The sequence below is a fragment of the Mesoplodon mirus genome (genome assembly GCF_964341445.2).
Source record: "Mesoplodon mirus genome assembly, chromosome: X".
NCBI lineage: Eukaryota > Metazoa > Chordata > Mammalia > Artiodactyla > Ziphiidae > Mesoplodon > Mesoplodon mirus.
In genome coordinates, this window is record NC_138981.1 from 88,980,789 (window position 1) to 89,037,910 (window position 57,122).

Sequence of the window (57,122 nt, forward strand, 5' to 3'; positions counted from 1 at the left end):
CTGTTACTTGCACAAATTCTTTATGTGAGTGGTTTTTACAGAAATCCAGGAAGAAAAGCAGCATTCTCAATCTGGTGTGACAAAAAATAGAAAGCAGGGAGTGGCCATGGAAGATGAACTGGATGTGAATCAGAAGTTCATTAGGAGCCCAAATTCAGAACCAAATTTGGTCATGCGATTCTGAGCTCCCTTAGAATTCTCAGAAATCTTGGGGAAGACACTGGACCTCCCTGGCAAGGCATGGCATAGGGGCTAGAGCCAATTTTATCTGACTTTGAAAGGACAGGCTAAACCCTCTGTTTACATGCGCACATAGGGCAGGCCAAGTATAGGTAGATGCTCAATGTTAGTTGTGTCTGAGTCTCCATTTGGTTAATATCTCTAATATGTTTTCCAGATGAGCCTGTAAATCCCCTCAGGCAAGGGCTGTGTCCAGAAATCCTCCCATTACTCTGTATTCTCCTCAAACCCTGGCCAAGTGCTGGATACAGAATAAGCAGAGAAGAGAGAAGATCAACAGGAGAAAGGTCAGGCCCTAATTATTAACAAGAACTGCTATTATTACTGTTGTGCTGTGTCCTAAGCTGAGGTATGATGCAAACCCAATCTGGCTTGTTACAAAGCCCGAACCCCTAACCACTGCATTGTGGGGCCCGCCTCAGGGCCCATCACATCTTGCCTTGCCCCAGACGATCTTCCCTAGAGTCAGGCGTGGTTCGGGGGGCTGGTAAGGCTCACAAGATGAAGGAACTGGGGGCCAAAATGCAGAGTAGAAGGTGTGTCCATAGGGAACCGTGATTTCTTTTTTGACGTTTCCCTAGCAACCCCCCGGCTCCCTCCCCAGAAACCAGCTTGGCTTGCCGTGGAAGATTGCCCTGGCTTGTAGGGTTGCCAGATTTAGCAAATATAAATACAGGGCACCCAGTTAGATCTGACTTTCAGATAAACAATAAACACATTTTTTAGTATAAGTATATCCCAGACAGTAATTGGGAACATACTTATCCTAAACAATTTTTTTGTGGTTTATCTGAAATTCTAATTTAATTGGGTGTCGAGTATTTTATCTGGCAAGCTTACTTGCCTGGACATGATATTTCAGAGAGTAAAAGAATGGGGGGCTTTTAGAATTTACTCTTCAGTGCCTTCAGCATGGGGAAACCGACACAGGCTCTTTTGCACAGCCCTTGAGGGAACTGCTTCAAGGACTGTGCTTATGGCCCTGCTTGGGTGCGAGTGCTGGTGTAGGCTGACCAACTTGTCCCAGTTTGCCTGGCATTTACCTAGGTTTAGCATGGAAATTCCCACATCTCAGGAAACTTCTTGGTTCTTGGCAAACCAAGACAGTTGGTCATCCTAGTGAGGACCATACCTAGAGGAGCACGTGGCTGAACTGCTGGGTGAGTCTCAAATAGTCTCAATACTCCTCAGCATAGTTCCTCAGGTCCATTTAAAAGATGAAGGGGTTCCGGGGAAGTCTAGGAATCCTGGATCTGAAAGGCGTTGGTTCTAGAGATCATTCAAGTTCAGCCTCTGTCTGTTAAATGCTTATTAAACATTTTCAGAGATACTCTGTCACCTCCCCTAGTTATTATTATTATTGTTATTATTATTATACCATAGCGTAGGCACTGTGCTTACTATGTTCATTATCTTGTGTAATCTTCTCAATAACTCCACGAGGTCACTATTATTATTGTTCATTATTTGGAATGAAAAAATGGAGACCCACAGAGGTTGAATTGTCCCAAGTCACAGAGCTGGTATTTGGTAGAGCTGATATTCAAGCCCAGGTGTGTCTGACTTCAGAGTCTATGTTATTAGTCACTGTGCTCCGCTGCTCACAGAGAGCTCTGATCATCTGGAAGGCCCACTTGCTATCTTGCTAAAAATCCTTCATGCTGCAATTCTATCAACTTCCTTCTTGATTTATCAACAGAGAGAGGATGGCTACTCCCAGGAAACCCAGGACTAGCCACTCTCTCTAAACTCAGCTTTAACTGGGACAGCCAGCCCCACCCCAGCATTCCCCAGCCACCTCCATGTCCCCTTTTTGAGGAAATCTGAGGACAGTTGGGGAGCTCTTGCCCCAGAATGAAGAACCCTACTGGCTTTTTAGGCTTGTAGCTTAGGCTCAGTGGCTCTCTCTAAGGCCAGCTCCTTGGAGGGTGTCTCATGGGCTGAGAATTGAATAGAGCTTCTGTGGCTGGGCAGCAACAGTACAGCCAGGGTAGAGAGAACATACCAGTGAGGATTTGCTTTCCTTCCTGAAGGTTTCTGCTGCGGGGAGGGAGCAGAGGCTAAGGGAAGCTGCTGACACTCTATCCTTTGAAACCCTTCCAAGAACTGCTGGATTCAGCTTGTGGAAATAATTGCAGTGCTTTAGAAAATTTGAAGGATTTTCAAGGATAACCCAAGAAGCATGTAAAACCCTCTTTGGAGGGTCCTCCAGGGGAATTGCCTCTTAGACTTTATGGTTTGGGACTAATTGTGCTTAAAAAAAGAACCCAGTTCCCTCCAAGGGCCAGGGTGTCTACAGCCTAGGAAGGGGCAGGCCAGGATGGAGGAGTGCATTAACCCCTCCCTGCGCCCCTTGTGCCCCCTTGGCTGTCACAGACGATTCCACAGCAATCGAGTTCCTAGGCGGGGAATGGTTGGAGGGTGGGAGCTCCCCCAAGGCCCAGTGCCTGCCGCATCCTATTCAGTGGCAAGAGGAGCCCATGCTGGTGAGGAGAGCAACCACCCAGGATTCCTCCTGGGCTCAGCCCAGGGTGTGGGAGGAGGAGGGGGGAAAGCAATCCTCAGCCCTGTGGGGCATTTGCGGTAAGCTCTGGCCCCATGATTTGTGCTTACGTGGAGTATGCAGCTCTCAGCAGGGAGAACTGAGACTCCCCTTCTTCTCCGTCCTGGATGCCGGCACAGTTTCCCAAGGAAGGCACCCCAGCCTCGAGGGTAGACAATCCACTCCATAGGAGCATGGCTTTGCGTTGAGGTATTGTCCACAGCCCAGAGCGACTCCTTTGAATCAGGCAAGCAGCCAGGGCTGAAGGGCTTGGCCTGGCTTCTCTGAAGGGACAGCAAACTTTGATGATGATGACGATGATTCGGATGATGATGGAGGGAGCAGAATCATATCACTAAAAAGGCAGTCCTGGGCAGCAGCTTTGAAAGGGAGGCTTGAGCAGCTGCCTGAGCGGGTCCCTTCAGTGGCAGACGTAGCCCTCACTGTTCGTGGGGTCAGCAGAGGGGCGAGGAGGGGCCTTGTTTCCCTGGAAGGTGGAGGAACCGGCCTCTTGTGCTGAGGACCTTTCTTGCATTCAAGGGCTCATGTCTTCTCCTCCCACGGGGAGCAGGACAAGAGCAACCCCTCTTCCCCATCCAGCTGTGCCTCAGGAGGGGTTCCTGGGAGTTCTCTCCTGCGGCTGGAGGTCAGTGTCTCGGAAACGCAGGTAAAGAAGGGTGTGGGTGGCACGGGGGCTGGCCTGTCTGCCACAGTGAGGACTTCTCTCCCGTGATTCACTAGCATCAGTGGCGCAGACTCAAGGGACCCACAGGCTGCCGTCCCTCAATCTGCCTGAAGCAGTTTTCGAATGAGATTTTCACTAGAAAAACCAAGGCATTGCGTATAATTACAATTGTCCCTTGGTATCCGCAGAGGATTGGTTCCAGGACTGGTGCAGATACCAAAATCTGCGGATGCTCAAGTCCCACAGTCAACCCTCAGGCATCATGACATTTCACCTCTAAATATTTCTCTATGCAACTCTAACTGATAAAAGAGCCTTTTTGAAAACATAATGACCGTGCTATTATTACACCTAACAAATATAAGGAAGTCCTTAGTATTATCTAATCTCCAGTGACTGATTTTGAGTCCCACTGATCTACAGATTGCACGTAACTTGCCCTGCCTGGAGTTGAACGTGGACACCCTGCTTAGCCCGAGAAGTACAAAGGGCTGGAGACTTGGGCCACAGCAGCCTGAAACCTGTCCATGCTCCCCCGGCTGTTCTTGTTCAGGCCAGAGGCTCTCTGTGCAAACATTCTTTTAGAGCACAACAATCTTCCAAGCAATTTCGAAGCAATGAGAGTCTGGAGAGGTGCATTCTCTAGAGGTGGCTCTGTCCCCTGCCTGCTGGGTGGCATTGGGAGAGCTGCCTCTGTACCCCATCAGCAAACTAGAACAAATAACATTGGTCCTCAGAAGTTAGGTGAGTATTTGACAGCCAAGGATAGTAGTATTATTTCTGCTGTGCTCAGAGATTGTATCAAACATACGGCCCCTCCGCAGGGACCACTGTGCCAAGACTGGCCGAGTTTTCATTTTGGTGAAGGTGGATTATGTGGACAACTTATTTCTCCACGTTGCTAGTAGGTATTTGGTGCTCCCCAGACACTCCTTCCCTGAGCTTATTCATCTGATTATTCTGGCTTCCAGACTACCCTTCACTCTATCCCTAAGCCATGGGCATCTCCTCATCACAAATACACATCCAACTCACCCCATTCATCCTTGCACTGCTCTCTGAATCTTCCTCCCACCCCATGCCAGCTCAAAGTATGTGACATCTCTGGCCCTCAGCCCTCAGTTCTCTTGGCCAGAAAGGCAAAGCCACCAATCGGCATGAAATTGGGTGTGGAAAGTTCTAGCTCAAGTGCCTAGGAAATAATATATTGTCTGCCAGCCAGCCCTCTGGGCCAGGGCTAGAAAAGCTGTAAGAATAAGCCACTTGCCTTCTTAAATTTGATCTGAGAGGACATTATCTTGGGGAGGAGAAGAAAAGCCTCAGCTCCGCAGCCCCAGTGTTAGCAGGTGACCTCAGGTACTGTGCCTTCTCTGTTTCCCTTTACAGTCTTTTTTGAGCACATGGAGAAGTGGCCTGCCAGATTGGGCACTTGAGCCCTTATTTACTTTCCTGGTAGAAATTCACTGGAATTCCCTGAATTTCAGAGTTCAGTCTATATAATGGAGCAAAGAGAACCCACTTGCCCAGTGGCCTTCAAGAATCTGGTAATATGGGATCACACAGCAGAGGGGGGGGGTAATATCCAAACGTTTTGGAGTTATTTGCAAGAAAGCTGCACAACCAAAGCAAGCTATGATCAAGGGGGCCCAGATTCTCTGAGGTACCATCAGAATTACATTAAGCATACTGTTTACTAGTTTCATACAATCCTGTATTGTTCGCACAGGCACCCAGTGCAGGCAGCAGGCTGACACCAAGAAGGCTGGCAGTGCCCTCTTGAGGAAGCCCTGGGTACTGCCGGGGACCCAGCTGGACTCTGGAGAACATTTGCCAAGGGCAGCCAGCAGAACCATTGGAGGCAGAATCACAGAAATAGGTGGGGTTGGATAGATTTTTTAAAAAGCCCCCTTGGGGACCTAGAAAAAAGCCCTATGAGGGCTGTGGGAAAGGCTCAGGAAAGGGTGATAAGTGGGTGCTGAGGCAGAGTGTCAGGCCCTACAGAGCCACTGTAACACAGTAGATCCTGGGGAGCTGGGAACCCTAAGGCACCAGGGACAGTGAACATGACACAGTCACCTGGCTGAGCCCCTTTGCCACCCCAGGCATAAGAACAAGGTGCAGACAGGAAGACATGCTCCATCAAGGACTGTGGCGAGAGAAAAAGAAAGAGAGAGAGAGAGAAGCAGAGACAGAGATGGAAAAACAGAGACACAGAGAGATTGGGACTTGGGGAGAAGACAAAATGAATAGTATGGCAAGAGAGTTGGAGGAAAAGAGAAGAGAAATGTGGGGGGAATATGGTTGAAAAATTGGTATCTGTGAATTTACTGGAAACACATCTTTTCTTCCAAGTAGCTTCGCAGTCCCCAGAGTTGCTGCTGGGAATCCAGGGGCAGATTTGTGAGAAGCTCAGCCTGAGAGATTTCCCCTGCATATGGAGCTGTCTCATCTATTCGAGCTGTGAAAAACCATCTCTCTCATCCCCTAAATCAGAACCCCCGAAATTTGCACTCAGTTTCTTCTGCCATCTGAGAAGCTGAGGGCACACATTTGGCCCATTTGACTTCTTGCTTTTGGTCCCCCCTCTCCTCCAGGGCCATTCTCACAACAACCATCCAGAAGTTAATTGTTGGCACAATCCTACAACTCAGCTTCCTCAGTAAGTGGAGTCTGTGGCTGGAGAACAGGGCTGGTGAGGTCAGGGATCCTGGGACCCTCTACCATCAGTTGTATGGTCTTAGTCTGGCCTGCTCCAGAAAGCTACTATTATACGGTTCTGCCAAAGGGGCAGTGTTTACAGGGATCCTTTCTCCTTGGGGCTGGTATAAGAGCAGAGGATATAGAGTTCTAGGACTCTGGACAAGCCTCAACTACTGCAGGACTCAGGAACCGAGGGGACCCACAAGGGCATCTGCAGAAGATTCACCCATTTCCTAACAGAAGAGCCCAAGCCAGAAACGTGACCAAGGTCACAACGCAAAGAGAAAACTGTAAGACACAATTTTGCCTCTCTCCCCACCATAGGAAGATTCTAGACTCTGCTCAGTATCTCCTTCCTCTCCTCTCTTACCCCAAGGCAAAGCCATGGGGAAAATTAGGGAGGGGGCATCCCTTACTTCCCTGGAGTCTTAATGGTACTCTTCCAGTTATATGCCAACCAGTCTCCTTATAGGCTGTCCATGGGAAGATGTGGGCCTCAAGGTCAAGAGAGTCGTGTCTCTCTGAGACTCCTGAAGGGATAGGGAACACAAACAAGGAGCTAGGTAGACACTGGTTAAGATTCAGTTCTTCTAGAAAACCTTCCATAGGCTAATCCCACCCAGTCCTGGGCACTCAAATACCTTCATAGTCTTTAGAAATAAATATTATTAGGTTTAGTATATTATTCCGTGGTTTTTTCTACTTGGCTATTTTTTCTTAGTGTTTCTCTGAGGAAAGAACTCTATTACTTTCCCCTTCCCTCCATCCTCACTGGCACCCATGGCTTCACCTCAACCCACTCCCTGCCTCTCACCAGCCTGGGTTCAGCTCCCTGATGACACTACTCTCAGGGTGGGATATTGACTACCTAATTCCCAGATTGTGTTCTCGTGTCAAAGTCAATTACCTTCCATGGAAATCACTCACATCCCTAACTCTGACCTTTTCTTTAGCCTATTCTGTGAACCTGCACAACAGGTCTTGTCCCGTCCCTGGATCTCTGTTATCCTGTCTATAAAAATGATTACAATTCTAGTTTTCTCCAGCTTGGTCACAATCTGTTCGTGGAATCAACAGCTTGTGTTTTCTCCTCATTCAGTTGAAACTAAGAAGGATTTGGAGGAAATTATTTTAAAAGACAATTTTTCTTCTCTCTTGTGTTTCTGGAGCTGGGATGGCAGGGAAGGAGCGCTTATTTTCCAAATGGTGGGGGGGAGAGTAAAGGTGGATAGGGTCAAGGGCAGCTAGGAGTGAGGGGTGGGATTGGGGCAGAGTTGGAAGGACTGGGAGATGGCATCTAGGTTTTTGACCCTGACTGCCTCACCAGGGCTACCACCTTCCTGGCTTCTGACACTTGTGCTACCACATCCCACACCAAATAGATCCAAGGATCAGTTGGAGGCCTGCAGGACCTCTTTTTATTCCCCCCCACCAAACCACATTTCCAGATGTCTCTGCAGCAAAGTGAAATTCCACACAGGCAAGCCTTAGGGGGGAAAAAAAGAAAACAATGAGACAATTGGCAGTGAATAGCAGAAAGAAGATGGAGGCCTTAGAGAAGGGAGTATCCCTGAGGAGGTGGGGACAAGGGGAGGAGAAGGGGAGGAGGAGGAAAGCGGGCCTGTCCCTTTAAGGGGGTTGGCTGTCAATCAGAAAGCCCTTTTCATTGCAGGAGAAGAGGACAAAGATACTCAGAGAGAAAAAGTAAAGGACCGAAGAAGGAGACTGGAGAGACCAAGATCCTTCCAGCTGAACAAAGTCAGCCGCAAAGCAGACTAGCCAGCAGGCTACAATTGGAATCAGAGTCCCAAAGACATGGGTGAGTTTCAAAAACTTTAGCATGGAAGATTCAAGCCAAAGCACAGGAATTTGCAAGAACTTTGCGGTTCGGGGTTTCTAATGGTTGAAATGAGTTGTGTTTTGGCACCTGTTTTCTTTTTAATTCCTTAGCACGCAATTAAATTAACTCCTTTGCTGTACTGAGAATGATGCTTTATTGTCAGAGAACTCCAGCAGCACGTGGAGAGTCCCACAGGTCCTTGGAGAGAGTACCCGGCAGGCTGGATGAGGTCATGTGTCCTCCTAGCCCCTCACTTCCCTCTACCTTCTCTTTTCCCCTGGTTCCCAGGCCCTGGTAATGGCCCAGTCAGCTGACATCCCTGGTTTTGTTAGAGGGAACTAATGTTGGCTGGCCCTCAGCTGTTCAAAATAACTGCTTGCTTGATACAAAATTTGGACCCTGCTGGGCATCAGAAGGAAACTGGGAGAGATGGGCTCAGGCTTGGCCATGGCTGAGGAGGCCAATCTCAGGTTCAGGAAATGAAAATAAAGTGCTCAATGGCTTTACCATAGGGAACGGATATGGGTAAGGGTGTGTGTGTGTGTGTGTTTGTATATGTGTGTGTGTGCATGCACATGTATGGGTGACCATATGTAGCAAATATTAAAGACTTAGCCTTCCTGAGGCCATGGCTCAAACTCTAAATCCTTGCTATGACAAGGAGGTTGATGGGACCTTAGGGCTCTTGCTGACTTGGTTGAGTACTGAGGGCTTCTCTGTAGAGAAGCTATGAGGTCTGGTCTCTGGTGGTGTCTACTCAGAGCAAGGTGTGCGGAGCACAAGGATCTTTGTCCATGCAGGATGCCACAGAAACATGTAGACATTGCTCACATTTGGCAAAACAAGAGCAGCAGCTTGAATACATCCTAAATGAAATGAGAATCAATTGTCCTGAGTATTCACCATCAAATGTAATACTCAGAAGGCTCCAACAACATCCATGGAGATAGGTTTTCAATTATACTAAGCTGGTGTCAGACTTTAGGTTGTTTCATCCTGAAACACTGAGAGAGCTTTATGAAGCATGTATTCAGGCAGGATAATTAAGAGGGCAGAGAACTGGACTAGAAGTTAACACAACCAGGTTTGAATCCCAGATCTGCCACTTATGAACTTCGTGACGTTGGGTAGGTTGCTGTGAATTATCACTTCATCATCTGGAAAATGGGGATAACAATAACTGCTTTGTCTACTTTCAGGGTTATAAAAATCAAATAATAACGATGTGGTAGTCCTTTGAAAATAGGCAAGCTCTACAACAATTGTAAATAATAATAATACCAATTATTATACAATAATGCATGTACAGGCTGACTCTTCTTTCTAAAGTGTTTGGGCTTCCTTTGTATGTACTCTGTGCACTTGGGTCAGAATCATTTGTCCAATTCAGTGTGGCCACGTGAGAAGTGAATGTTGGAGGAACTCAATTCCTGCCCTAGGTAACATCAAGAACCCTACCTAATGTCAAGGCAGCTGATGGGGTAGCTTGTGAATTAAAAAAAGGAGAGGGAGTAAAGAAGGATGCTGAATATTACTTCCTTAGGGGATGAAAGCCCTGAGGAAAAGGCAGGAACAAATAAGGTGACCATAGGGATAGTTTCCTGTTATGGAGGCTGGATGATTTCCTTCAGGGGAGATTACCATAGTGAGGGCACAGTAGAGGTTGTGTATTGGATCCCAGATCCTGGGGGTGGGCCATACTTGGGCCAGGTGCACATGATGGAGTAGCCATTGAGTTCTCAGTTATTCAATGACAAAGTATCTCAAATACATTGTAAATAATAGACCATCTCCAGCAAGGTACTGAACTGCTACTACTTCTGACATGGAGTGTGTTGCTGTTTAACTATTGTAGTAGACAAATTATATCGTGGAATCTGGGATTGGAAGGAATTTAAGAAGCTGTCTGAGCTAATTCTCAATGCAGGATTCCCTTCTACAACAGCCAATTAAGCATTCCTACAGCTTCTTCTTAATCACCCCCAGGAACAGGGAGCTCACTACCTCAACCATACAGAATCCAGTTGGATTGGAAGTGAAGAGGAACAGGGAATTCAGCAGTGTCCACACAAAAGGTTTACGGGGGAAATGATAGTTCATTAAAACTTGTCCTGACTTGGGAGAGGGATGTTCCAAATGAGCCTTTGGGATAACAATGGAACCGGAAAAGAGCCAAAGAGCAGTAGCTGATTATTCTCTGCTTAGTAACACAATGCCATTACTGAACTGCAAAACATTGGCTCCTGCAAAGCCTGATGTCTGAGAACAGTGGCTGTTACCCCGGTAACCAGACTGTGATGCTTCCCTTCAAAGGTGGCTGTTTGCCGAGCAGAGTAGTTTTGGCTGGCTCAGAGTAAGTGAGTGTAGCCTAGGCAAACAGTGTGGAGGCAGAGCAGGGGTCCAGATTTTTATAAAATGCCTGAAGACTATCTGAATCCCATCACGATGGCAAGAATGCTGCAAGAATGCCAGGAGCTAAAAAGAAAGCAGATTCAAACCAGCACATTCACTTACTTTTCCTAGAGACACTGACCAGAATGATCATAGGTAGCCTTCCTCACCCCACTTCTCACCTTGGCCCTGCAGAGCCAGAGGCGCTCTTGGAGAGCCAGGCAGATTGAAAGGTCTGCTCTGCTTCGAGGACCTTTTGCTCTGGTTCTGTGCTAGGAAAGCCAACAATTTACTCAATAGCCTGACAACTAGAACTATGCTCTCAAATCTCTCTGAGTAGTAACAAGGCCCAAGAAACCCCTGGGAAATGGGTGGGAGGGGAAATATAGTCTCCAAACCTATGAAGGGAGAACCCCAGCCAGTGGCATCTTTTTCCCTTGTTACCTTTTTGTGTATTAACTTAAATCCTTGAAAACCATCCCCAGGATTCCTGGTGCTGAAAGAAAGCAACAGTAGAAATGCCCTCCTTGCCCACAGAACTTCAGGTCCAGAGAACATCAAGTCAGGGCAGTGACCTGATCAGGAAGGGTCACAGCAGCCATGGGAGGTGAACAGAGTAGCTTTCCCTTCCTTTCCCACTGTCAGGGCCTGCCCAGTGTCAAACTCACAGCAAAAGCTCAGCAAGTACTGATTGATTAATTCCTCCTTGGTTATTTTTAAATGGTCCTAAAGTTGATCATTCAGTTCCGCACTGGCCTCTGAGCTTTCTGCCAGACAGGGCTCTGGAAAGAAGTCAGTGACATCCCGAGGAAGAGAACAAGGTTCCCTAGATCAGCTTCACACTGTAACCAAGGGGAGAGGAGGAAACAGTGGGAGTCTAACCTAAGGAATAAGGTATGGAAACTGTTGTCTCTCAGCTTAGTGCCAGATGCTTCTCTTTAACCTTTCCAGAAGTGGGCAAGGCAAAGACAATGTGTCAGAGATAGAGTTTAACAATCCAGCCTCTACCACAGTCTCCCAATGTTTGGGTATAAATTGGCATACATGTGTGCACATGTGTATCCATGCATGCATGCCTGTATGTGTGTGTTTGGGGAGGAGTAGGGAATATAGGAAACATGGTGGTCCAGATGCTGTTGCCATGGCAATAATAATACCTGTTCAAGGAGGAGCCTGAGATTCCTTTTATATTCGACTCTGCATGACTTGACTATCTAACAAGCTTGGATACCCATGCCTCAGGGGCTACAGAGCCCCTTTCCAGTGCTTGAATGTGGTATAAGTGCTGATTTCATGTAGGAAAGACAAGATTATAGGCAGGGCTTTGTCTGGCCAGGATAAGGCCAGAAGCAAAAGTCTTTGTCTCTGGCACCTCCTGTGGATTGTTGTTTTACTCCTAGAACCCACCCACTCATCCCCATCTATCCCCAGTACCAGTCACGGCTGCTCTAGCATCTTGGTCCTGTCAACTGTGATAGGTCCTGATCAAGGGAGCCTCTGTTCATGGGGTGAGGTTAAGGGGTGGGTTCTGGTAGGAGGGTAAGACTTTAGCTCAGATTAGAGACTTAGGGAGATGGGGCCAGTTTTTCACTCAATGAGCCTGCCTGTTGTTTAGCTCTATTGTATAGGGTTCTTCTATCTCTCCCTTTGTCAGCTGGATTCAAGGGATAGGCTGGGAATTGTGCAAGGCACAATTGGTCTCTTTCTACCATCCCTTTCCATGAAAGCCCTTCCTTTCCTCCCTTTGATGGGTTCCCAGATTCACACTAAATTTCCATCATGGAGCTCGTCCTTGAGGCGTGCCCAGGGCATGGGAAAGGAGGGAGGGCTTGGGAGCTTCTGGCTCCTGCTTAAAGAGACAGCATCAGGATCAATCCTCTCCCTTGGATAGAGGAATCTGGATGAGTCACAGCAGTCCCGTTGATCCTTGTCAGACTCCTGTGAAGAGCATTAATGAGAAGGGCTTGAAGTTCTATCGCAGATTGATTAGACTAGTTTGGGGAGTTCACAGATATATCTAGCCAACACTGAATATCTCCCCTTTACTTACATTTTGCCCACAGGACTTGGTTATACATATTTTAACACTAGATTATAGGCAGCTTTGGTTTTTGATTCACAGACATGTTTGTTTTCCCCAATAAGACTGAAAGGTCTTTGAAGAAAGGGACTGGGCCTTATAATTCCCTTTTGTTTCCCATAGTGTCTAGGTTACTGCTAATATGCTTGATAATTGTACCGAATCCAGTGAACAGAAATGAAAGGAAAACACTGGGGAAGGTTATTATTTTTCTTTATCACCTCTCAACAAAGTCAGGTGGTTTAATCCAATTCTGTTGCACTGGGTAATATTATTGCTATATAGTTCTTTTATGCCAACTCCACCATGTTGCAGTCTATACTTAGCCTGGAATTGTGAGAATGTCCTTGCAAGAGCCAAGGAACTTCTTCAGAATCCCTCACAGCCTTCCTGAATCAAACTGATATCTTTTCAACCATGAAGACTTCTGAAATGGAAACCCTCTGACTTTAGGTTCACACATTCCCAAATCAAAGGGAACCCAATGGACCTTTCTCAGAATGTTCTGATTGTCAACTACTTTGATGACACAATTTCTTGCATGTTCTGAGTTTTTCCCAGTTGGAATACAAACTGTGATTTTTTGCTTGGACTGACTGACTGACTGAGATCCCTCACTTCTGCTGAACTTAAATGCCCCCAGAACAAACATTTCATTTCAATGTGAAGAGGTGGACACCTGATGCTTATGCTGATATTGTTGAACTGTTTATAGCTGAGGAGTGATAGATTTATCCAGGGCCATTTATTTCCAACTCCATATTAGAGACTCATTAAAGCCTATGTCCTTTTGTACCTTGCTTCGAATGACAATGGAGCAGAAAAGGGGGTGCTAAGTTATTTGGCTCTAAGAAAATGGAGGAAAAATGGATGTAAGAAGAAAGAATATCAGTTGATGATTCAGAGTTGCTCCCATGGCTTAGCCCTTTATCACCCAATAAGAACACTATATGTGATACTCTCTGGTTATTTGGATGGTGGTTGAGGGATCAGACAGACTAAATCGGCTATTTTCCTCATCTTTACAACCCTGGAGGGGGCATCAGCTAAAACTTAGAGTGGAATTCTCTGTTTGGTTAGCAAGAGTTCAAGTTTCTCCATCCCTGCTCACACCTGCACCACCATTTTAGCCCCTTCCAGGGTGAGAAAGCTGGGGTGAGTGAGTGGGCACAAGACAGTCACTTGCTAGGGACGATGACTCTCATTACTCTGGGCTAAACAAACAGTTCTTCCATTGTTCCCTGGGTCTGATCCCCTCCCCACCCCCAGGCCTGCAGGCCCCTGCAGAATACCAATGAGGCTCCTGAGATCTCAGGGAAAAACAAGGCTTCTTTGTCCAGGGGAGCTATGGAGGGCTCTGTCCAAGCCTTGACCCTGTGCTGGGGAGAGAGGGAACAGTGGGGTCACTGACCTTCCCTTCCCCCACCCCCAGGCTTCAGAGACCTTCTTTACTAGAAGATTCTAAGAGTTTGGGGGTGGGGAAGAGTTGGATAGGCCTAGAAGGAAAATGGCAGCACTGTTTATTTCCAAACTTCTTTTCTTGACTTATAGGATGCATCTAGTATTTTGACCTGTTGAGAAAGAGGAAGATCAGTTTCTGAATGTTTCCTGAGCACAATGAGCAATTTCAACTGCTATGGTTTTCTCTCTGGTATATACATGTGTTTATGTGAACATTTGCATTCATGCATGTGCCCCCACCCTGGCACGTGTGCACGCACGCGCACACCCCCCGTGGGCCAGCTCTAATGAAGCACTGCTTCCCACAGAGGCCAAGTTTTCTGACAGCAGTGCTTCAGTTCTTAGAAAAGGGAGGAAATTCAGTTCTGTTGCAAACGTTACCTACTTATTTTGCTTGGCTTGGGCTTCTGAGTCTTGTCTCTGGTGTGACATACAAGAATCTTTGAGGATGCGGCTCTTTGAGCACCAAGGAAGGGCTGTCATTTTAGGGGACAGTGGGTAAGGGGACTCACTCATTCTGTGGCTCTGAGAACAGAGATAAATAAATGTCTCTGCCTCAACTTTCTCATGATAGAGATAATTTGGTCCTTCAAAATCTGTTCACATGGATGCAGTTCAGCCAGGCAAATCACCAGATGGTCAAGCACTCAGGTCTAAAAAGAAACTGTACTATTATTAAGAGGTTCAGGCAAAGGACTCCCCCTGTCCCTGGTACCCTGGAATAGACAAGCGAGCTTTGGATAAAATCCAAACCTAAAAATTAATACAATTTATTTTATTTGTGTAAGGAGTTCCAAAATGCTTTTCGAAAATAGCAGCTTCCCAGCACATTTGCTGATTATTTGTGTGTGTGTGTGTGTGTGTGTATACACACAAATATTTTATATATGTGTATAATACATATATACATAAAAATACAAAAATAATTCATATGCCATATCTATATGATATGTGGATAGATAAAATCAGTGTATATATAACTTTTTTTCTGAAGAGTTTAACACTTTCATTTCTTCCACCTTTTGGGGATCTGGCCAAGAGGCCAGAGGGAGCCATCCTTTTCCCATCTAGTCAGTCACCTACTGGATATTTTTAAAGTTTCACTTAAAAACACCTTAGAGCTAAGGGCTAGTACTTGGGGGCACAGCTGCTCTCAGAGCCTGTGACTTGCGTGCCTTTCCTGCTTCTCAGCAACACTGGCTTGGGGCCTGAGGTACCAGGTGTGGGGAATCTCAGGGACTCTTAGCACTTTAAGACACCTGTGTTCCCAGGCCCTGGTGTGTTTTGCCATTCCAGAAAGATGTTTCATGCTTTGTTGACTTTGTATAAAGTCTCTTTGTAGCTGTTTTGACAGAACTCCAGGGTAGGACTGAGGGTGGGGACATTGGCCAAACTGTAGTATTGGGGAACAAACCAGCCATGCAAAGTGTCCAAAAATCATTCAGCCTGCATTGTTTATTACTGAGAATAATAGTAATCCTCCCATTACCATTTCCCATCCTCTGCCAGTTCCCTACTTTCCTTTGGACTGCTCTTCACACATCCAGACTAAGAAGAATCAAGCATTCCGTGCAGCAAATACACACAACGTTCAGGAATACCCAGGAACATGCAATTTCCAAAGTTTTTCCACCTGGAATGCTGTTTAAGGCTCAAATGTTGTCTGACAATATCAGTATCTCTGGCCTGCAATCATCCCTTCCTGGAATTCTAAGGGCATTTACCCTTTATAACCATTTACTTGGCTGCCTGGAATTGTTAGGTGAAAATATTAGGTCTATCTAGCTCATTCTCCTCAGTAGACAAACAAGTCCCCTGTGGCAGAGTCTATGTCTTTACGCCTTCACACTCCACATAATACCTACAATGCTGGGCACATAGTAAGTACTCCATAAGAATTGATAAATGATGAAAACAAATCATAATGAGAAGAAAGGAGGGAATGATTGCATCATCTCTCTAGCTGGCTACCTAAATACCGATTGTTCAAAAACCCACGTACATTCTGGGAATTAAAGGTAAGGATTTATCTTCAAGAATGGAACAAAGTATAGTTTGGGGGGTCAATCTCACATTCTAAAAGTCTAAGGTTCTAGACTCTCCTGCTTTTGGCCTCTGGGGTGACACCTCCCACCCCCTACCATCCATGCATGTGAGCACAGAGCCTGGCTGGGCTGGTGGAGAGTGATGAGTGATGAGCTATCTATTGCCCATCCCTGACTGTTTACCCTCTTTTGTCCTCAGGCTTGTTAGAGTGCTGTGCGAGATGTCTCGTAGGGGCCCCCTTTGCTTCCCTGGTGGCCACTGGATTGTGTTTCTTTGGGGTGGCACTGTTCTGTGGCTGTGGACATGAAGCACTCACTGGCACAGAAAAGCTAATTGAGACCTATTTCTCCAAAAACTACCAGGACTATGAGTATCTCATCAATGTGTAAGTACCTAGTGTCCCCCACAAACCCTGTCTATCTTGGAGATACAGAACTCATCAGTACCTTAGTGACTAGCAGGGGATTGGTGTGGGGCCAGACAGGATTCCTGAGTCTTCCTTCTGTGTGCAGGTTCTACCTGTGCCACATCTGAAGCCCTAAATGTAGGGAAAGTGCCACATTCAGGGGGGGAGTTCTGCCTGCCTGCCAGCCCACTCCTAACCACACCCACCCCACCCTTTCTTTGTCCCACATGTTTTAATTTCTGCTAAGTAGGGTTAACATGGACAGAGTTGGAGCCTCTGAAGTGGTCCATATAAAGAACTCGGGGGAGGCACAATGATCAGACAGGGTGGGGCTGCTTCTCTTGGTTTACCACACTGCTTGAGTCCACTCAGGCACAGTACTAAGCCTCTCCTGTTCCTAGGGCAAGTTAGACTCCTCTTCTTTCATCCCTCTTCCTTCTTGCCTAGCTCCTCTCTACTCTCTCCTCTGAGGGAGCATCTCTGAAGGGTCAGGTCAAGGAGAGTAGTGCCCCGGTTCTTCAGGTTACAGGGTAAACCTGGTGTTGGAGAGGAGCATCTTCTTTTACTTCAATAAAGATAAGGTAGAAGCACAGAGGGAGAACCTAGTGATCCCTCTAAAGAATCCTTAGCCTTGTTTAAGTGCCCACTCAAGGGTCCAACTAACTTATGCAGCAAGGGAACTGGGTCCTCAATTTATTAGATTTTCTGGCTTTTTGTCTGTCTGTTAATGTAGGATCCATGCTTTCCAGTATGTCATCTATGGAACTGCCTCTTTCTTCTTCCTTTATGGGGCCCTCCTGCTGGCTGAGGGCTTCTACACCACCGGCGCAGTCAGGCAGATCTTTGGCGACTACAAGACCACCATCTGCGGCAAGGGCCTGAGTGCAACGGTAACAGGGGGCCAGAAGGGGAGGGGTTCCAGAGGCCAACATCAAGCTCATTCTTTGGAGCGGGTGTGTCATTGTTTGGGAAAATGGCTAGGACATCCCGACAAGGTGATCATCCTCAGGATTTTGTGGCAATAACAAGGGGTGGGGGACAACTGGGCGTGAGTCTGTGGCCTCACCCCCACCCAAGGCTGGGTCCTCTTTAGGGGCCTGGCTTTTGAGTGAGGACGTGATGGCTGCAGCCAAACGAGAAGGTCAGGAAGAACGTGGTGCCCAGCTGGCTTAGCCTCACTTTTTAAAAGTTCCCTAGAAAATTTCATCTCAAAAGGAAAAGCATGAGTTTCGTGGGATGCTTTGTTCAATCAGACCATTTCTAAGCCATCTGTTGGTACCCCTTTACTCCCCTCCTAGCTGGGACCACAACAAGAGTAGATCTGACTGCCCAAGAGTTTAAAATGCTACTCATGGGACTGAGATGTAGGTAGGTACCTGATCTGAGAGGGAGGGTGGATCATAGAAATTAAGTAATTGACTCCAAGATGAAATCCATAATATTCTGGGATCCTACATTGTTGGAGGCCCCAGAGGGAGCTAGTGTAGATCTGCATATTTAATGCTTTATCTTTGTCAGAGGGCTATCCATGCTTTCAGTGAGGTACACATTCGTTTCCAGCCTCTAGAGTTAAAGATCCTTTGGGGGCTGAACATCTGTGGGTTGTGGTGATGTCTTTTGTGGCTAGCAGTTGGCTTAGAAAGGTTTTGAGATTGGAAATTTAAATCTCCTATTGGCTTTGTTCAATAACTAGGGATCCAAAGTCCTTTGACAAAGAAAATTTTCTAAGCTCAGCCTAAGGCATTTAAATGGCACGACTTTCTTTCAAGATCTCTCTTGATTTCTTCACACCTTATCTGCCCAAACAATCTCCTGAAGCCTCTCTAACCCAGGGGTCCTCCTCACTCCAACCCCCACCCATTCCCCCCACCCTCTGTCATATTTGGGGCCACTTCTTTAGTAGATACTGCCAATGACATTTGGTAGAGGTGCCCTGCTTACTAATTTCATTTGGTGGAAATCCCTGGAACCTGGTTTCATGTCTGGTACATGCCATTCCAGGATCTCCTTGTTTATATTTCAATGTCTGCAGGCTGATGTTGACTTCTAACCACCCCATGTCAATTGTTTTAGTTTGTGGGCATCACCTATGCCCTGACCATTGTGTGGCTCCTGGTGTTTGCCTGCTCTGCTGTGCCTGTGTACATTTACTTCAACACTTGGACCACTTGCCAGTCTATTGCCTCCCCCAGCAAGACCTCTGCCAGTATAGGCAGTCTCTGTGCTGATGCCAGAATGTATGGTGAGTTAAGGTGGCTTGGCTCCCCTACCCCTTATAGAAGCACTATATATTTGGTTCTTAGGGTAAGGAAGGTGGTAATTATGGGGAAAAATAAAAATATGGATGCTTGGATCTAGTTTGTTAATCCTTCTCATTGAAACTGGAGTGGTTTCTTCCCTGAGAAGGGAACTTCTTGGAGGTCGTGGGAGTTTTTTTGGCTCTTTGCACTACTCTACCCAAGTTGACTGCTGTCCCCAACCCAGAGCAGCACATTTCAATAACAAAAAAAAAAAATTGCAACTGTTCAATACCACCTTCTATTTTTTGGGTAAATCTTTAGAAAAGATCCTGATTGTCAGTAGGACCCAACTTTTCAGCCAGGATGATTAAAGATGGAAGAAGTGCTCCAAATAGCCCCGTAACTCTGGGAAGCTTACCTTGGTTGATATTTGTGTCTTACATAGGTGTTCTCCCATGGAATGCTTTCCCTGGCAAGGTGTGTGGCTCCAACCTTCTGTCCATCTGCAAAACAGCTGAGGTGAGTGGGGCATTGGGTTATTTTACAATGGAATGGCTAGTAACATAAAATTTCTACCCAACTTTGATTTTAAGGACCACAATTTCTTTTTGCTGGATTTTGAGTTAGCAAATTGCCTTCTATAAAATATTGCCTGAGCCAATGAGCATACATGGTAAAATATCTATTTTCCTTAAAGTTGCAGAGAAAGCCTTCCATTCTAAGACTTCCTCCCTTAAAAGAGAAATTTGTAGCTCTAGGTAAAGGTAGAGCTTAATGGCAAAATCCCCCAAGTGAAAATTTTCATTCTTTTACTTAAAAACCTTATCAAGAAAATGGGTTGTGCCCAGACATACATAGGTTTTATAAAACACATTTAGTTCAGAACTTCTCAATCTCATTTGAAAAGAAAGTACATTTAAAAAGGGAAGCACTGTATTGAGAATGGATATTATACACAAATGAGGCAGGGGAATAAAAGTAAATCCTGAGGAAGAAGGCAGTAAACTATTTCTTTGAAAGCAAAATGTTTTGGGATTCTGGGCACAACCCAGGGGAACCAGTTGATTATTTGGGAAGACTATACTATTTTATGAGTATTCTGTGTTCTGGGTGCTATGGGGTCAGGTGCTATGGTGTACATTGAAGAATGGGAGGCCTACACTCAGGGATGTGACAATTTAGTTAGAGATGCCAAATTAACACACAGAAAGATATCAACACGTTCAGAAAGTTGCACTCGTGATCTGCAGCAGAGCCTATTTCAGCTGTTGCAAGACCCAGTTCTCCCTTTTGCATTTTCTTACAGTTCCAAATGACCTTCCACCTGTTTATTGCTGCGTTTGTGGGGGCCGCAGCCACACTGGTTTCCCTGGTGAGTTGTCTTTTAATGATCTTGGCAAATAAGTGGTCCTGGGATAGTTTGGGTACAGCTATGCTGAAAGGTGAAAAGAGGTAGATTCCTTCTAACCTTGACGTGCTGGAGAAAAGCTGCTGGGCAGAGACAGCAGAGTGTAGAGACTGTGGCCTTCTACTTTGGGTTGGCAAGGCAGAAAATTTTCAGAAATGAGATAAGAACAAGCAAAGTGGTGTGAGGAAGAGGAAAGAGATTCGTGGTCAAGAATAATAAGATAGAGCATTTACAGAGCATGTAACATTGCCAGGTGCTTTGCAGTCAGAAATTATAGTTAATTCTCAACACATTCCAGTCAGATCATTGACAAGAACACTGAAACCTTACTAAACATGATTTTTGGTAGCCTAGAATTCTATATACTGTAAATAGGAATCATCTTGGATGCTCTCCAAGGGATTTAGTTACTCTCCTGAAAATACTGGAAGGACCTCTTAACATTATTAGAATCGTTATTATGGATGGTGTTTCAGCGCAGTGTCAATGTAGTGCATTCATTGTTCAGAATAAGAACCCGGTGTAATGAAGGGTGAAGCAATTTATCTCCAGTCATTGAATAAGTGGTGATCAGCCAAGGATCAGCTTGTAGCACTCCTGGCCCCCACCGCTGAGGCTTTTCTACGGAGTCGAGTTGTTCCTCATCTTGTGAAATAAATGGATGCATTAAGCAGGGGAAGGCTGTGCTGCACGGTGTGGCTATGCATCTACAGCAAGCACCCTATGAATCCAGGTCGCTCAGACACATAAGATATGATGATGACAGAGCCCAGTTACTGTTCACTTTCCTGAGGAAAGCTCAGTGCTGGGCTGAGCAGAGGCGTGGAAAAATTCCTTGTTGAGTTGATTCTCTGGGCCTGGGCCACTGGAAGGAAATGTCTCAGAGAGGACTTCCAGTCAAGTATACAGGGCAAAAGCCTAGATATGCTGCTTTTTGCAGAACAGGAGTTTTTTCTTTATTTAACTATGATTTTATTTCTACCCTTCCTCGTTCCCAAAAGGACTGGAGGAGGGAGGCTTTTCTACTCTCACTCATATTCTCTCTTCTCTTACCTACAGCTCACCTTCATGATTGCTGCCACTTACAACTTTGCCGTCCTGAAACTCATGGGCCGAGGCACCAAGTTCTGATATCTTGTAGAAATTTTCCCTTCTCTAATAGCGAGGCTCTAACCACACAGCCTACAATGCTGCGTCTCCCATGTTAACTCTTTGCCTTTGCCACTGACTGGCCCTCTTCTTACTTGACGAGTGTAACAAGAAAGGAGAGTCTCGTGGTGATTAATGTCTCTCCGTGGACTCTCCCCTCTTACGTACCTCTTTTAGTCATTTTGCTTCATAGCTGGTTCCTGCTAGAAATGGGAAATGCTTAAGATGGTGACTCCCCAACTGCAAGTCACAAAGAAATGGAGGCTCAATTCAATTTTCAAGCATCTCCTGAGGACCAGGAAGTGTTTTCTTCTCAAGGGGCACTTCCACTGATGGAAACAAAGTGGAAAGAAAGATGCTCAGGTAGAGAAAAGGGATGTACCTGGCTCCCTTGCCATTTTGGGGGCCAAATATATTCTCGTTGGTGTACAAAACTGAGAACTCACTCCTGTCTCCCTATTACCATTGAAGATAGAAGAAAAAAAGAATGCTAGCAAAACAATAAGAGCATTTGCCCAAATCTACCTATTGCAGCTGGGAGAAGGGGGTCAAAGCAAGGATCTTTCGCCCATAGAAAGAGAGCACTGACCCCGATGGCAATGGACTATTTAAGCCCTAACTCAGCCAACCTTACTTATAGCATAAGGGAGCGTAGTGTCTGTGGAGACAAAGGGGGCACCTGGCCTTATACCTCGTTAGAGAAGAGAAACAAGGTGTTGTCAGCATTTTCTCACTCCCTTCTCCTTGATAACAGCTACCATGACAACCCTGTGGTTTCCAAGGAGCTGAGGATAGAGAGAAACTAGCTCATATGAAAAAAGACTGGCCAAAGGAGCAGCAGTTGCTAGAGGCTAACGGTGTAAACTGAGCCAGCCCTCTGGTAGACACAGGATAGATAACTCTCTGGATAGCATGTCTTCTTTCTGTTAATTAGTTGTGTACTTCGGCCTCTGTCATATCTTCACAATGGTGCTCTTTTCATGGGGTATTATCCATTCAGTCATAGCAGGTGATTTGAAGATCTTGATTTGTTTCAGAATGATGCACATTTCACATTTTTCAGTTTGTCTATCGCTTGTTTGGGGTTGTACCAGAAAGGTCTGGAGAATGATTCTTTGATTATGATTCTTTAACAAATGAAAATTGGACATTAAAAAAATGCAAATGATGTGTAAAATTGGCTAGTTCTTGTATCTCTTGGGATTTTCGACCAATTATTCCATCCTTTGCAGAAACAAATTTGGTGAATTTGAACCTCAATTTGAATAACCTATTTGATCGTTCTTTCTAGCTGGCGGGAGATGATTTGATTTAGCAATGTTACCTTGGTGTGTTAAAGAGTTAGGTTTAACATACAGGCTATTCTCTCCTGGTGCAGATTATATAACTGAATGCACCAGCCATCAGCTATTCAGTTGGTAAGCTTCCATGGAAAAGGAAAAGTGGAAAGAGTTTGAAATTCGAATAGCTCCCAGGTTTCAGTCTTCCCTTTCTGTGTTTGGGTTTTAACTTTGGGTTAAAAAATAAAAAGTTGATTTGTCTTTATTAAGGGAAAGATTTTATGGGTATGGCTGTAGGTGGCTCTGTTGCTGTAAAGAGTCGTTTTGTTTTCTCCCCCAAAGTGGTTTCAACAACGTTTAAGGAGATGTAAGGTTTACAAAAAGACACTTGATATTTGCTTTCAGAACAGTATACAAGACAAGCTTCCAGGCTGCATAGAGGGAGCAGATGGAAAAGGTTCTGTAAGAAACCAATCAAGATCAAGGAAAGTGAAGTAACCCATACCTTGTGTTTTGTTTTGATTTAATAACATAACAAATAACCAACCCTTCCCTGAAAACCTCCCATGCATACATACACACATATACACACATGAAGAGAGTTAATCAACTGAAAGTGTTTCCTTCATTTCTGATATAGAATTCCATTTTTAACACACATAAAGGATAAACTTTTAGAAGCTTATCTTACAAAATGTATTTTATAAAATTAAAGAAAATAAAATTAAGAATGTTCTCAAACACTGTGTCTTTTGATTGAATTGTTCTGTTTAACCCTACAATAGCAACTCAAAATAATTGTACCTTTATTGTGCTTTGTTTAAGGAGCTTATTTATTTTTTAGGTCATACAAGTCATTCCCACAACAATTTTCTGAAATAAGTAGATAAATCACTTCTATTTTTATAGCTGGAGACACTAAGAAATAGAGGCAAATAAAGTACCTGAAGAAATCCAATAATGCAATAAATACCTATCTGAGCTTGGGCTAGAACTCAACTCAGGTCTTGCTACCAACTCATTGCATTTTAAGGTTTCTTTTCTCTTAGAAGTTGGGTTTCAGAGTATTGTTCTACTAATTCAGAGTCAAGTATGGTTTCTTCTTTAATATGACAATGGTGCCCCGGCCCTGGTGTGTATAGGATTCAGTTACTGTTAACTTTTCTTGGAATTGTTTGTATATTCCAAAAATAACACTTAGTGCTTCATACATGAATAATGCTTAGTTTTATCTGGAAAGTACTGGTTGAAAGGTTTAATGTAGGGGCAGAGCAGATATGGTAAGGGCAATGTGAATTTAAACAGTCTGTGGCAGGGCAGTGTTAAGATAAATTAGTGACACCTGCTACTCTAATGGCCAGCCCAGTAGCCCACTTGGGTCACAGCATTAAATCCCTGTCACAACCCTAGGCTAGAATTTGACACTATCGGACAGTAGGCACTCTAATGACCAGCCTAAAGAAAGCTGACTTAAAATTAGCTGTCGATTCATTGTCCCGTAGTTGCAGATGGCAAGGAGCATGATCAGAGAGAAAGGAGAGTTTAGCTTGGGGGCAACAAGTCAGTCTTCAGTTAAGGAGCTCCGTTCAAAAGTAGGTTCAATTTAACCTCCTGGTTTCTGCTTCACCGCAATTAATATTCTGCAAGCAAGGCTGGTTGGATGACTTTAAGACAAAGAGAATAAAAATATGACAAGGACTTAATTTTAGACACTGGCAAACAAGGACACAGCACTATATTTTGGAGAATTGATTCAGGGTGCTATAGAGTGATGTATTTTTGCCTCAGAGGAGTGGAAAACCAGTTCCCAAGAAAGCTGTGTTCTCCATCTGCCCTTATTTGGCTCTGCCCTCTGGGACCGATCTATAGATGGAGTTTCCAGGCTCTCAGAAGCTGAGAGTGTCTCCAGTCTGTCAATTGAGCCCATTGTTCTTAGCTCTGCCACACACCATAAACCTCTTTTCTCTGAACTGAAAGAGTTCTCTTTGTGCTTAGATCAGCCAAAGATCAAGATGCAGCAGTATAAACAAGAAACATTTTCTTACAGCATCAGTTGTACTGTTTTTCCTATCTTCAGGGTCAGTACTGAGTGCAGTTATGCAGGGTGTGGAAGCTGCGGCTTTGGCCAGAGCAACATTCATTCATTCACTAATTCAGTCTACAGATATTTATTGGGCACTTACTAAGCTTTGTGCTAAACCCTGGGAGTTTCAAGTTTGGGGGTGATGTGGGTAGAAAGGGGATAAAGATATGATCTCAAGGATCTCACTCAGCCTCAGCCATAGCGGAGAAGAGTTCCAGGGTGGAGCAGAGTGGAGGCAGGGAGCATGCAAGAAGCAGTCCAACCGGCTGACTGCAGTGGGCATCTGAATTCTCCCCTCAGTATGTGGGAGAGGTCATGGTTAAGGGCCATGACTTCACGTGGCTCTGGTTTTCTAGGGCCCTGATAAAAACAAAACTTCAATTTAGAGTCCTGACAACTTGTGACTTGCTCTCTATGTCACCCTGCTCCTGGCCTTACATGTGACAGTATTTATGTACACACTGTCACAATGCATGTGCGTGCTTCCACCCACTCAGTCATCTGGGGAGTCAGAGGGCACACAGATCAGGATTTATATAAACACAGGCTATTCAGCCTGCTTTTTTTTCCATCCAGGCTAAATCTGAGAAGCCATGAGGGTAATAATATAAGACATAAGGTACTTCTCTCTTTGATTTTTCATACTGTGAGCACAGATAATGTGTCTATTTTGACATTCATGGTTAGCTTGATGAATATTAAGTAACAGAGGGAAGAAATATTCATTCTTTTTTTTATTCCTCTTTTTTTATTGTGGTAAAATATACATAAATAATATTTATTTTAACCATTTATAAATATGCAGTTCAGTGGCATTAAATACAGTCACAGTGTTGTGTAACCATCACCACTGTCTATAACCAAAACTTTTTCATCATCCTCAACAAAAACTCTGTAACCGTCCTACAGTAACAACCCCATTTTCCCTCCCACCAGCCCTTAGTAACCTCTATTCTATTTTCTATCTCTATGAATTTGCCTATTCTAGGTACCTTGTGTAAGTAGAATCTACAATATTTGTCCTTCTATGTCTGGCTTATTTCACTAAACATAGTGTTTTCAAGGTTCATCCATGTTATAGCATGTAACAAAATGCCATTCCTTTTTTGGCTTAGTAAATCCCACTGTGTAAGAAATATTCATTCTTACATTAAAAAAAATCATACTTGGCCTTTTTCTACATCAATAAGCAGGTAAGGAGTTCAAGTCAACATCTATAAATTGGGAAAGATTTTCCATGTCCACTCTGAAGCAAGCAAAAAGCTTTTCACAATTTTTATTGTCCTGGAAACTTTGGTGTCTATGTGTTCCTGCTCTGGAACTCCTTGAATTGATCAAATTTATTCCAAAGGAAAGAAAAGTAAGATAAAGTAATGAGTGTTTTCCACATCATGAAATAATCAAAGGAAATCCAACCTCAACATTATTCAAACCTTCAACAAATATTTATTTAACAAATTCTCTGTGCCGAGTGTTATGTTAGATGATGGTAATACAGCTGTGACTAAAACAGAGACAGTCTCTGCCCTCAGAGAACTCAACTAAAGACAAAAAGCGTTAGGGAGGGAGACTGGAAGTGTGGTAAAGAATGAGACTAACATCCTATGACAGAAAAGGTGGAAAAAACAGAATCAGGGAGAAACTTGTACAGTCCCATGAGAAACAGAGTCAAGTAAAAGAAGATGGAGACATGTGACTCTGTGTCTAGAGAAAGAGGCCTGACATGCTATGGTATTTAGGGTTGAAAAATGTTAAAAGGCCTTCTACTGTTTTGTTCACCAACATGGACAGTAGGCCAGCTCTGGGCTCTGAAGGAACTACATTAATTGATACTCCATGTATTACGTGAAGCTCTACCTTTCAAACATGAAAAGGGAAAAACCACAAAGTTGGGTTCTGAGGGTTACAACATTAGAACCAAACAAGTGAGCTGATACTTTCAAATTTATAGGTGGCTCTAGATTTTTTTAATATTTTTTTCTGATTAAGTTCTTTTTAAAAAAAATTTTTATTTGAAATATAGTTGATGTACAGTAATATTATATAAGTTACACATGTACAATATAGTGATTCACAATTTTTAAAGGTTATACTCCACTTATAGTTATTATAAAATATTGGTTAAATTCCCCGTGTTGTACAATATATCCTTGTAGTTTATTTTATACAGAATAATTTGTACCTCTTAATCCCCTATCCCTATATTGCCCCTCCCCACCCACCACTGGTAACCACTAGCTTGTTCTCTATATCTGTGAGTCTGCTTCTTTTTTGTTATATTTACTAATTTGTTGTATTTTTTAGATCCCACATATAAGTGATATCATACAGTATTTGTCTTTCTCTGTCTGACTTATTTCACTTAGCATAATGTTCTCCAAGTCCATCCATGTTGTTGCAAATGGCAAAATTTTGTTATTTTTTATGGCTGAGTAGTATTCCATTGTATATATATACCACATCTTTATCCATTCATCTGTTGATGGACACTTAGGTTGCATCCATATCTTGACAATTGTAAATAATGCTGCTATGAACATAGGGGTGCATGTATTTTTTCAAGTTAGTGTTTTTGTTTTTTTTCAGGTATATACCCAGGAGTGGAATTGCTGGGTCATATGGTAGCTCTATTTTTAGGTTTTTGAGAAACTTCCATACTGTTTTCCACAGTGCCTACACCAATTTACAATCCCACCAAGAGTAGACGAGGGTTCCCTTTTCCCCACATCCTCACTAGGTAGCTCTAATTTTATTTGATGACTTGAGCTCACATGTAGAACAGCTTAAAAAAAAAGAAGGGAATTGTGGCCCTTGCAATCAAAGCTCTCTTCCATGCCCGCAAATGTACTAGGTGTGAATCTGGTGAAATCTTATTTGATTTAAAATGTGAAATCAGCCCACATTAACAAAAAATGCGAACATAAACATAAATATTCTTCTGTTTGCAGATGATATTATCACAAGCTACGAGTGATCTTAGTAAACAAATGTCTCAGCTAATTATTTCTAGAAAGAAAGTTTACATATCAGTAAACAAATTTGTCACTTTCAGTAGATGCTCCCAACTTCTTGTTGGTGAATAGTGTCAATAATTCCATAAAGCAAGTACTTGAGGATATATTCTGCAGCTAGTATATTTGGTAGGACACACAAGTAAATTACATTTCTCAAAGTCAGGCAGTTTATGGGTGCTTACTGAGTTTGTGGTGTGTGTGTGTGTGTGTTGTTTGTTTGTTTCTTTGCTTTTAGTAGCTGAGGTGGTTATAGCCACTTTCAAATACTTCCGGATTAAAAATTTTTTAAATGTCACATTTTATGACATGGGTTTTTTTTGTTTGTTTTGTTTTTTTGCGGTACGCGGGCCTCTCACTGTTGTGGCCTCTCCCGTTGCGTAGCACAGGCTCCGGACGCGCAGGCTCAGCGGCCATGGCTCACGGGCCCAGCCGCTCCGCGGCATGTGGGATCCTCCCGGACCGGGGCACGAACCTGTGTCCCCTGCATCGGCAGGCAGACTCTCAACCACTGCGCCACCAGGGAAGCCGTATGACATGGGGTTTTGATGGTCTGTTTGTCTCAGTGTTAAAGAAGACCCCAAATAACCATCTGAAAAGAATCTTGGCGCAGTCCACAGGCAGCCACACCTCCAACAATAATAGGTACACTTTACTAAGCCCTCTACAAAGTATTTTCGACGTCTTATATCATTTAATCCTCACATCAGTCCTATGAGGCAGCAGCAGCTATTATCCGTCAACTCCAGACTGGAGCAATGCACCATTACTGGTCACATCAGTTTGAATTTGAGGATGGCCAGTCTATCTCAGTTCAGCTGACTGCGAAAGCTGCAGAGCTGAGCTGCATCCAGGTGCTTGTCAGGGAGAAGAACATCAGTCATTACAGCTCAGTCCCTACCAGAAACTCCACTCAGAGAAATAGTAGTTATGAAGGACAACCTGCAGGGAGTGTAGTCCATTCATCCCCTAGTCATCTCCACATATTTTTGATTGTGCAATCCTATAGTAAAACATACCCACCTTCCCCCTGCCCCATGACCTTGCTGCTCCAAGTGTGGTCTGAGAACAAGCAATATCAGGATCACCCGGGAGCTAGTTAGAAATGTGGACTCTCAGGCCCTGCCCTAGAATTACTGAATCAGATGCCGAACTTTAACAAGATCTTAGAATGATGTGTGTACACACTAAAATTTGAGAAGATTTTCTGAATGCAATCATATAAAAAGGTATTAAAATGTATCAATATAATACACTTATCTTTTATCTTTTTTTTACTTGACCAGAAGAAACTTTCATAATTTACCAAAAGTAGAAAGTTAACAGACCACATTCTTTCATCATAATCCAATAAAACTAAGAATAAACAATGAAAAGTGGACCCAAAATGATTTTTTTATAAATTGAGGAATGCTTATAAGTAATCCCTTAACTAAATAAGAAATCATAACTAAAAAAAAAAAAAAACCAAATTTTCTCAAATGTAATAACAAAGAAAAGATTTCATTCCCGAAACTCCATACTGAATAACACTCTTTTTCAAACTTAGGTTTCTAGAAAATTGTATAGCTGTACACAATATTATCTTTAATTTTGAGAAAAGACCCAAATCAAATGAACAAAGTATATAACCTCAGACATGAGAAAAAGAAAAACAAAGTAAAACAAATGAAAGTAGGAGGTAGGTATTAAGATAAAAGCTTATGTTGATTCACTAGAAAACAGAGAGACTTGAAAATATAAATGAAACCAAAAGTTGGTATCTGAAAAGACTAATAGAATAGATATTTCCCTGCTGATTCTGATTAAATAAAAAGAAAGAAGGCAACATTATACCATGTTAGTAACAAGAAAGGAGATACAAAGATGGAAGAGATTAAAAATATTAGAGATGATTATGTACAACAATCTGGCAATTTATTATAAAATCTTGAGAACACAGAATGTCTCCTCTTAAAATATAAAGTTCTGAAATGGACCCAAGAAGAGGTAGAAAACTGGAACAATCACAGAATAGACAGAAATGGTGATTACAGAACTACTATTGAAAAGAAACAAGGCTCAATTGATCTCACAGCTGAGATCAATATAGTGGAACTGATACTACGTGTAATACACTTATCTTTAAAAAATTAATGTGATATTTGTGTACTGCCTTACTAATATATTATACACATTATAAAGCATGCAAAACAGAACATTTAAAGTATGAGATAAATATGAAATAATATTTTGAAATAGAATTTATTTGATTATATATGTAAATCTATCTCTTATTTGAAACATATTATTATAAATATTTTAGCGAGAACAATGTGATTGAATATGCCTCCTTAATTTTGAAGTGATGGTTTAACATTTTGGAATATGGAGTTCAGTTTAAACTAAGGCTTGGCTCCAATGAATGTCATAGCTAGAAACGATATCTCACAAAGATTCATAGATCTGAATGGCTGCAGTATGACATTAGCTGTGCTCAGTAAATCCTGTTACTAACTTTTCATTTACGCAAAGGTTTTTTATTAAAATTTGGCTATTAAATTTCCACTCTCCCTGACATCAATCAGTGGCTCTTGCACATTAAAATGTTTTTACAAACCAGTTCAAGCTATTGGAGAAGACTCTTTTAGGCAAGTTTATAACGTCCCGTTACAGTTTTTCTTACAGCTGTGCAAATAGTGACACACTTAGCTCTCAGCAACAAAATTACAAGATGATGAAAACATCTTCAAATATCTGTTATCAGAATGCTCTCTCAGGCTTCCCTGGTGGCGCAGTGGTTGAGAGTCCGCCTGCCAATACAGGGGACACGGGTTCGTGCCCCAGACCGGGAAGATCCCACATGCTACAGAGCGGCTGGGCTCGTGAGCCATGGCCGCTGAGCCTGCGCGTCCGGAGCCTGTGCTCCGCAACGGGAGAGGCCACAACAGTGAGAGGCCCGCGTACCGCAAAAAAAAAAAAAAAAAAAAAAAAAGCTCTCTCTATGACCTATTCCTTTGAAAAATACTTCCTTTCTCACCCATTGTTAAAAAGGCATGTTTCCTTGACAGACTGAGTGATGACATCAGAGTCAATCTTTATGTTAGATATTAATGAAATAGTTTCTTTCTTCTTTTAAGATTAAAAATTAATATAAACACTAGTTCTAATGAATCATGTTGCAGTCTCATGGAGTACATAAATCCCACATTAGAGACCATACTCTGTAGCAGTTTTTCCAAACCATTTTGAGTATGAAAATCTCTTTCTAAAGTAAAACATTTTCTCACGCCTCCACCATGATAGTGGCTGTACTTTTACCATCAATTGTTTGAGAAAACATTTACAATTTACTATTAATTTAATAACACTCTTTTTTTCATGTAAAGAGTTTCGCTTTTTTACTTCTTTTTAAAATTGAAGTATAGTTGATTTACAATGTTGTGTTAGTTTCAGGTGTACAGCAAAGTGATTCAGTTATACATATCCATATATACATATCTATATCTATATCTATATATTCTTTTTCAGATTCTTTTCCACTGTTGGTTATTACAAGATATTGAATATATTTCCCTGTGCTATACAGTAGGTCCTTGTTGTTTATCTATTTTATATATAGTGTTGTGTACCTGTTAATCCCAAACTCCTAATTTATCCCTCCTTCCCCCCCTTTTCCCTTTGGTAAACATCAGTTTGTTTCTATATTTGTGAGTTTGTTTCTGTTTTGTAAATAAATTCACTTGTATCATTTTTTAAAATTCCACATATAAGTGATAGTGTATAATATTTGTCTTTCTCTGTCTGACTTCACTTAGTATGATAATCTCTAGGTCCATCCATGCTGCTGCAAATGGCATTGTTTCATTCTTTTTTATGGCTGAGCAATATTCCATTATATATATATATGTGTATATATATATATATGTGTGTGTGTGTATATGTGTATATATATATATATATATACATATACATATATATATATATATATCTCACATCTTCTTTATCCATTCATCTGTTGATGGACATTTAGGTTGTTTCCATGTCTTGGTTATTGTAAATAGTGCTGCTGTGAACATTGGGGTTCATGTATCTTTTCAAATTAGATTTTTCGCCTTTTCTGGATACATTCTCAAGAGTGGGATCGCTGGATCATATGGTAACTCTATTTTTAGTTTTTTAAGAAAACTCCATACTGAATAACACTCTTTTAAAATGTTTTCTTATAGAAAATTTCAAATATACACGGAAGTAGAGAATGTTGCAATCGACTTCACATATCCTTTACTCAACTTCAACAACGATCAACATTCAATAACACCTTAAAATTAGCTTTTATTTTATTGCTGTCCACATGCATGAAGACATTCATTTATTCTACTGACAATTCCTGGTGTTCAGATGGATACGGTGACTCCTTGCATAAATGCTGCCATTTTCTGCCCCACCTGCATGTGGACAGACAAGCAAAACTTTGAGAACTGGTTCAGTCTAGAGTCTAAAATCTCTTTGTGATTTAAACCAGACCAAGAGGTGACAATATACTTGAATCATTTTATATTGGCCCCCACAGAATTACTTTTAATGAATTGCTCTGCTTTGTGCTGTCAGTGACCTATATTAAGTGGCATTTTTAAAAAGCAGTCCTTTACAACAGTGACTATGTTTTCTATGGGCATGTTTTTGTGGGTGTCATTCATTATACTATATGTATCCAGAAGGCTACAGTGGTGACATTTCTCTGTAATCTCTGTATCAAAAACGGCTGTGCTTTATTTGAGTGGTGGAGTAAGGTAAACTCATTAAGATTACTGATGTTGTTGTGTTTTGGATGTTTTTCTGGAGCACATTCAAGCACTTTAGTAATTTAATCCATTTCTGAGTTGTTGAAACCATTCCAAAACAGCCTCTTGCTTTGTTGGGTTCTCTTTGTTTTCCTCTTTCCCCTCTGGAGGTGCACAGGGTGGTCAGGATTGAAAGACGAAGAAATAAACAGTTCTAGGTCTGTTTTTTTTCCCCTAGCCTCCACTTTAAACTCCAGAATACAGAAACCTTTAAAAGACTGGGCTTAGATGTGGTTTTGGAGTGAGTTAATACATGGGTTCTATGGTGAAATAACATCTCTCAACCAGACCTGGGCAGATTTGATACTCCAACCCTAATAAGAACTCCAGGCTCTTTGTCATTTTTAATACGTCATCCTGGAATGTACCCTGTTTGGCAAACCCTTCTAGAAATAGATATAAATTTGAATTAAAATGGCTCCATGCCCAAAGCTTTTACTTTCACAGGTTAGAAAGGCTTTTATAGTGTTCATTACCCTCCTTCACATAATAAGAGCCTAGGGGAGCTAATTCCCAGGGCTGTTCTCCACATCCTGGGGTTCTGCAATTGTTTCAAGGAGTATCAAAAAAGATATAAAAAAGATCTTAATGCAATTTAATTTTTAAAGGCATATGCCATACATTTTTAGGGAAAGATGATGAAATAAAGTAAAATAAAAGAAGTAATACTTTTCAGTGCTAAAATATCTGGAAATTATTGCTTTAAAACAGGGTTACCGAAAGAGTGGATCCATTATAGGCTCTGCCTCATTCCCTCCACCTCTGCCTTCCTGGGCTTACAGTTGGGTACAATGATGTCTCTAGGAGTGGGTTTTGCTGTGACCCCTATGTTGATATTCATGGCCCTTCCTCCATTCCTGCACCCCATTCTTCCAGCCTGAGTACTCACCTTGTACATCATATATAGTAGGATTGTCCCCATTTTGGATTGCTACAACTGTCATTTATAACTCTAGTCCCTTCCTAGCAGTGTGGCTCAGAGTTGCCCTTACCAGTTGGTCTGCCACCTTCTCAGGTACCCTGTTTCTGTTAAACAGTGACAGGTATTCTAATGGCCACTGGCAAACCTGCCTGAACCTCTCTAGATTTGTTTGCTATTTTCTGCACTCTGTTCACCCTACTGGAGTACAAATAAATTACCTGCTTCACCAGACAATTCTGTAATATGAATAACAACCTGGAAATATAATAACAGCAAGCACATATAACTTCTGCTGTGTGCTAGTGTTATTCTTAGTGCTCTGCAGATATTAACTCATGCAAGCTTCATAACAACTCGGAGGTCAGTACTATTATTATCAATGATAAAGTTGAAGAAACTGAAGCACAGATGTAGGTTAAGTACATTGCCCAGAGTTACAAGCTGATAAATGGTGGAACTAAGAATTTTTATCCACTTTATTGAGGTATGACTGACATACAAAAAGAAGTAGATATTTAATATATTACAACTTGATGTGTTTAGAAATAAGTATACCTTGTGGAACCATCAACACTATCAATGCCATAAACTTAGCCATCACCTCCAGAAGTTTCCTCTGTCCCCTTTGTTTTGCTTTGTTTTTCCTTTTGCAGTAAGAACAATTAACCTAAGATCTAACTTCCTAGCAAAATTTTAAGTATACAATCCAGTACTTTTAATCATAGGCCCTATGTTGTAAAGTAGATCTCCAGTACTTATTTATTTTGTATAACTGAAACTCTGTAGCCTGACCAACACCTCCCCATTTCCCCCTCCCCACCCCCCAGCTCCTGGGAGATCAGCTCGGTACTTTGTGACCACTAGAGGGGTGGGATAGGAAGGGTGGGAGGGTGGGAGACGCAAGAGGAAAGAGATATGGGGATATATGTATATGTATAACTGATTCACTTTGTTATAAAGCAGAAATTAACATACCATTGTAAAGCAATTATACTCCAATAAAATAAAAAATAAAAATAAATAAACAGCTAAAAAATACGTACTACATAAAGCACTAGCACATAATTTAAGGGGATGCCAGCATGCTTAAAGACTATTAAATACATTAGAGTGGGTGCCTGGGGTAGGAGAGGGAAACGGGAGTAGGAATCATGGAAGAAGGAAAAATAGAGAGACAGGGAGAGAAAGAGAGGCCTTGCCCAGAATGATGACAAAACTTTACTAAGAATTGAGGAGTATGATCAACTCAATTCTCAGCCACCCGAGGTCCAAATTAAACAAATAAATAGTTGCCCTGCAATGGAATCCTTTGCTTTTGAGGATGCTTATAATTTTTCTGGTTGGATATATAGAGTGTCTGATATATGTCAAGGGTAAGTAAAATATAGTAGGGGGCTGTACAGGAATGAACCGTAATGTATGCAGCCTTTGTTTTACTGGGAAATGACTAGGCTTTTCTTTGCTTCTTCTTTTCTTTGCAGTTAGATGTGAAAATAAATCCATACCCCAGGCTACCAGTGTGCAATAGATTACTTTTTAACAATTTTATGGAGATATAATCCACAGAAAAAAAACTGACCCATTTAAAGTGTACAATTCATTGAGTATTAGTGTGTTCACAGAGTTGTGCAACCATCACCACAATCAATTTTAGAACATTTGCATCACCCCCAAAAGAAATTCCATGCCAATTAGCAGTCACTTCCCATTCTCTCACCCCTAGCCTTCCAGCCCCAAGCAACCACTAATCTACTTTCTGTCTCTAAAAATTTGTCCATTCTTGATAGTCCATATAAATAGTATCATACAATATGTGGTTGTTTGTGGTTGGCTTCTTTCCCTTAGCATAATATTTTTGAAGTTCATCCATGTTGTAGCATATATCAGTATTTTGTTCTTTTTTGGCCAATAAAATATCTTCCAATTGCTAAGTAATATATCCAATTACCAAATAATATATATTCCATTGTATGGATATACCACATTTTATCCATTCTTTAGTTAATGGATATTTGGGTTTTTTCCACTTTTTGGCTAGTATGAGTAATGCTGCAATAAACATTACTGTGCAAGTGTTTGTGAGAACATATGTTTTCAATTCTTTTGGGTACATACGTAGCAGTAGAATTGCTGAATCATGTGGTAATGCTATATTTAACTTTTTGAGGAACTGCCAGATTGTTTTCCACAGTGGCTGGAACATTCTATAATCCCAACAGCAATGTATCAATGTTCTGATTTCTCCACATCCTTGCCAAACTTTGTTATTATTTGAGTTGTTGATTATAGCTATCTTAGTGGGTGTGAAGTGGTATCTCATTATGGTTTGATTTGAATTCCCCTGATGACTAATAATGAGCATTTTTTCATGTGTCTGTTGTATGTTATATTTATTGGCCATTTGCATATCTTTGGATAAATAGCTATTCAGATCCTTTGCTCATTTTTAAATTGGATTATTTGGGGTTGTCTTTTTATTATGAAGCTGTAAGAGTACTTTATATATTCTAGCTACAAATCCCTTATCGCATACATGATTTTCAAATATTTTCTCCCATTCTGAGTTGCCTTTTCACTTTCTTGATGGTAGTTTTGAAGCAAAAAAGTATTTAATTTTGAAGAATTTCTGATTTATTTTTTCCTTTTTTGCTCTTGATTTTGTTATCATATCTAAGAATCCATGGTATAATCCAAGGTCACAGATCTTCACCTATGTTTCCTCGTAAGAGTTTTATAGTTTTAACTCTTTTGTTTAGGTCTATGTTCCATTTTGAATTAATTTTTGTATGTTGTGTGAGGCAGAGGGGTGCAACTCCATTATTTTCTATGTGGATATCCAGTTGTCCCAGCACTATTTGTTGAAAAGACAATTCTTTCCCTATTAAATTATCCTGGCACCCCTCTTGAAAACCAATTGACCTCAAATGTAGAGATTTATTTCTGGGCTCTCAATTCTATCCCATTGATCTATACGTCTATTGTTATGTCATTATCACACTGTCTTGATTACTATAACTTTGTAGTAAGTTTTGAAATTTGGGAGTATGAGTCATTCAACTTTGTTCTCCTTTTTCAAGTTAGTTATTCTGCGTCCTGTGTACTTCCATATCAATTGAAGCACCAACTTGCCAATCTTTGCAAAGAAGCCAGCTGGGATTTTGCTGGGATTGTGTTGATTCTGTAGATCAATTTGGGAAGTATTGCCATCTTAACGATATTAAGTCTTCCAATTCATGGACACAGGATGTCTTTAATTTCTTTCAATGACGTTTTGTATTTTTCAGTGAACAAGTCTTGGACTTTCTTGTCAAATTTTTTTCTTAGCATTTTATTCTTTTTGATGCTATTATAAATGAAATTGTCTTAATTTCCTTTTTGGGTTGTTCACTGCTAGTATGTGGAAATACAGCTGATTTTTGTGTATTGATCTTGTAACTTGCAACTTTGTTGGACTTTTTAAACTCTAATAGTTTTTTGGGCTTTCTGTAAAATTTTAAATATATAATATTATGTCATTTGTGAACAGAGATAATATTAATTCTTCTTTTCCAATGTGGAAGACTTTTGTTTCTAGTTCTTGCCTAATTGTCTTGGTTAGAACTTCCATTACCATAATGCATAAAAGTGGAGAGAGAGGACATCTTGTCTTATTCCTGATCACAGGCGGAAAGCATTCAGTCTTTCCTCTTTAGGCATGATGTTAGCTGTAGATTTTTCACAGATACCTTTTATCAGGTTGAGGAAGTTCCCTGGTATTCCAAGTTTGTTGTGTGTGTGCACATGTGTGTGTGTGTTTTATCATAAAAGAGTGTTCAGTTTTGTCTTCTATTAAAGTGATCATGTGTCTTTTTTACTTTATTCTATTAATGTAGTGTGTCACAATGATTGGTTTTTGTATGTTGAACCAGCCTGTCATTCCTGAGATAAATCCCAGTTGGCATATAATCATTTTTACACGTTGCTTGACACAGTTTGTTGGTATTTTGTTGAGGTTGTTTTCTTCTATATTTATAAGGGTTATTGGTCTGTATTTTCTCTTCTCATGATGTCTTTATCTGACTTTGGTATCAGGGTAGTAATACAGGTCTCATAGAATGAGTCGGGAAGTGTCCCTTCCTCCTCTATTTTGAGGATAATTTGTGAATGATTCGTGTTAATTCTTTTTCAAAGTTTAGTGGAATTCATTAGTGCAGCCATCTGGTCCTGGGCTTTTCTTTGTGAGAAGTTTTTTGATTACTAATTCAATCTCTTTGCCTGTTATAGATTTATTCAGATTTTCTATTCCTGAGTCTGTTTCAGCAGTGTGTGCCTTTCTAGAAATGTGTCCATCACATCTAAATTATTGACTTAGAGTTGGTCATAGTTTCCTCTATAATCTTTTAAAGCTTTCTATAAGACTATGTTTAGTTCCTGATTTTAATAAATTGAGCCTTTGCTCTTTTATTCTTGGTCAGTGTACCTAAAGTTTGGTCAGCTTTTTCGATCTTTTCAAAGAACCAACTTTTTGATTTCATTGATTTTGTTGTTTTTCTACTCTCAATTTCATTTATTTACACTCTAATCTTTGTTATTTCCTTTCTTTTGGTTGTTTTGTTTTTCATTTACTCTTTCTGGTTTCTTAAGTGAAAGTTAAGCTACTGATTTGAGAGCTTGCTTCTTTTAATATAGGTGTTTACAGCTATAAATTTCCCTCTAAGCACTGCTTTTACTGCATTCCCTAAGTTCAGGCATGTCATACTTTCATTTTCCCTCATCTTGAAGTATTTTCTAATTTTCCTGTGATTTCTCCTTTTATCTATTGGTTATTTAGGTGAGTAGTATTTAATTTCTACATCTTTGTGAATTTCCCAAATTTTCTTCTGTTGTTGATTTCTAATGCCATTCTGCTGTGGTCAGAGAAACATTCTTTGCATAATTCCACTACTTTTAAATTTGTTGAGACTTTTGTGTAATTGTGTAACATGTGATCTATCCTGAAAAATGTTCCTTGTGCACTGGAGAAGAATATGTATTCTGCTGTTTTGGATCAAGTTTTCTATAGATGCTTGTTAGGTCTATTTGGTCTATAGTGTCATTCCAGTTTTCTATCTCTTTACTGATCACTTGTCTAGTTGTTCTATCTATTGTTGAAAGTCAAGTATTGAAGTCCTCTGTGATTATTGTTAAATTGTTTATTTCTTCCTTCAATTCTGTCAGTTTTTTGCATCATGTATTTGGGGCTCTGTTGTTAGATGCATATATTGTATAGGTTCTTGAAGGTTGCTCAGCTACCATCTATGCCAAAGTAATAAGAGAATATATCCAGATTTCAAGAAGAAATTTAACTGGGACTCCTCGTGATAGTCTTGCAGATAAGATGGAAAAAATACTGATTTTTGGATGATATACTTAGGTGGGTTTGTAATAAGTTGAGTGATTGTACCATAAAAGTGCTAATTAGCAGGTTAGCAGGTTTATGTCAACCTGAAAGGCTCTGTCCTTCAGCATGTCCTGTTCAAAATTTTGATCAATGACTAAGGTAAAGAAATAAAAGGCTTGCATATTAAATCTGAGGATGACAAGAATTGAGACTGATAGCAAATATAGTGGCTGCTAGAATTAGAAAAAGAAATCGTCTTAACAAATTGTGACCATGGGCTGAGTCTAACAAGACGCAATTTAGCAGGGGCAAATGTATTCCCACAGCATTAAGTGACATACATTGAATATAGTAATAGCCTCCTATCCCTATGTCCTCTAGTGAATTGAATTAATACAAGATGAGGGTACAAGGTTGATCAGTACCACATGAGAAAGTCACCTAGGAGGTATAATAAATAATGAGCTCCTTGTGACTAGCCAAGTGCCTGGCAATAACTATTTGAGGAAGGGAAAAGGAAAGAAAAGAAAGGAGGAAGGCAAGAAGAAAGCTTGGTGTAACTGCAAAGAAAGGTAATGTAAGTTTAGGGTGAAGTAGCAGGAGTTGATTATCTCAAGAAAATATCACAGCAATGAAGTTCCTGGGAGAGGAATAGTTTGAAGGTGGAGAACCCCTTACCACCCAAAGCTTGACCCACCTTCCCCCTATGTGCCAGGACATAGGCTGTCACTAGATCCCGTGCTGGTGAGGAAAGTAGCTGATGGTCAAAATTTACTCTGTGGTGCACCAAACACACCTAAAATGACACTTCTGTTTTTTTTTTTTTTTGAGGTATGCGGGCCTCTCACTGTTGTGGCCTCTCCCGTTGCGGAGCACAGGCTCCGGACGCGCAGGCTCAGCAGCCATGGCTCACGGGCCCAGCCACTCCACGGCATGTGGGATCTTCCCGGACCAGGGCACGAACCCATGTCCCCTGCATCGACAGGCGGACTCTCAACCACTGCGCCACCAGGGAAGCCCTAAAATGACACATTTTAAGAGAGAAATTAACAAATTAGAGTATTCTCTGAGGTCAGTGCTCAGAAACCGAAGAATCATCCTAGACTCTGCCTTCGTGAACCAAACCTAGTACTGTCCGTTCTACCTTTTTCCCTTTGTTACAACTGAAACCTGAATGAATGCAGTAGCCTCCTCTCTGCTCTTCCTGCCTCTATTCTAGCCCCCAATCCCATCCGCCCTCCTCACTGGAGTCAGAAGACTCTTTAAAATGGCAATTCTGATCTCCAGTAACTTCTCTGTTTAAAACTCTACTGAAAGCCGACACTGTTAGTGACTTCTGTACAGCCTTCTTTCTCCTCCCCCTCCTCTCCTGTATGGCTGTCACCCCTCCCCCATCCCTCCCAGAGTAAGATGCAGTCCTTTTCTGTCTCTCCCACTGTCAAGGGACTGAAAGAATAACATTTCCTGAGCTCCCTTCGCTGAATTATTCATCTTTGCTGCCTGAGCATGACAAAACTTCTCATTAAAAGCCCTGGGTGGGGGTGACCCACCGGGCCCCAGGCCACACAGCTAGCCAGAGAGAAAGCCAAGGGGAGGAAAAGAGGCAGTGGCCGGCGTGAGAGGTTCCCCCAAAGGGCCTGTGAGACAGAGTCCTTGAGACCCCGGGACTCGGGAGGGTGATGGGGCACAGGCAGGCTCTTCACTGTAGGGTGACCAGCGTGGTGGTCTGGGTTGTCAGCCTTCTCAAAAGCTCTGGACAAACACAGAAGGCCTGACCCACCATGCTTCTCAGCCCTAGAATGTCCGAGTGCTGAGCAGTCAAAGAAATACTGTCACGGAATTGAAGAGAACTCGGTCTCTGCCGTTAGCACTCTGCTTGGCTGGGTAAAGTAGGACACGTTGTCCATCCCTATTGTACCTAGAGGGACAGAGCCATGTGGGGTAGAGAGCCGGAGTGGGGAGAGGAGACCTAATTTCTGGTTCCAGCTCTGCCATTAGCCAGCTGTGTGACCCTGGGCACACCGTTTGGCTTCTCTGTGCCTGAGTTTTCACTTGTACAAGGGAGGCAATACAGACGGTGCGGCGATTCAGGGCGTGGGCTCTGGAACCAGGCTGCCCGGGTTCACATCTCATCTCTGTCTCTTCCGAGGTACATGACGGTAACAAACCTGCTTAGCCCGACAAAGCCTCAGTCTTCTCATCTGTAAAACAGGGACAACAATAGTGTCCACCTCCAAAGATTGCTGCAAACTGTACAGCAGTCAGCACACAGCCTTGAGAGACACTCAGTAGACGGTAGCTATGTGCATCTCATCAGAGGTCCCCGTTCTCCAGCGTTTGATCTGTTCAAGTCACTGGGACCTGGCTTTTCATTCCAGAAGGAGCACGGCGTTCTGGTGATGAGAACATGTGGTTTGCAAGTTGCCTGGGCCAGCCCTTCAGAATATGCAGAATATGTCCCGATGGGTGCACACCCCGTGTGATGTCCTACAAATGCTCGTGTGGGCCTCCTCATTTTCGAGGCATCCTGGGGAACACTGCCATGGAGACCAGTGCTCCCGGGCTTACAGGACATTTGCCCACAGCTCTGAATAGGACAGAGCAAGGGCTGTGGGGGAGGAAACATAATTTCCCTCTATCCTTCTGGGTTCTTGGCTGAGACCACCCCCACCCTGTAATAAAAGACAGATTAACAGGAGAAAAACAAACAGACACTTAGAAACCTATATACCTCCTGTATTTATGAGAGAGACCCAGGAAAATTGAGTGACACCCCGAAGTGGTCCAAACCACCAACTTAAATACCATCTCCAGCTAAAAACAAAAGAAGATAATGCGGGGGTGGGGAAGAGCCACTTATGGGAGATTTTCAGGAAAAGCTCATTGAACAAGGGTAAGAGTGTTATGTATATTTAAGTTGTTGCCTTCTCCACTGATAAGAGTTTCTAGACATTTGGTCATCCTTCTCTCTGTTCCTGGTACAGAAAGAGAGACTCCCTTCCAAATGGTGATTTCCCTTACAAATGTAAATACCTCTGACAAAAGAGTAACCTCTACTAGGTTTTCAGAGCTTTTTCTGGTCTGCTGTTTCTCAGATATAATCAGCCTAGGATAATCCTTATGCCAAAGAGATGTATTTTGGGGTGGTCAATTCTGCCCCGCTCTGTGCCCACCCTGGGGGAGCCACAGCCAGGGAGGCCAGGGCCAGGGCAAGAGGGCAGCAAGTCCCAGGCCTCTCCTCCGCTGGCCTCTGGGTACCCAGCCAACCAGCCAGAAATGGGCTGCTTCCCTTGGCCTCTTACCCCAGACCTGGCTGCCTTGGCTTCTGTTTGCTTTCCATTTGGGGAGTGACCAAGGATTCTGCCAAGAGCCAGGAACCTTCAGAGAAGGACCCTGGGCCCTGTCACGTTCAAGCCCATTAATGGTGTTGTAGGCAACCTCGCCAACAGAGCAGCCAGGACTGACTCCACAGAAGATTGCCACTCAGCACTGTTGTCCAAGCTGGGGCTGCCAGCAGTGTCTCCCAATCCACCCACCCACCCATCCACCCATCCACCCAACCATCCATCCATCCATCCACTGATGCATGCATTCATCCCCAAATATTTAGCTGCCACGTATCCTGTGCCTGGCCCTGCACTAGGTGCTGTGGGAGCTCAGCAATGAGAACAACACAGGCCTGGACCTCAAGGAGCTTACAGTCTAGTGGGGAGGGGACTTATGAGGAGCCACACACATGGATGTGAGATTGCAAATCATGAGAAACACAAAGAAATAAATAGAGAGGTGTTGTGAACACGTGTAAGATGGAGTAGGAAGCCAGGAAAGAAGTCCAGGGAGGTGACGCTTAGGCCTGACCCCGAGGGAGAGAAGGCACCAGGCGGGCAATGAGTGAGGGGGGAGGGTGCAGGAGGGCCAGGTGTGTCCCTGCCCCGGGTCAGGGTGCTTCCTAGCATTCTGCCTTTGTGGGTCAGACTCTGTGGTCTGGACGCCTGTTGGCTTTCACTTGACAAACAAATTTTGACTGCTGCCGCCGAGGCTTTTCAACACCTAGCCCTCAGACCATGGGCATGAGAGTCCGAGAGAAAACTTGATAACAGGTAGATCCCTGGGCTGCACAGCTCCCCAGAGACTTGGATTTAGCAGGTCAGGGCGGGCTCAAGAATTTCTATTTTTAACAAGGCCTTCAGGTGGTTCTGCTATTGGTGGTCTGCTGCTCTGTGGGATATTCTTGGAGTAACTGGCATGTCTATTTTTATGGTCACTGGTCACCTGTGTCTGTGCTGCTCACCCCCACTCTCACCACATCACCGGAGGAATCATTCTATAACACAAACCTGAGCTTCCTACCTCTTTTCTTAAAACCTCTTATTTTATTGCTTATTATTTTCAAAATACATCCACATTCTTTCGTATGGATTAAATGGTTCTTTGTGCTTTTGTGTCTGCCTCAACTTCTGCTCCTGCTTATTCCCATTTACCCTCTTCATCTCCAATAGTGCCTGGTGCAGGGTAGACACTGGACAAAAATTTATTTATTACTATGAAAATGAGGAATTTAAAACATATCATATTTTACTTAGGGACCTGGGGATATTTCAAGTCATAAAAATAGAGCTGTTTTCAAATATTGGGAGCTCTGTGTCATGTAAAACACTTGTTTCGAATAGCCCAAGGACCAGTCAGTGGAAGTCATAAGAGGTCTCCATATAAGGAAGTGTGTGCCATTTTTGCAAACATGTAATCACCTGCATTTGTAAAAAGGTTACGTTTCTTGTCTCCTGTAGTAATTCAGCATTGATTCTATGACCACTTGGCAGGCATTTGGTGAAATTGGGAAGAAATAACCTACCATTTTGAGCTAGGATTCTGTGGAATAAAGGTGAAAGGGAGAAGGAAAGAAAACAAACTCTCCATTTCAGGTAAGTAGAGTATTATGGTTTATGTTACCATACACACCATACCCATATACATCATATATGGAATACCTGTTTTCCATACTACAGAATAGACCAAACCGTAATATTCCTTATTGTTTCTTTGATGATCCAATAAGTAATGTAGCCTCTTACAATGTCTATGGGTTATCATTACAAACATTAATTCTCATTATAATATTGAAGTATGGAAATACCAGATAACAAAAATCTCTGCCAGAATGTCAGATAAATCAGCTTTTATTACTGTAACTAAAGAAGTATTCTAGAAAAAAACCCAAGTGCATCATGCAGAGATAAGAATTCTTCAGCTCAATTTATTATGTTACAAGTTTTTTTTAATTAAAACAAAGAGCCATGACAAACTAAAGAATAACACTACAGGGGCTTCCCTGGTGGTGCAGTGGTTAAGGATCCACCTGCCAATGAAGGGGTCATGGGTTCGAGCCCTGGTCCAGGAAGATCCCATATGCTGCAGAGCAACTAAGCCTGCGAGCCACAACTACTGAGCCTACACTCTAGAGCCCGCGAGCCACAACTACTGAAGCCCGCGTGCCTAGAATCTGTGCTCCACGACAAGAGAAGCCCTAGCACCACAACGAAGAGTAGCACTTGCTCACCACAACTAAAGAAAGCCTGCACACGGCAACGAAGACCCAACTCAACCAAAAATAAAATAAGTAAATTTATATATAAAAAAAGAATAACACTACAGATCAGAAAACTCACTTGGCTGAGATGTAGCTAATAACAAAAGCTAACACCTGGTAGGTACATAATTAACAGCGTTTTTCACAATTGATTGCCAGTACCTTTTTTTCTTATTGTACCTACATAAAATAACGGAGGGAAAATGTGGGACTGAAGAACAGGATTTTTTTGAACCTCTCTGTCAGGTATCTCTTTCCTTGCTCTGTGCATTAAGGACACTTAGATTTTAGTCATTTGGGTAATTTTTAGTCAGAGTTTTAAAGACTTGGGATGCTAACAAAACCCGACAGTTCTGATTTCAACAACAACAATTTTCAGTAGCTTTTGTTTGTTCAACAAAGCAAATGCTGTGGGGAGGCACACCTTCTTGGTAGTTCTTAGGGTTATTTCCTTGGGAGGCATAGTAAGGACATGACTGACTCTTAAGGAAATTTCTCCCAGACCAGAGCTTCTTGCTACTGTTGGCTTCTTCCTCTTACACTAGGTGAAGACTAAATCCTGCTCTGCTTAGAAACTTGCCCACCTTTCCTTTCTTTGCCCCTCTGGTTTCATACCCTCCTTATTCCTATCTCTTCTGCATCTTTCAAACTACATCAGATGACTAAATTCTAGGGATCTATTGTACAACATGGCGACTAGACTTAACAATACTGTGTCGTATACTTGAAAGTTGCTAAGAGTTTCATATTCTCACCATAACAACAACAACAGCAACAAAATGGTAATTATATGATGTGAAGAATGTGTTCACTAACTTTATTGTTAGCAAAACTTTCACTATATATGTGTATCGTCATCATGTATACCTTAAACTTATACAATGTTATATGTCAGTTATGTCTCAATAATGCTGGGGAAAAAATGAAAAAATATCCTGGCCCCAGACAGTGAGTTGTACAGAAAATAGCACTGGAGTGAGAAGTAGGAGATAAGAGTTCTAAGGCCTGATCTGTCACTGGTAGTGGTGTGGCCTTCAGGAATTTGCTTAATTTCTCTATTCCTCAGTTTTATTATCTATAAAAAGGGGACTGGGTCATATTACCTTAGAGTTAGTTCCAAAATTTAACCTAAAGTAGCACACACATTACCATGCTTTCCACACCTCACCAGAAACTTCTTCCATCTTTCAAAATTCCTCTAAGAAACTTGTTTGTCTTAAAGAGGGTCTTTGCATCTATTAAATACTGCAATCCTTTGCCAATCATGTCACAAGAACCTATGTTGTAAAGTTTTTTAAAAATCATTTTTAACCTCTGAACACATTTAAAGTTAAGTATAAATAATGCAGTAATAGTAATGAGAAGAGAAAAAAATCTACTCTGGAATCTGTTTTTATTCTTAATGTGAAATAAATATATTAATACTAGATGGGGAGTAGCTGATTAATATCTTGAAGGAAAGAAAGAATTTATTTGTCATCTACTCTGTGCCAAGAACATTGCTATGCCCTTGTGAATATTATTTCTGGTAATCCTCACAACAACCTGTTATGGAAGACATTTTCTCACTACACAAGCTGAAGAAATTGAAGATCAGCAAGGTTACCCAATTAACCTAAGGTAACACATCTATTTAGTGGCAGGACTGGGATTTGAACCCAGAAAATTAAAATGTATGTGATTACAACAGTGTGAATATACTAAATGCTACTGAATTGTACACTTTAAAATGGTTAATGTTATGTAATTCTTACTTCAAAAGGCAAAATAAATATTAAAAATCAGAAAAAAAATGTATGTGTTTATAGTGTGTGTCAATTTAACTAAATCACAGTATGGTCAACTGGAAAATACTTAGGACTCAGCTCTTTGACTGGCCAGCTCTGCGACCATGAGCAAGTCATTTCACCCCTCCAGATTCCAGTTTTCTCGTCTATAAAATAAGGGAGAGGTAGACTAGCTGGATGATTTCTAGGCTCTTCTTCAGCTCTTAACAGTCTGCAGTCATGTGTTTAGTCTACCACCGAACACTAACTGGTCTTCATTGCCCCCTTGTGGGTGAAAGCTGAACTGTTACTATCTCTGTATTCGTGTAAGATTTCAGAATAATCTTCATTAAAATAACAGCAATAAACCCAAATCAAACCAGCCATTTGACGTCATGCAGATAAAGAAGAGTGAATGAATATTTTGCTTTCTATCATTTTTTTATCATGGTGGCACAAGCTTAGACTCATAACCTTTCTAAAGAAAAATAACTATAGTCTCAAATGTGGTCAGGAAAAAAGGACAGATCAACTAGGCAATTCTCTCTCCCCCACCATCCTGGTTTTCTATTTTATTAGAACACAACCTTTTCAATAGTCTGTCAGTGGTTTTAAAAATATCATAAACAAAATTAAAAGGGAAGAGATAGGGGAGAGGACTGCAGAAAACCAGCAATACAGATAAGATGAAAGGTTAATGCCCATAATATTTATATAAAAACAGAGTTTCTAGAAATCAATAAGAAACAAAAATGAATGTTCCTCACCCCAAATGGGCTCAGGACTAGAATGGGCTATTTACTCAAGAAAAAATAAAAATAGTCAATAAATAAATACATGAACAACTATTTACTATCAAAGAATGAAAGAAATGCAAATCAAAACATGAGATTATTTTTCATTCATCAAATTAGGCAAATGTGGTTTGTGACGATAATATTCCATGAGAAATTGAATGTTTAGAGAAATAGCCCTTCTCTTGTTCAGCTCTCATTGATGTAACTTGGGACAACTTTCTTCTAGAGGACAATCTGCTAATATATATTAAAAGCCATAAAATATTCATACTCTTTGGCCCAGAAATTTTACTTATAGGAAATACAGAGATGTGAATTAAGATAAATATTAGGGACGTGCACTGCTGCTTTATTTTATAAAAAGGAGACTGCTGGAAAACTACCTAAATGTCTAGCAATAAGTGTTTGATTACATACATATATTTTTAAAATTTATTTAATTTTTATTTATTTATTTTTGGCTGCGTTGGGTTTTCGTTGCTGTGCACGGGCTTTCTCTAGTTGCGGTGAGTGGGCGCTACTCTTCATTGTGGTGTGGGGGCTTCTCATTGCTGTGGCTTCTCTTGTTACAGAGCACAGGCTCTAGGCGTGTGGGCTCAGTAGTTGTGGCTTGCAGGCTCTAGAGCACAGGCCCAGTAGTTGTGGCACACTAGCTTAGCTGCGGCATGTGGGATCTTCCCAGACTAGGGATTGAACCTGTGACCCCTGCATTGGCAGGCAGATTCTTAACCACTGTACCACCAGGGAAGTCCCTGATTACATATATTATGGTAAATCCTTCAATAGACTATTTTGCAAGCATTAAGTATAATCCCTAGAAGAATATATAATGACTTAGAGAAAACTGTCATGTGTGTTAAGTGAAAAAGATTACAGTAAGTAAGTGCAATATGACATCAATTTTCTTTATTACATAAATATATTAAAACACACACATAACCACACTAAAAAGTAATATTAAAAAAATCTGGTTACCTCAGGATAATAGGATTACAGAAAACTTATTTTCTTTGTCTTGTTTTTCTGTTTCTTTTGTTCGTTCTGTTTTTTTACCATGGGTGTGAATAACTTTTGTAATCAGAAAAAAATAAAGACAAAGTTTTAAAGTGTTTACCGGTGACACTGTTTTCCTGTTGGGAAGAAATGGAAAAAGAGACAATTCAAAGGTTATACCAACACTTGTTCATTAGACTCTATATTGAACAATATATTACAGGACACACCCTTGGCTGTTTCTATGGCAGCCAAGAACAATGAAAGAGAAAAGAGAAGAGATGAGCCTGTCTCTTGCTTCCTCACGAATGCACCACAAGAAGGCATGATTTGTATTTTAACTCTAATCAATACAGCTAGCATTTCTTTCATCAAGGCAACATTTCTGAATTCCTTTTCATCAATCAATTAAGTAGAAGAAGCACAGCTTGGCATGTCTGGCTAAAATTCAGGAGTGCTATGGTAAGACTCATTACACATTACACATTTACCCATAATTCATAAAGCATGAAAGGAACTCACAGATTGCTCAAAAATACACTTACTTGTACTCACAGAACCCACCATTTAAAAATGCACTTAAATATGGCTGAACCAAAATTCTCTGTGTTGCCTTGGAGAAGGCAAAGTGATTTATGAAGACACACAGATCACTGCAACAGTTCCTATATGACTAAAGGTGATAATTCCTTTACATCTTGAGCCTTGAAGATGCTTATTCTAGCTGGGAAAGAACTAAATAAACCTTCACCCCCCTCAAAAATAAAAGCCCACACCAATCCTCACACAAACATCACCACCTACATCAGCAAAATAAAAGCCAGATCTTTGCTTACAGTTTTTGCAAACATACCAATAAGGGGACATTTAATAATTTAATAACTTTACTTTCATTCTTTATGCCTAGCTTCTATCATTATCCTTTCCTTCTCCTAAAGAGAAAAGAATAAAGAATGGGGGCTTTATTGATGATTTTAACTTGAGGAAATTAAAAAGACAGCAAAAAAAAAAGGTAACTCTGAATGGTGATGGATATTTTTTTTTTTTTTTGCACGGTATGCAGGCCTCTCACTGTTGTGGCCTCTCCCATTGTGGAGCACAGGCTCTGGACGCGCAGGCTCAGCAGCCATGGCTCACGGGCTCAGCCGCTCCGTGGCATGTGGGATCTTCCCGGACCGGGGCACGAACCCGTGTCCCCTACAGCAGCAGGCGGACTCTCAACCACTGCACCACCAGGGAAGTCCGATGATGGATATATTAATTAGCTTGATTGTGGTGATTATTTCACAGTGTATACATGTATCAAATCATCAAGTTGAACACCTTAAATATATACAATTTTTATTTGTCAATTATACCTCAATAAAGCTGGGGGAAAAAAGAGACCAGTTTGGAAAAAAACATACACATATATGAATATTTTATCAAAAAATGTATCAGTTTATCTGCCCTAAAATCAAGTGTAAGAAAAGCACTCTGTGGTAATGAATCCTACATCTCCATAGCAAGGAGGTAAAAAAGTGAAATGATTATCTGGATCACTGAGGTAAAAAAATATATATATTGCACTTAGAACTACTACAGGTAATTCAAATGAAAGTAGAGATGCCACTCCCAGCCTGAAATTACTCAGATTGGTGCTTCAATTTTTCCAGTGTGTTTCAAAATTTTAATTATAGAATTGAGGAGAAACCATCTATTCCACACCTTCCACTTCCGGGAAGAACCATAGCCGAACTATTTCCAAAATATGAGAATCTATACTATTTCTTTTCCTTCCTTCCTTTCTTTCTCTCTTCCTTTCCTTCTTTCTTTTTCTTTCTTTCTTTCTTTCTTTCTTTCTTTCTTTCTTTCTTTCTTTCTTTCTTTCTGTCCTTCCTTCCTTCCTTCCTTCCTTTCTTTCTTTTTCTTTCTTTCTTCTTTCTTTTCTTTCTCTCTCTTTCTCTCATTCTTAGGATTTGCTCTCTTTACAGCTTTCATATATAACATACATCAGAGTTAATTATATTTATCATGCTATACATTACATCCCTAGGACTTATTTATCTTATAACTGGAAGTTTGAACTTTTTGACTGCCTTCGTTCAATCCCGCCCCCACCTCCCACTATACTATTTCTTGAGACATAAAGAGAAAGAGATTTCCTACTGGGCTATGAATCAGGTAGAAAACCTGCAAAGACAGAAAGTTAGTTTTCTGGTTTTAAAGTATCAGTTTTGGCTGAGCAAATCCTTTTTAAGAGCTTATAAACCTATGACCTTTTAGCCTAAAAGTTACATCATTATAGCCTAATCAAAAGGATTTCGGGTGCTATAGTTGAGGTTGGTCTGATAACTTGTTAAATGATTATCCTTAGCGATGGAAACAGTACATGTGGCAAAAAAAAAATGTTTTTTACCCGCTGTGATTTCTACTGCCCGAAGTTCCAATAGGCAAAAATAGAGGGAGGGGAGAAGAGGGCTAAATCTGTGACAGATGGAATCACTGTAATGTAATTATGTGCTGTGGAGAGACTTGTGTCTGTAATTTAAAAGTCACCACTATGTACTATATATTCAAGCTGTTCGATGCTAATCCAAGTCTCTTTAAAGTCCAATATGTGAGAAGCAACAGAACAGAATATTTAACAAAATTATCCTTTGCTTTCTGATTTGTTTTGCCTATATTCTCATGTTTTCCTAAGATCTGGACAGTATTCCAGTCAAGAAAATAAGGGGAATATGTATATCCTGTTTATATTTTGTGGTGGTCTAATTTTGTTTTAAATTATAATGAAGAAATAAAGTGGAGAGTCAAGATCCAAGTTCTAGTCCCAATACTCTTCATGTATTTAAAAAATGGCATAAAATAAAAGAAATTTCCCCACCTTACTCTTTTGAGTTTGTTTCCCAATCAATAGAACGGTATCTGTCTGATCAGTAGGTAGTGGCTGCTTGGAGTACCATATGAAAAAATGATCCAGAGCCACATGTAGGGCAGCCTGAAAGAGTGACTTGATTGATAAATACTGTCACACCCACCAGTTGCTCAAAAAGGGAAAGGGAGAAAAGAAGCACAAACATTGTATACTGGTTATTCAAAATGCACTTTTTATTCACTTTAACACAGATGATATTTTTACAGTTGAAACAAAATATCTGATACACAATTTTGAGTTTTTAGCAGCACCTGCAACAAGAGGATTGTGGAATACCTCAGGGTAAAGTAGAGATGGCTGAGGCAGGCACAAATTAACCTGAAATTCATCAATCCACTGAAGACATATGGAATCTGGGGCCCCCTGAATGTTAGCCCAACACATGAAAATAAATTAAATAGATATTCTGTATGATGTTTTAATGGACCATTGAAAAACAATAGTTCCAATTAGAAATATCTTGTTCCAAAAAATCTAGTGTTCATTAAAAAAAAACACCTACTGAAAATATTGCACTGCACATTCTAGAGTACACAATTTCTAAGCCTATATGCACAGTTTCTTGTACTCACAGATTTCAGCCTTTGGTGTTTTTTTTTATCTTACCCAAACTATATGTCCACAACCCACTGAGTATTACTCACCAAAATGCCACTATTTTTTGTCACTTAAGTGCTTTCATTAAGATATTTGTAGTGATATGGCAGAAAAAAAAATTGGTATGGCTAAGAGGAAAGGGGCTTCAAATGACCTAACACTTGTCTTATATGGACAGGAGGCCTATGAATGGGATACCTAAGTAATTTTTTTACTTAAATGATCACATGCCATTCTAATAGTGACAAGTACTTTTGTGAGTGGATGGAGGTCTTTATGAAGGCCTGAGATCTACAAATAGAAACTATTATAAGCAGAGTGCAAGTAGAAAGAGAAGGCCCCAGGTCTCATGCACTTAAAAACAATTAGCATTTAATAGTTCCGACATACATATTTTCACCCTAACATGATTGTAGCAAAATGATCATAGAACTTGGAAACCAGTGTGGCTGGCTATAGGCATAGGCAGGATAGAGACCAATACTTAAGAGCTGTGGGGTCCCAGTTCTGGCTTTGTCTTCTGGCATCAAAATTGGATGGACAATGGGGTCTGGACTATATTTAAATTGGAAATATTGAGCATTACTTGGTTAAAATATCATCTTCCACTTATCAATGTGGCCAAAAAGTCCCAGAGCTCTTAAAGCACATAAGGTCCCACATGTAAGGCTGATTCCATATGTGGCTACAATGGAGAGTTCTAGGCTAGATTCCTGTGAAAGCTCCTGCCCCCTTCCCAACCTAGGTCTCTTTTTGGGGTCATTTCTAATTGTCTCTCACAACCTTGGGTCACTATTTTTATCATACATGTTGTAAAAGTATAGATTAAAATCTATGCAGGACAAATATATCAACTGGCAAGAACTAGCTGCATATTCATAATATAGTATATAGCTGGCAGTCATGGTAATCAAAATTTGACAAACTGTTTTTGTATTTTAATATGGTATCTTCAGGATGTTTATATTGGGCACATAATGATTACTCAGAGCTCAAGAATTTTTCCTGCCATAGTGCAAAAGCAAAAGAAAGAGCTATGTAGTTGCTGTTAAATGCTGATCCCAGAGTAGTTTGAGAAATTGTAAAGTCCCTTTCCATAGTCTTAGCTGTTGTCTTAAGATATATCTAACTAAAGCATGGCACTGAAACATAGTTTGTAGCTCGCAGATTCCTAGAACTCAGAGCTGGAAGGGACCTTAAACCAAACATGTAGCCAGTAGAGAAATTATTTTTATGATATTTTAACAGATGGTCATCCAGCATCTTGAATATTTTCACTGGAAGGGGGTTCACTATTAAGGCAGTCCATTCTATTGTTGGACAACTCTCATACGTTCATTCTAATGCTGGGTTAAAGTATGTTCTCTTGTTACTTTCAACGTCCTAGTTTGGCCAGCTCAACATACAGTGCATACAAGAAATCAGTTCCTTCTTCTACAATAAATATTCGAGTTACGGAACCTTAGGAGAAAAGCCCAGTATCCTCCAACCTGTTCTGAAGGCTTCTCTGAGAGCACAGTATGGTGGACCAAAGGACCATCAAAATTATGAGCAGAGTGCACTGCATCCAAAGCCATATACTAAGCAGCATTGTTAAATTGATAAGAGGTTGTCAGAGAAGCAAAATCCCTGTGCAGCAAAAGTAGACTTATGAAGTGAAAGCAGACCAACCTTTTATTTGCAAGGGTGGTTGGCATATTTAAACATAATCCATTCATTAGGACCCTGTTACTTCAAACACAAGGAGTATAATAAATCTCCAGTGTCATTAATGTATCTCTTATTGAGATGGTATTTTTTTTGAAAAGCTCAGATGGGAGCAAACCATACATAAGGATTTAAACAAGGCAGTGTACATCATTATACTTTTGCATTCCTAATCATTACAACCCCTTTATAATTCAAGCTAAGGACATCCTAGTTTGCATTATAATCTTTATTGTAATACGACTCAGAGTCTTATTTTTTTCCCCTTTGGCAGACATGTCAGAAACTGCTTGGCAAGAGTTGAGAGTGACATTTGTTAGTTGATTAATGGAATGCTTTAAGGGATAGCTGTAGTTCTTTAACTCCTTCATGCGGCTGGGTTCTAAGTTTAAACTGTGATTTGAAAAATATCTAAATCTTTCAGAACTAAAGCTTTCTGAAATGTCCTGAAACACACAAGAAGGAAATAGCAGAAATCACGCAAAATACACTTGGCTTGATAAAGCTTTTTTTTTAAATCGCTCTACAACTTCAACTTGAAAGGCTCTGATTTACAATCATAACCTTATCTCTTACCCTTTTGTATGTGTGTGCAGTCTTAGAGGGGCACAGTTATTCTTACACTACTGACTGACCAGTTGGGGCACACTTTTAAAAGGCTTCCCACTTTTAACAGCATGAAGATCCTGCTTTGGAACCACTGTTCAAGTCAATAGTGTGACCTAACATGCAATGCTCCAGCTGTTCCTCTACAGCTAACACCTGCCTGACAGCTTCTTCAAAGGCCACTGTCACATTAGTATCATCTTTGGCACTTGTTTCTAGATAAGGGTAATCTCCATTCTCCATGCACCAGGCCTGTGCCTCCTCAGTAGTCACTTGCCTATCCTCTTTGTCTACTTTGTTACCCAGAACTACAAAGGGGAAGTGCTCAGGGTCTTTCACATCTGCGTAGTAGATGAATTCTTTCTGCCAATTACCAAGGTTCTCAAAGCTCTGCCGGTCATCCACGCTGAAAGTCAAGAGGCAGCAGTCTGCTCCCCTGTAGAAGGGTGTCCTAAGGCTCTTGAAGCGTTCCTGCCCTGCAGTGTCCCAGATCTGGAGAGTTACAAAACGTCCATCTACCTCCAGATCTCGATTTAAGAACTCTACCCCTATGGTGTGAAAAGCCTGGGAGTCAAATTTATTGGTTACATAACGGTTCATGAGCGAGCTTTTCCCAACTCCACCATCACCCAAGAGAATGACCTTTAAGAGCAGGGATTTCCCACTCATTGTTGTAGCACCAGATGGAGAAGAGTTTATAACCAAGAGAACCTGAAAATAAAAGAAAAGGCAGAAGGGAAAAAAGTTAAACCTGAAACTGAAATCAACTTCATAGTAAATTTCTCTGAATTACAAGGCCTTATTATTTAACTTCTCTTAATTCATGCTCATTAAATGATATAGTACAGCAGAAGGAATAAAACTCTTTTTCCATAAGGGAGAAAATATGTCTTGTTTTTCTGAAGTCTCTTGCCTGTGCCAAAAAAATGGCTGAATGCCACGCATAAATGGACTAGCAGATGGTGCTGTAATCTGGTTCAGTTCTGGTCCTATTCTAGGGGAGAAAGCCTAGAACAGGAATGCTACTCAAATGTGTAATGTATTAGCTTCTGGTTTGGACAGTTCAAAACAAGAGGCAAGAGTATGAAATTGATTAGAGGGGTTTGAAATCTGTTCCTGATGGACCCAAGAACTGTTGAGGAGAGAAAGCTGTGTAAGCTGGAATCTTGATTCTGTTAGTAGAGGTTTAGGTTAGAATTACATTGGAACCTGGAACTTGGAAAAGAGAAAAAGATAAGGTTTCTTCAGGCATTTGCCCCATTATACTTGAATTGATATGGATACCCTCACAAGTAAAAGATCTTCCATAATATTTTCTTCATGCAACAATGGCACTCAAGTTGATGATTATTGATTGATATCATTATAACAGCTATCATTGAAGAAGAAAATCTTGAATAGCTTATTAATTTCTGGATTTAGGTTCTAATTCCATAATAACACCAATGAAAACACACTGTAAACTCTAAAGAGCTAATAATTATACAGTATCCTTCTTGTTGCCTCCACATTCTATACATGAAATACCTAGAATGCATCTTAAAATAAAAAGATCAAATGTTTACTGAACAACTACCTTGTACTAGATTTTGTTAGGTTCTTTCAAATGAGGTCCATTGTGGGAACTCAACAATGGTGATCAAAGAGAAACATATAACATATATACCTACCTAGTTGAGAATAAAATGTAAACCTACCCAGTTGGGTCTTTGTCACAATCTTAGTCTTTTTCTTGTTGTTGCTATAGTCTTTCTTTTTAGGATTCTAAAAAACAGATTGGGAAACATTATTTATAAAAATTTATTTAAAATAAAGTTAAGGCTATCTATATATAAATATACTCAAGTCAGGAAAAACAAAAAACAGGCCAACCTCAACTTACCTACAGAGGATGCTTTTCACAAATATACTTGAGAGTTTAAATATTACAAATACCTAACATGGACAAAATAATTTTATTGCATGGACTTTAACTTGTCCTAACTTGAGTGTACTTTATATGATTTTTAAAAGTTTTATATTGTCTCTCTATTGAGCCTTCCATTCAAAGTAAAAGTAAATCAAAGAAAGTAGATGATATTCACAATAGATGATATTCAGGAAAGAGAAAGCACAGAGGAGTCTAAGATATGTTGAAATTCTAAGTCAGAGATGAAACTCCTTACCTTTCTACCTACCAATGTTCCCATCTCCAAGAAAGTTATTAATGCACTCAGCCTTGAGGGTGTCTTTGCAACTGATTCCACAAGATCAGAGAAGAAAAAATATGTTTGGGGAATCCTTGTTTACAATATATAATCTTGGCTAATTATTTTACTCATTAATTTCAGTCATCTGTCTAGAACACAGGTTTTAGCATTTAACTGGCTTTATTAAATTCAAACACAACTTCATTTAAAATTATAGTTAATTATGGCAAGTGTCTTATTTCAGCAGCATCAAGAGTACTGGTCTAAAAAGAAAAAAACAATTCCTAGATTTGCTGAGTGTTCTTTCTTACTGAGGAATAAAGAAGCTTTTAAGAAATCTCTGCTGCTTAACAATCTCATGTTATTTTTTTCAAATGTAGAAAAAGCATATAGTAAGGGATTCATTAGAGATCTAAATCAGTAATTATGAATTTAAATAATGTCTTCTAAACTGGTAGGTTTTATCCTCCTTCTTGGTCTATATCTATTCTAAAAAAATTCTCAAGTTTCCTACAATTCCTGACTTTTGTCCTGTTTTTTCTTCTGCTCTCAAATTGCTGTCTTTGGAACTAGCTCAAGTACCAAACATTTCTTTAAATGGAGATGAACCAAGTGTTAGCACACTTCTTTTTTATATTGGTCTGTAGGATAAGTTTACAGAGCAGAACTCTTGAACTCTCACTTGAAGGAAGTACAAACTTGGGCACAATATTGACAGTATTATGCGTCCATGCCAAGTGAGCTTCCTTAAGTTCCTAGCAAACAGGTGTCCATATCATTAAACGGCTAACTCTACTTTCCCGGCTGCTGCAGATAAACGCAAATGACGGGTCAAGGACTGAGTGAATACTCAAATACTCAAATACTCGGCTCCAGGAATAATGAAGTATTAATAACTATCTGAGATATTGCTGCCATTGCTCATGCATCCCCTATTTGGTCATGTGCACACATAACTTCTGGGTGCATAGGGTCTATACCAGGGAAGAACAATGCAGTTCAGTGTCAAGTGCACTGGGCTGGCAGCAATCAGGACAGTCTTCATCACTGCTTTCCCATTCATTGATTTTGTGAACTTGGACAGGTCACTTAATCTTGCTGTGTTTACTCCTATATAAAAATAGAGCTGGTAATACCTGCCCTACTTAACTCACAGGATTTGGGAGGAAACAACTTATGAAGTTTGCAAAGATTTGTAAGCACTTATTGAAATTTTTAGTTTGGGATTTTTGTTCCTCTTGCTCTCCACCTCCTTTCATTCACTGGTGGGGGCCTTGTGACGCAATATTAACCTTTC

General features: G+C 41.0%; 2 protein-coding genes across 4 annotated transcripts in view; one reads left to right on the plus strand and one right to left on the minus strand.

Annotated features, from left to right (window-relative positions):
• The first annotated feature begins 409 nt into the window (after positions 1 to 409).
• On the plus strand, positions 410 to 23,209 carry PLP1 (proteolipid protein 1). Of its 3 annotated transcripts, none has more exons than XM_082610516.1 (8): positions 410 to 527; positions 7,840 to 7,986; positions 16,184 to 16,370; positions 17,125 to 17,281; positions 18,465 to 18,633; positions 19,077 to 19,150; positions 19,938 to 20,003; positions 22,874 to 23,209. In XM_082610516.1, the coding sequence occupies exons 2-8, from the start codon at positions 7,983 to 7,985 to the stop codon at positions 22,964 to 22,966; spliced, it is 750 nt and encodes a 249-aa protein (XP_082466642.1). In that variant the 5' UTR covers positions 410 to 527; positions 7,840 to 7,982; the 3' UTR covers positions 22,967 to 23,209. The 3 variants fall into 3 exon arrangements, with proteins under 3 accessions (XP_082466642.1, XP_082466644.1, XP_082466643.1); XM_082610518.1 differs by lacking the exon at positions 22,874 to 23,209 and adding an exon at positions 21,099 to 22,365; XM_082610517.1 differs by lacking the exon at positions 410 to 527 and adding an exon at positions 6,025 to 6,126.
• A 30,273-nt stretch (positions 23,210 to 53,482) lies between these two features.
• RAB9B (RAB9B, member RAS oncogene family) overlaps positions 53,483 to 57,122 on the minus strand; it is a 6,653-nt gene continuing 3,013 nt past the window's right edge. The window contains exons 2-3 of the mRNA XM_082610542.1: positions 55,334 to 55,400; positions 53,483 to 54,347 (exon numbers count right to left, since the gene is read on the minus strand). Coding sequence (XP_082466668.1) covers positions 53,700 to 54,305 — 606 coding nt within the window. The 5' untranslated portion in view covers positions 54,306 to 54,347; positions 55,334 to 55,400 and the 3' untranslated portion in view covers positions 53,483 to 53,699. The remainder of the gene's footprint in view (positions 54,348 to 55,333; positions 55,401 to 57,122) is intronic.

Excerpts from the sequence above, each read along its gene's own strand:
- PLP1 (XM_082610516.1), top strand. Across the intron at positions 17,282-18,464 it reads GCAAGGGCCTGAGTGCAACG|TTTGTGGGCATCACCTATGC; the intron begins GTAACAGGGGGC and ends CAATTGTTTTAG. Across the intron at positions 19,151-19,937 it reads CCATCTGCAAAACAGCTGAG|TTCCAAATGACCTTCCACCT; the intron begins GTGAGTGGGGCA and ends ATTTTCTTACAG.